Source organism: Triticum aestivum, chromosome 3A (genome assembly GCF_018294505.1).
Source record: "Triticum aestivum cultivar Chinese Spring chromosome 3A, IWGSC CS RefSeq v2.1, whole genome shotgun sequence".
NCBI classification, from domain to species: Eukaryota; Viridiplantae; Streptophyta; class Magnoliopsida; order Poales; family Poaceae; genus Triticum; species Triticum aestivum.
Window position 1 is genome coordinate 335,826,283 of NC_057800.1, and position 72,089 is coordinate 335,898,371.

Sequence of the window (72,089 nt, forward strand, 5' to 3'; positions counted from 1 at the left end):
TTGTTACTCCACAGGGAATTGAAGTTGATAAAGCCAAGATTGAAGCTATTGAGAGTTGGCCGCAACCCAAAACGGTCACACAAGTGAGGAGTTTTCTTGGCCTCGCTGGATTCTATAGGCGTTTTGTGAGAGATTTCAGCACCATTGTTGCACCTCTCAATGAGCTTACAAAGAAAGATGTGCCTTTTCTTTGGGGTACCGCACAGGAAGAAGCCTTCTCGGTATTGAAAGATATTTTGACACATGCTCCTTTACTCCAACTTCCTGATTTTAATAAGACTTTTGAGCTTGAATGTGATGCTACTGGAATTGGATTAGGCGGTGTGTTATTACAAGATGGCAAACCTGTTGCATACTTTTCTGAAAAATTGAGTGGGCCTAGTCTGAATTATTCTACTTATGACAAAGAATTATATGCTCTTGTTCGGACTTTAGAAACATGGCAACATTATTTATGGCCCAAAGAATTTGTTATACATTCTGATCATGAATCTTTGAAACATATTAAAAGTCAAGCTAAACTGAATCATAGACATGCTAAATGGGTTGAATTCATTGAGACTTTTCCTTATGTCATTAAACACAAGAAGGGAAAAGAAAATGTTATTGCCGATGCATTGTCTCGCCGCTATACTATGCTTTCACAACTTAACTTCAAAATATTTGGTTTGGAGACCATCAAAGATCAATATGTGCATGATGCTGATTTTAAAGATGTAATGCAGAATTGTAAAGAAGGAAGAATGTGGAACAAGTTCGTCGTTAACGATGGATTTGTGTTTCGTGCTAACAAGCTATGCATTCCAGCTAGCTCTGTTCGTCTTTTGTTGTTGCAGGAGGCGCATGGAGGAGGATTAATGGGACACTTTGGCGTGAAGAAGACGGAGGACGTACTTGCTACACATTTCTTTTGGCAAAAGATGAGACGGGATGTTGAGCGTTTTGTTGCTCGATGCACTACATGTCAAAAAGCTAAGTCACGACTCAATCCTCATGGTTTATATATGCCTTTGCCTGTACCTAGTGTTCCTTGGGAGGATATATCTATGGACTTTGTTTTAGGTTTACCTCGAACAAAGAAGGGGAGGGATAGCATATTTGTTGTCGTGGATAGATTCTCGAAAATGGCACACTTTATACCATGTCATAAAAGCGATGATGCTGTTAATGTTGCTGATTTGTTCTTTCGTGAAATTATTCGCTTGCATGGTGTGCCAAATACTATTGTTTCAGATCGTGATACTAAATTTCTTAGCCACTTTTGGAGATGTTTATGGGATAAGTTGGGGACTAAACTGCTTTTTAGTACTACTTGTCACCCCCAAACTGATGGACAAACTGAAGTAGTCAATAGAACGTTGTCTATTATGCTTAGGGCTGTTTTGAAGAATAATAAGAAAATGTGGGAGGAATGCTTGCCTCATATTGAATTTGCTTATAATCGTTCATTGCATTCTACTACTAAGATGTGCCCTTTTGAAGTTGTGTATGGTTTCCTACCTCCTGCACCTATTGATTTGTTGCCTCTTCCATCTTCGAAGAAGGTTAATTTTGATGCTAAACAACGTGCTGAATTGATTTTAAAAATGCATGAGTTAACTAAGGAAAACATTGAGCGTATGAATGCTAAATATAAACTTGCTGGAGATAAGGGTAGAAAACATGTTGTGTTTGCACCTGGAGATCTTGTTTGGTTACATTTGCGTAAGGATAGATTTCCTGATTTGCGCAAATCAAAGCTAATGCCACGTGCTGATGGTCCCTTTAAGGTGTTAGAGAAAATAAATGATAATGCATATAAACTTGAGCTGCCTGCAGATTTTGGGGTTAGTCCCACTTTTAACATTGCAGATTTGAAGCCTTATTTGGGTGAGGAAGATGAACTTCCATCGAGGACGACTTCATTTCAAGAAGGGGAGGATGATGAGGACATCAATACAATTGTTACACCCATAGCCCCTGCTGCTATACATACTGGACCAATTACTAGAGCTCGTGCACGCCAACTAAATTACCAGGTACTTTCGTTTCTTCGTAATGATTCTAATGTTCATGAGAATATGATGCTGCCTAAATTGGATACATTTGTTTTGCTTACAAATGAAGGGCCTAGCTTGGAGAAGGATGAACATTGGAGCAAGAACAAGCATGGAGATGATGGCATGCGCAAGGGGAACAAGAACGGAGTTACAAGTGATGATTTCAGGACTTTGAAGCCACCATAATGGGTGCATGAAGCCTTGGACGAAATATACAAGATGCCACTTCATAAATTTCGTCCCGAGGCTATTTTAGGTGCTGCGTCACCTTATTATTGGGCCAGGCCCATGTAATTTCGAAAGACATAAGTATAGGCTATTTTTAGAGTCCGTATGTGTGGGGAAACAAGAGATAGGGTTGATTTCGGACCCCTCCACCAAGGGCCACGAAATTCCCCCCTCTTCCTCCATATATACAGCCCTTAGGGCATCGTTTAGACTTTGGGTTTTGTTTAGATTAAAAGTTCGCCATAGCTGCAACTTCGCGTACTTCGTTTGTGTTCAACGACCAGACAAAGGCGTCACAGAACCCCACCTTGATCAATAAAGCTTTCATCTTATATTCGCAATATCCAGATTGCAATCTTAGTTTCTTGCTTGTTCTTCGTTTGCTCGCAGGAAACAGACCCTCGTGGTCAGGTTGATCGTGCTCCGGCGTGGTCAATAACCTCTCGGAGTTGGTTTAGCGATTGCTAAGGCGCGACGTCCTCGCACGTTCGTAGTCGGATCGTCAAAGTCGACTTCCACCAAAGCGAAATCCACCATCTCATCGAAAGACGGGACACCTCCGCCTCTATCATGTGCCCTGTTGATGCTATGGAAGAAGAAGAACGCTGTGTAGGCCCCGCAGGTGCGCTCTTGGCAGATAATGGTGGTTGTGCCTGTTTTCTTGTATCACGGCTGGAGGTGGCACCTGATGGAAGTGCTGGTGCAGTTGAAGTAGAAGATGCACGTGGTGTCCATGATGAAGGTCGGCCTGCAGAAAAGTTAGTTCGCCCCAATGCTTGTCGATCCTGCACTTCACGTTCAGCTTTACAAGCAAGATGGAATAAACGAGTGATATTAGTATACTCCTTATAGTCTAGAATGGTCTGAATCTCTCTATTTAATCCACCCAGAAAACGTGCAAGCATAGCTTCATTCTCCTCAACAATACCACATCTAATCATGCCAGTTTGTAATTCCTGATAATATTCTTCTACAGAATTTTTTCCTTGTCTTAAACGCTGCAATTTTTGAAGCAATTCATGTTGATAATATGGTGGAACCCAACGCGTACGCATAGCAGTTTTCAAAGCAGCCCAAGTAGTTGGAATAGGATATAATCTACAATGTTCAGACCACCATACACATGCAAAACTAGTGAAAGCACAAACAGCAGCAGCAACTCGTCTCTCCTCAGGATATTGTAAACATGTAAATCGTTGTTCAGTTTCTAACTCCCAAGTAAGATATATATCTGGAACATATCTACCCTCAAATGGTGGAATATTCAATTTCAGTTTAGGAATATGGACATCATCGCGTACCTGAGGTGGTGGTGCAGGCCTACCATGACGAATATATACCTGAGGTCGACCTGCTGGTGGTGGTGCTGGTGGCTGCTCGTAGATCTGATTTTGATCAACCTCATCCTCATAATCACCCGCATACTCATCATCCTCCTGGGTACCAGCAGGAGCAGTAGCAGGAGCCAAAGAAGCACCAACAGCAGTAGCAGCGGCACCAGAAGTTTGTCCTATCTCAATAGGAACACGCTGTGCTCGTCCATACTGATTCGGAAGGGGGCGTAGTTGTTGTTGTTGCAGAGGTGCGACAGGTGCAGCCGGTGGTGGAAGACGCGCAAGCAGTTCATTAAATCTGTTATCGAGCTTTGTTTCGAACGTCTTCTCAAGGCCAGTGATCTTCTCCATGGCCTCTTCAAAATTGTTCAGCACATCTTGTACCTGTTCAGTCATCATTTGCTGAAACTTATCATGAAGCTCCTTGTTCGATAAGTTCTCCCAGTCAATCTCGTCGGCTTGTGATCCTGGCATGGTTAGCAGCAATAGAAACACACAAGAATATGATCCTACAGACTACTAAGAAGTGGTGGTGGTGTATCACAAATCCGTCAAGCAAATCTCAAATTCTTACCAGTTCTTACCCAGCAGCAGGTGGTGATCGGCAACCGTTGTAGTCAAAAACTCTCAAAGCTTGGATAGAGCGATTACCAGGGAGAGTCGAACACACGACGTAGATGTATGTGGAGCTGGGAAGGCTTATAGTATGGTAGCAAAAAGGGTCAGCAATAATCAATTCAGAGATGCAAAGTTGAATAAACGCTCAACGACGGTACTGTGCTGGTCCTAGGCTAGACTGTGCTAGAGACGCGAGCCTAGAACACCAACAAAATCACGGCGCGGCACTTAAACAAGGGAAAAGCACACTCTGAATTTTTTTTTCGCTCTTTTTTTTTCGCTCTTTTTTTTTTGCGCTGTTTTTTTTTTTGCGAAAAAGCACTATAATGGCGAGTGTCTCAAAACTCTTCCTAGCTCAAACTGACAGGATGGGCACGAAATTTTTCGACCAATTTTTTTTTTCGACTGCCCGGACCCAAAAACTGGAAACGGGTCAAAAAAAACTTCCTATAATGGCACCTGTCTCAAAACACTCAGAAACACCTAAAAATAGGATAGCCAGAAAATTTTTCGAAAAATGCGTTTTCGAAAAATTTTGGGCCTAAACGGAGCGTGGCTACCCGACTCTTTTTTTTTCTATCTTTTTTTTCTCCCTCTTTCCAAGACAAACTAGATAAGATGCAGATTGGATCAGGCGAAGATGTGAATGACCTCGACTATGATTATGACAATGAACAGTGCATAGCACGTGGTGTAAATTAATAGATGGGATGGTGGACAGCGGAACGGATAATGATGCAGCGGCGGCGTGACTAATGTGAACAGAACTCGAAACTCTAAAGGAACTAGACACTAAGACCAGCAACTGACACGACGATGCAACCGATAATTCAACTATGCAAGCAATGAATAGAAAATTGCAAAGGCTCAGACTGGCTTGGATAAAGGATGAACATATCTAACTTTTTTTTGTGGATTTTTCTTGGACAATAGGTAAGAAAATAAATCTAATCTAAGAAAAACTGGAAATTCTCACCGAGCAACCTGAAAACTGATACCACTTGATAGAGGCGGGGTGTCCCGATCTTTCGATGAGATGATAACTAGCGATTTGGTGGAGACGACTTTGACGATCCGACTAAAAACGTGCAACGACGTTGTGCCTTAGCAATCGCTAAACCAACTCCGAGAGGTTATTGACCACGCCGGAGCACGATCAACCTGACCACGAAGGTCTATTCCTGCAAGCAATCGAAGAACAAGCAAGAATATGATAAAAGCAATCTGAATATCGCAAATATGTATGAAGTATTGATAATGGTGGGGATCCGAAAAGTGGTCTTGGTCTGGTCGTTGGACACAAACGAAGCACACGAAGTTGCAATGGCTAACTTTTAACTAAACAAATCCCAAAGTCTAAACGATGCCCTAAGGGCTGTATATATGGAGGAAGAGGGGGGAATTTCGTGGCCCTTGGTGGAGGGGTCCGAAATCAACCCTATCTCTTGTTTCCCCACACATACGGACTCTAAAAATAGCCTATACTTATGTAGTTCGAAATTACATGGGCCTGGCCCAATAATAAGGTGACGCAGCACCTAAAATAGCCTCGGGACGAAATTTATGAAGTGGCATCTTGTATATTTCGTCCAAGGCTTCATGCACCCATTATGGTGGCTTCAAAGTCCTGAAATCATCACTTGTAACTCCGTTCTTGTTCCCCTTGCGCATGCCATCATCTCCATGCTTGTTCTTGCTCCAATGTTCATCCTTCTCCAAGCTAGGCCCTTCATTTGTAAGCAAAACAAATGTATCCAATTTAGGCAGCATCATATTCTCATGAACATTAGAATCATTACCAAGAAACGAAAGTACCTGGTAATTTAGTTGGCGTGCACGAGCTCTAGTAATTGGTCCAGTATGTATAGCAGCAGGGGCTGTGGGTGTAACAATTGTATTGAAGTCCTCATCACATGCCATCTTTACAGTGGTGCAATCCATTTCTTTTTATGTGCCTTTTGGTGAGTAGCACAATCTTGTGAAGTGTGCTACTTGATGTTGCTGATTTCTGAGACTTAGTGATTTTTGTTGTCTGTAGCTGTTACATTGTGTTGCCATGTTAATTCGTAGCTACCATCAATTCCATGCATAATATGGAGATGCCTAGTTGGCATATTTGGATGTCCGTGTTATGCTCTACCATGCCATGCCTTTTGATGCCTAATATATGTCCTGTAGCATATGTTTTCATTGCCATGAACATGCCTAAATGATGTTCCAGTTTTCTGTTAACTTCATGATGCCATATTGTGAGCTTGTTATTAATTAAACAATGCCTCTTTTGGAGATGCTCCAATTACATGAATTGAAGTATGCTATGCTTACTTTGTCCACATGCCAATTTTGATAATTTTGGACTTCATATGACCTCTGTTCCAAGATAGCAAACATGTTATGTTGTTGTTACTGTTTTACACTTGCTGAAACTGTTACAACATTCAAACTTGTCTTATTGGTTGCCACTAGTACACGAGTCATATGTATATGATGCCTTGAGGTTATTTGATCTTTGTTATATGTAATTTGATGCCATGCCCTTGGGTGCCTTATAACTTATTGTAGTGTGTTTCTTTCTTGCTCTCAAGTTGCCATGATGCTAAATCTGTCATCCTGTTAACAACATGTTCCTTTTTGCAAGTATCATAGTGTTACTCCATGCATCATATGAACTTGTGTGCATGGTCAAAGTTGAAGTATATCATGTCTACCACATGTCCATTTCTTTTGCATAATTATTAAAGTTGCTATGCTTGCTATTATGTGCCTCCAAAGTCAGCATCACAATGCCATGCTTTCCCAGATTTCCTCCAAGTCTGAGAATCAGCTTATATCATGTTGCATCTTGTCTTGATGATTGCCATTGATCTAGGGCTCATTTGGAGATGCTTAGTAATCATGCTTTGCCATGTTTAACCTGTACCTTAATGCCATGCTTTTGCTCGTTATGTTCTTGCACTATATCATCATTGTTTCATGCCTCCAACATGCTATTTCTGCTCACATGTGTGCCCTGTTTTTCACTAAGTTATAATCTGTGTTATTAAGTTGCTTTTTGATTTGATCATGTTGGATTAATCCTGATGCCTATGAACTTGAACCTTAATGATAATTGAAGCATGTTATCTACATACATGTGCCCATATGTTTCCTGTAGCATGTTGTTCCCTTGATTGCAAAGTGCCTAGTTGCTGGTTTGGGCAGAATGTGTGTGAAACTTGTATTGAGTGTATGTGTTGAACCGTTACTTTGTTTTGAGCATACTCTATATGAAACTTGCTTAGTTTTGCATGTAGTTTCATGTTATCTTGTTGCATCCATTTTTGGAGTGTTTGTGATGTTGATTTACTTGTTTTTCTGTTAATGCCATGTTTAACTTGTTTTGCTCATATCTTCTAGGCCGTAGCTCCGAATTAAATGAATTTTATATGTAACTTGACTAGAAAGATGTGTAGATCATCTTGGTGCATTTTAAATTGATGTTTATCAACTTTAACATAATTTTTTGTTCAGATCTGGATCAATTTCGAAATTTGCATATGGGGAGTTTCCGGAAGTGTTATGTGTTGTTTTCGGCCTCATTTAAACTTGCTTTGATGTGTTGTTCTTGTATGCATCATCACTTGCGATGAGTAGCATCATGTAGCCTTGTCATGCATCATACTTGGTTGAGCACCATGCCATGTTATGTGTTGTGTGTTTACCATGTTGTTTGCTTCTTTCTGGTTGTGCTCCTTCTCTGTAGTTCCTGTTTCGTTGCGATTGTGAGGATTCGTTCGACTACGTGGGATTCTCTCCTTCATGGTCTCGTTCTTCTTCCTAGCGGAATTTTAGGCAAGATGACTGTCACCTTGGATCTCACAACTATCTTTGCTATGCTAGTTGTCTCGATGTTATCGCTATGTCGCGCTACCTACCACTTATTGATCAAGCCTCCCAAATTGGCATGATAGCCTATAACCTTTTTACCCTTCCTAGCAAACCGTTGTTTGGCTATGTTACCGCTTTGCTCAGCCCCTCTTTTAGCATTGCTAGTTGCAGGTGCAGTTGAAGTTTGTTCCATGATGTAAGGTGGGAACCCTGATCGGCCGATCTTGCACGAAAGGAGCGGATCCCGCGATGAACAGGAAGAACACGAGGAGGGAAACGAGGGGAAAATCACGAGGGAAACACAAGAGAACACTCAAACCAACAAGAATGATCACACATGCACTAGATCCATGAACACAAAGGGAGATATAAGATCCAAAGTCAACAACGGACGATACAAGAGGTAACCGGTCTTCTCCGTGAGGAGGTCTTGATGTTCTTCTCCGCAAGGAGGTCTTGAATCCAAAGGGATCTTCTCGTTAGAGGCCGCGGTCTCTCTTGTGGAGTAGATCCGATGTGGATGAGCAATGCTCTATCTCTAAAATGAGCTAAACCAATGCTAACCCTAACTAGGAGGATGTGGGGGAGTATATATAGTCTAAGTCCATGAAGGGGTAAGTGAGAGGGGGGATACATGGGCCGTTGGCACATTCTTTGCGCACAGGCAGGGAGGTAGTACCGCTTTTAGCTGTAGTGCTAGACTTGTCCCACTCGATCACAAGAGTTTGTCGGGTTGAGCGGTAGTGGAGCGGATGTTGGGCGGTAGTACGGCTTGTGGGCCTTCAGCGGTAGTACCGCTTGGTGTGGGCGATAGTACTGCTCGGGCTGTAGCAGCTGGCTCTCCTTCCCTCACTCCCACGCACACTTGGCCTTGGTCCTTAGGCTCTCCATGATCTCCTCGGATGGACCTGAGTATGCACAAGGTCCGCGCTTGAGGTAGCAGCCGTGTCTTACATGCAGAAAGGGAAGATTCGGAAAGGAGCGAGTTCACCTTGTGTACAATGGCGTATGCTTGAGGTCTGAACGTGTGGGCACTAGGGGCTTGGGGAGAAGTCGTAGTGTACATGGGTATGATCATAGGATGCTTCGCATCATCTCCCCTCCCTTGGGAAAGATCTGACCTCGGATCAAAAACCTCATCACCATGGTAACGGTTGTCGTGGACGGACTTGTAGTTGGACGAAGTGGAAGGCAAGGCATAATCCAAGTACTCCAAGGTGTCTCCGGAGTGGTACACATGCAAAAAGATCAAACACAAACGACAGTCGGAAATAAAATGGTTAGCGCACACAACGTGTCCATCATGTAAGAATGAGTCTGTGCCGTAAGATTGTTCATGGCAAAGCGCATGAAGCTTATCAAGATGATATAGAATGATATGCAAAGCGTTCATGGGAGCAAAATCATTCATTGCGCACACAAATGTATTGTGAATGTGATCAATGCAACCATTGTGCAAAATGATGTCATAATGGGACGGTGTATCAAAATGATGAACATGGTAATTGGTGCTTAATGTGACTATGTGATCATGCAATTGATGGTGGGCAATATGATCATGATGTATGAATATGCCATCAAGAAAGATCACAACAAATTTGCTAAGGAAATGCACAAGCTCATATATCATGGATGACATCAAAATACAAGATGCAACAAGGCAATCATAATGTGAGTCAATCCATGCATAAGATGCAAATTTGTTATGGGTGGTGTCGTACCATAGCTCAATGTCGTGGTAGAAGTGTTGGCTCGAAGGTGCATCCAATAAGTTCGAGCGCTCCTCAACTTGAATGTCCAAGGAGCCAATCTCCAATGTCGCTCCTCCATTCGCGAGATGTATCATGTAGACAACAAGAAGGAAACAACAATGAAAGAATGACCCATCTAAGATGCGTATTTGAGGATGGCTCAAAGGGAATGAGTTCACCTTTATGAGGATGTCGAAAATGTTGGTGTTGTGCATCATGTACGCCTTCACATGACCAAGCTGTTTCAGGACGGTGCCACCTTGTGAATCCTTCAAAATGAAAGAACATGACAAACATTCGGAAAAACTAATGAAGTTAGTGTAAGTGCAAAACCTATCGTTTGTGTGGTAAGATACCCAAAGAATGTATGCATCATGCTCATCATAAGAAAGGACAAGGGAGCATTTCATAGTATGGAGGCATATGATGCGAGAACAACCATATACAATAGGCTCAATCAAACAAGCATGCATCAAAAGTAATATCTCCAAGTCTCCATGATCAATAAGCATAGCAAGTTGGCACTCAATACAAGGGTATATGAGATATGGAACTAATGGAGACAAGAGACAATGATCAAGACAAATCAAGTGAGAGGCATGAACATATACGTCATCAACCCAAGAAAGCGAGTAAGAATGGAACATGGGTGATGCGACAAAGCAAGCAATCATAGCAATCATGTCAAGCAAGCTAGTAGTGCGAAGATGCAACATACTAGGAGGAATCATGGCAGGTATGTCATGGGTGCAAATAGTGTGCATGAATAATTCACATGACATAGCACATGCATGAAAGGAGGATATGAGCAAAGTATCATCAATGTATTGGCAAGAGGCCATATGTAAATAGAAATGGGACATCATGACTCTGCCAACACAACAAGCAACAATAGCATGAGGCACATGATAAACATGGCAATAGCAACAAGGATCTCCACCAAGCATGCAAATACACATAGGAGTAGTAAAATGGTGAATCATGGGTAGATGCAAGCAAGGGTCACAATTGCATGGCAAAGTTATAGAAAGAGGCATAGCATGCAAAGGGAACAAGATACAATGGGCATAAAGTAACAAGTGATATATAGCCCGTAGCCATGTGAGAGCGAAGTAGAAGAGATGTGCGTAGTCGTTGCGTGAAGAGAACGATGGTAAGGATAGTTCACGAGATCCCAAGTCATCTTTGCTCTCAAGAGCTCGTTTCGTCAACTCATGGGATTGTGAGGTTCACGATTGTTCATGAGTACCTACACAAAACAAAGACAAAGGGAAAATTGTGTGTGCGTGATATATGTACACATCATCCATCATGATGCATACGTGCTTGTGTTGGTTAGCACAAAATATCCAATGCTCAAATAAATGAGATGCGTGATATAGAAACATGTCATCCATCATGAGAAGTTTGTTGTCATGTATAGCATAATGGAGACTCAAATTGTGTAATGCGTCATGGGAAATATCTAGAGCATTGTTATGCGTGGAATGCATATGGTGCAAGCAATTATTGGAATCATGCCAAGTATGGAATGCATCAAAATCTCCTAATATGTATGAGGAAACTATGGGGGTCTCCTCACGGGCATTAATGGAAATACCACTTGGAGAATATTGACAACATCCAAGACAAAGCATATTTGGAACAATGTGATCATGGCATGGTATAGGAGATGAATTTGCACAAATCATGTAAAGGAAGCATGGCAATATCATCACATGAAAAACAAAAGCCAATGACCATCACCTCGTCATCTATGCCATAAGTGCAAATGGGATTTATTTTAATGGGGCATGCATAGTTACTATGTTGAGATTGAAATGATGCAATATGGGAGATCTCACTCATAGCATATGACCAAGTTCAATTGATTGTCAAACACGATGTGACCAATAGAATTTTCACATGATATCCTATGGAGCATAACATCACAACTAGGCAAATCAACATGCTCATCATCATATTCATCATAAATTGGTAAGTCATGACATGAAGAAGTCGCACTAGCATGAAGCATGGGAATAGGTGGATCAACATCATGCAAGCAATCATTGGTGAGATAGTCCACTAGTGGGACAAGAGAAGCACTATCACCTATGTTACCTTTAGAGCATCGCTCATGTGTTGTAGGTGAGGTGTCGAAGACCAAGTCGTGGTCATGTTCATCATGATGGAACCATGTGGGTGGTGCATCCTCTTCCACCATGGCCATCGTTGTCTCCATTGGAGGTATGGACTCGTCGAGGATAGGTGTGTCATCATGTAGGAGACCTAGCACCAAAGAAGAAAACACACTCGGAGTAGAGGTTAGATCGTTAGAAATCATAGTGGCATCACATGCCGTGTCAACTACCTCACTCACTACCTTTTGGATGCTCTCACTCATATGGTTGGTGGAGTTACTCAAATGGCTCTCAACCTCACAGAGGATGTGTGGCATGGTCTCATGTGTGGGGCTAGTGGTGGTCACACTCATCCTCTCATGGAAAATGCACTCAATGTCACATATGGTGGAGTCACTCATATCACTCATGGTGGGGTGTCTCTCCTCACATGGGAATTGGGGCATCTCGTCATATGTGGGTGTCGGAGAGATATAGGTCCAAATGTCTCCATGCTCAATCATGTTGTAGTCATAGCCATGGATGAAGGCCGAAGATGGCACATCATCACTCTCCTCTAAGACCAAAGATAAGGTCTCATGTGCGGTCTCGTAGCTTGACTCAGAGGATGAGTCCAATATGGGCGCCGTCTTCATGTTGTTTAAGAGGTTCATGCTCGTCGCCGTTGTCGAAGGGGATGGCCCTAGCTCGACCGCCTTGTTACCGTCTTGTTATTGGAGGCCCATATGATGTGGCACCTCGTAGCTCGTCTCCATGGTCGAGGGGAAATTCCCATGCTCGGCCATCTTCCTTGAAGGGCTTCCGAAGATGGAAGTGTCGCCCTCACTCATAGGTGGTCACCTTGTACTTGATGATGTCGATGTTGGCGAACTCACGGGAAGTAGGCGAAGATGTCGTACGTCCAAAGGCGAAGATGCCTAGGACTTGGCGAAGATGCTGAAGTGGTTCTTGTATCCGTAGCTCCGTCTTGGTGGTGCTCGTCTTGCGGTCTTCTCTTATGCTCATGAAGGTTGGACTTGGCGTGAAGTAGGGCTTGTTGGGACTTGTGCATTTGCGCTTGGCGAGCATCTTCATGATGATGGTGTCGTTGTTGTGCTTGAGCTCGATGGCGTTCGTCATCGTCGTGCACATGATGCTTGTAGGTGACTTGCCCTTCATGATGATGTGAATCACGAACGTGATTGAGGGAGTCCTGGGTTAGGGGGTGTTCGGATAGCCGAACTATACCTTCAAGCCGGACTCCTGGACTATGAAGATACAAGATGGAAGACTCCGTCCCGTGTCCGGAAGGGACTTTCCTTGGCGTGGAAGGCAAGCTTGGCGATACGGATATGAAGATCTCCTACCATTGTAACCAACTCTATGTAACCCTAACCCTATCCGGTGTCTATATAAACCGGAGGGTTTTAGTTCGTAGGACAACATACGCATCAACAGTCATACCATAGGCTAGCTTCTAGGGTTTAGCCTCTCTGATCTTGCGGTAGATCTACTCTTGTACTACCCATATCATCAATATTAATCAAGCAGGACATAGGGTTTTACCTCCATTGAGAGGGCCCGAACCTGGGTAAAACTTCGTGTCCCTTGCCTCCTGTTACCATCCGGCCTAGACGCACAGTTCGGGACCCCCTACCCGAGATCCGCCGGTTTTGACACCGACATTGGTGCTTTCATTGAGAGTTCCTCTATGTCGTCGCCATCAGGAAGGATGCCTCGCCCCGTCTTTAAAGACGGCACCGTTGCTAAGGGAGCTTTGGTTGTCGGCCAAACCCTCCGACTAGGTGGTTTTCTTATGACCACCTTTTCGGCTTCTGAGCCGACGATGACCTCTCGAGCCATCAAAAACAATCTTCATGTCAACTCGGAACTTGCCGAGCAGTTAGATCCAATAGAGCTTTCCTCCATAAACAAGCTCTTGGATCGCTTCGCCGCCCTGGGAGTCGCTACGGATTACGACCAGATTAGGCCTAAAACCGATCTGAGAGAGATTAACTCTCCCCGAGCCACCCATCATGTTGCCGTGGTAGAGGGACAGTGCAGCGACCCTTCATCTATCTTCAGGACTCGCTACGTCCGGATTCCCGATCCCTCCAAGCCGGATGTCCGTGGAGGGAAGGATATCACTCAAGACCTGAACTTAGAATCAGGCGACGGACTGGATTCATTGGATGACATCTAGGAATCCAAATTTTCAAGTTCGGAAATTCATCGGCCTCTGAGCCTCATAAGGCGTAAGGCTCCAGATTTAATTCCACCCACCCACCCGAACATTAGCGATCTATCCCAAATCAGGCAAGAGCCCAAAGAAACAGTACATCATTACCGGGCCAGATTCCTCCTGGTTATGAACAGGATAAAGGGCTGCCGCGAGGAAGACGCAATTTCATTCTTCTGCAATAATTGCACGGACAAGGGAATACTCAACGCCATAAGTCGACGTGATATTACACGCTTCGCTGACTTAGCGTCCATAGTACGAAAGTACTGTGCGATGGAAAGCGCCCGGAAAACTGAAACAAAATTTTGGGACAATCCGGCCCTTAAGGCAAGCCCAGTCCTAAATAAAAGGGTGCATCATCGCCAGACTCCCGGGTCAAACACCAAAAGGCAAAAACCCTCTACAGGGCATGGAACCGTACTGGAAGGATGCCTTAATGGACCCTGTAAAATTCATAGTACAGAGGACGCCACACCAACTCACAGCCTTAGAGCATGTTGGATACTCCGGCAGGTGGCCAAAATTGGCGAAAACCTCCTAATTCCGAAGGCCACAGAAAGCCACCCCAGAGACACCAATACGGTATTAACAGTCTTCGAGACCTTCGCATCAAATAATATGCGAAAAATGACACTCTACAGCCTTGCCGAAGTCTACCAAGTGGCAACAATAAGCCCATGGAGTGACACGGCCATCACCTTTAACACCAGTGATGAACCTAAATTCTGAACAGCCCGGGCACCAGCTACATTGGTCCTCAGTCCAATAGTGGACGGCTTTCGTCTTACCAAGGTACTCGTGGACGGCGGCAGCGGATTGAACCTCATTTATGAGGAAACTCTTCAAAAAATGGATATAGAGTAGAACCACATCATGCGAAGCAGCACAACCTTTAGAGGAATAATCCCCAGTCGGGAAGCGCCCTGTACAGGAAAAATCACACTAGATGTGGTGTTCGGCACGCGGTCAATTACAGGTCTGAAGAGGTCACGTTCCATGTGGCCCCGTTCAGCAGCGGTTATCACGCTTTGCTAGGGCGGGAAGCATTCACAATCTTCCAAGCAATACCCCATTATGGGTACATGAAGCTCAAGAAGCCCAGGCCTAACGGGATCATCACTCTCGCTAGTGATCCGGACATAGCACTCCGCACCGAAAACAAGACAGCCGCACTGGCCCTCGAGGCACTATCCGAAGCCCTAGCGGCTGAGGAGCTGACTGCGCTGCGCTCTATGGTGAATAGGGACGACGTGGTACTCGACAAAAGATCCAAATCCACCTCCTTTAAACCAGCGGACAAAATAGTCAAATTCCAAGTCCATCCAACGGACCCCAATAAAACAGCTTCCATCAGGGCACAGCTAAACCCTGATGTCGACGCCGCATTGTGAGAGTTCCTACGAGACAACTGGGACATTTTCGCCTGGCACCCTTCAGACATGCCAGGAATCCCACGCAGGCTGGCCGAACATAGCTTAAATATCCAAACAGGATTCAAACCTGTCAAACAGGCTCTCCGGCATTTTTCCGAACCTAAGAGACATGCTATGGGAGAGGAGCTAGCAAAGCTATTAGAGTCCGGATTCATCAGAGATATAAAACATCCGGACTGGCTAGCAAACCTGGTGATGGTACCAAAGAAGGACAAATCCTGGCGCCTATGTGTTGATTTTAAAGATCTTAACAAGGCTTGCCCAAAGGATCCCTTCCCCCTCCCCCGCATCGATCAAATTATCGATGCGACCGCAGGACACGATTCATTGTGTTTCCTTGACGCATATTCTGGCTACCATCAAATCAAGATGGCAGAACCAGACCAAGCCGCAACGGCATTTATCACACCATATGGGCCATTCTACTTTAACACGATGCCCTTTGGGCTCAAAAACGCCGGTGCAACATATCAGCGCATGATTCAGACATGTTTGGCAAGCCAGATCGGTAAAACAGTGGAGGCATACGTAGATGATGTGGTCGTCAAAACAAGACATGTCGAATCTCTAGTAGACGACTTGAGGCTCACATTTGATAATCTCCGAACATACGACATCAAGCTCAACCCGGAAAAATGCGTTTTCGGTGTTCCAACCGGAAAGCTCTTGGGCTTCATTGTATCCAGCAGAGGAATTGAAGCAAATCCAGCCAAGATCCGAGCTCTGTCGCAACTAGATATCCCAAAGGACCTCAAACAAATACAAAAGTTAACCGGATGTGTGGCGGCTCTAAGCCGCTTTATCTCCCGCTTGGGAGAAAAGGCCCTCCCCCTTTACCGCCTCCTTCGCCGCACTGAACACTTCAAATGGACGAACGCAGCCACGGCCAGACTTGATGAAATAAAAGCCATACTGGCAACAAAGCCAGTCTTGGCCGCGCCAAACACCGGCGAACCAATGCTATTGTACATTGCAGCAACACATCAGGTTGTAAGCGCAGTGCTCGTCGTCGAACAAGAAGCGGACGGACACAAATTCTCCCTTCAAAGGCCGGTCTATTATGTGTCCACTGTCCTCACTCCCTGCAAATCACGGTACTCGCATTATCAAAAGATTGCGTACGAAGTATTCATGGCATCCCGAAAGCTACGACACTACTTTCAAGAGTGTTCAATAATAGTAGCCTCGGAACTACCACTTAACGACATTATAAACTACCGTGATGCAATAGGTCGGATCGCGAAATGGGCCATCGAGCTCCTCCCGTTCGACATAACTTATAAGCCACGACGAGCCATCAAGTCACAAGTTTTGGCCGACTTTGTCGCAGAATGGACGGAGGCCGAACACCCTAGAGAGTACGGCACATATTCAAATTGGAACATGCATTTCAACGGCTCCAAAATGTTGGCTGGACTGGGGGCTGGCGTCGTTTTGACGTCCCCCACAGGAGACACAGTTCAATACGTACTACAGATTCTGTACACGGCTCCAACAATGCAGCCGAATATGAGGCCCTTCTACATGGTCTCTGGATGGCAGTATCCATGGGCATCCAACGCCTAGAGGTGCGTGGGGACTCGAACCTCGCAATCTCCCAAATAAATGGAGACTTCGATGCCAAGGATCCGAAAATGGCAGCTTACCGCAACGCCGTCCTAAAAATGTCATCTCGGTTCAAGGGACTTGAATTTCACCATACAGCCCGGGAAAATAATCAGGCGGCAGATGTCCTGGCACGCATCGGCGCAAAACACAATGTAGTCCCCCCCAACATCTTCTTGGAAAGGCTTTTCAAGCCATCATGGTATGGGAAGGGGAGCCGAACAATAACAGCCCGGACCCAACCGCACTACCCGACACCGAACATTCCGACACAATCGGAGGCTCTGCCATTGAAATAACACCTTCAGCCCACGTAACAATGGCCGCCATCGCCCCGTGGACAGAACCATTCCTCGCCTACCTTACTAGGCAAGAACTCCCCGAGGACCAAAATGAGGCACGCTGCATAGTGCGGCGATCCAAAGCCTACAGAGTCCACGAGGGAGAGCTTTATAAGAAAAGCACTACCGGAGTCCTTCAAAGGTGCATCTCCAAAGAGGAGGGGCGGAATCTCCTGGCTGAAATCCATGCCGGACTCGGCGGTCATCACGCCGCAGCCCGGTCCCTGGTAAGCAAAGCCTTCCGTATAGGCTTTTATTGGCTGACGACCCGGGCAGACGCTCAGGACTTAGTCCAACGATGCACCGGCTGCCAGCTCTTTGCAAACCAAAGCCATATGCCACCCACCGCCTTCCAAACTATCCCCATCACTTGGCCCTTTGCGGTCTGGGGGTTTGATATGGTTGGACCCCTTAAAGGCGGAACCCACAAGCACAAATACTTACTGGTCATGGTGGATAAGTTCACCAAATGGATAGAAGCCAAGCCTGTTAAGACGGCCGAATCCGGACCTGTGATAGACTTCATATCCGGGGTTGTAGATCGTTACGGCATCCCCCACAGCATCATCACTGATAATGGCACGAACTTCACGGCCGACGAGGTAAAACTCTGGTGCAAAAACATGGGCATAAAACTCGATTATGCTTCCGTCTATCACCCACAAACTAACGGCCAGGTCGAACATGCAAATGGTCTTATCATGAGCGGCATCAAACCCAGACTAGTGCGGTCCCTCAAGGAATCTAACACGCACTGGGTAGAGGAGCTCGACTCCATACTCTGGGGGCTGCGGACCATGCCGAATTGCACCACCGGATACACACCATTCTTCATGGTGTATGGCGCAGAGGCAGTTCTGCCTTGCGACATAATTCATGACTCACCTCGAGTGTGCATGTACGAGGAAAGAGAAGCCGAGCTCGATTGGCAGGACAGTTTGGACGCATTAGAGGAGGAGCATGACGTGGCGAAAGCCCATTCCGCATTCTATCAACAGCAAGCTCGAAGATACCAAAGCAGAGAAGTACGGGCCAAAAATTACAACGTTGGTGAATTAGTTCTACGCTTGCCGGACAAGAAAAAGGACAAATTCAAGCCCAGGTGGGAAGGTCCCTTCATAATTGACCAAGTCCTAACTGGTGGAGCGTACCGCCTGCGAAACGGATCGGATAACCGACTCGAGCCGAACCCATGGAACGCAGCCCGTCTCCGAAGATTCTATGCCTAGCGTCGGATCCTGTGTTCGTCTCCTTACTCCGTCCATTTTTTATATACTGTCTGTCTTACATTTCTCTCCTTCTCCCTTTTTCTCTCTCTTATAACCTTTACAGGCTCACAAATTGACGCGCTATCCGCGCTCAGTAAACCTGGGGGCTTCTTTAAACAGAAGCTTATTTATACGGGCTTCATGCCTAGCACATGTGTCAAACTTCCGCATGTACCTTTTATTCACCATTGTATGCATCGATATGACTTAAGTTTTGGCCAAGTTGGGTTGCCTGGCTCCTGTGTTTACCCCTACGTTCCTGATTATTCGGCTAGGTGGTAAAGGGAGCACCTCTGCGATTGTTACTGCCAGATCAGCCAGACGTGTACCTGAGACTGGGTGAAGCTGAAAGCTAGCGTTCTTAAGAGAATATTCGGTCGGTGAACTAAAGATGATCTTTTCCTTTATCTATGTGCCCCGAGGCGTTTTTCCTGCGTTTCTTTTCGCAGCATGGACATGCACTTTAGGGCATGCCCCCCAGGGAAAGGAACCCCTAACGGAACTATTCTCCCTGGAAGATGTTTCTTACTAACCATGTAATATAACATAACTAGTCGGGCACTTGTCTGTTCACGCACTAATGACCCCTATGCCTGGTCTCCACGCATTCCCCGGTTCGTATATAACCGCATGGGAATTCGGACACACTCCGGACCGTCAGGCCCCGAGGTTGAAGCGAAAAGGTCGGCCATGACAAATGATCTATAATCCGGCTAGAAGGCATTATAAATGTCAATTCGATTACATAGTCATTTTGACTAATTGTATCCTCTTCAGTACCATCTAACAGGCTGCCTAATTTATAGTCCTCCTGGGAGTACTTTGCGGCCAACTCTACTTGGCCGTTCACTAATCTTACAGGGATCTCCTTCCCATCGGGCCCTATAGGATCGACCTTGGCCATGTGGTTGGGGTCAGCCTTTGAGTACCGCGTCTTCACCATGGCCCAGGCCTCCCTAGCGCCTTGACGGCAGGCTGATATCTTCCACAATTGGAAGCGCCGTCGTGCTCCCTTTAGCTTCTCCGCAAGCTCTACAATACCTTCGGGCATGGAGACGGATGGCCACAGGGCCTGGGCGACGCCTCGCATCGCCTGCCGAACTCGATCGAGCAGTTGCAAGAGCTCGGGAAGAAGGTCACCCGTAGAACCGGGCATCTCCTCCGCCGGACGACCTGTTAACACACCTACAGACATTGCTCTGTCAGTCGACTTCCCCGCCGAACTTTCTTTCAAATGGCTCGTTCAAGCACTTACTAAATATGTCGCGCCAAAGCCGCTGATTCTCCTTCACGGAGTCTGATAGCTGGGCACGAACATCTTTCAGCTTGACGCCCAGCCGGGTGTTGGCATCTTGGAGAATGTTCTTCTCCCCCATCACCTTTAATAGCACCCTCTCACCAGCCTTTAGCTGGCGTAGGAGATGTTGCTTTTCCGGATTCAATCCGGCGCCATCTGCAATTTTATTTGTCAGATTCGCACGAAAGCCGTGCTTCACAAAATACTTATCTTTCGAAATGTATATTACCAGAAGGGGCCTCCTTAGGCTCCCCTGCCGCGGCTAGTGCGGCCTCCAGTTGGGCTTTGCACTCTTCTAGCTCCTGGGACAGTAGGGAATTCTTTTCTATAAGAACCTGCATATCAAATGATCCTTAAACCAGTTATTCTAACTGTTTCAAGTCTCGGGGGCTACTGCTACATATATATTTACCAAAATTTTCTTACCTGTATGTCTTTTACATATTGCTCCGTGGCTCTGGCTAGACCATTTTGACCGGCATGGAGGTGCGCATCTCCCGAATTGAAGGCATCTAACGCCTCTTGGGAGAAGCAATCGTCGCGAAGAATTGTCCGGCGACGCCTGTGGTTCATGGCAGTTTCCACTTCAGAGTTGGTGGCAGACAACCCGTCCGCATCCTCCGTCGGAGGAACGTCCGGCACACGCCTTGTGTTCACCTTCGCCCCCGGACCAGGCTTTGGAGCCTGGCTGGTGGAGGCGCGATTGGCAGCCTCTCCGAATATAGTCCGGTGAGGTCTCTTTGTCCTGAAGGGGGCGCGGGTGTCAAATGTTCCTTGAAGCTATAACAACTGGGATAGAGGGGCGCGCCATACCTTTGCACTGATGCCTCGGTCTGGTCTGCACCTCTTTTCTGCCCACGGGGTCCTGCGGCCACTCGTTGGCTTGTCGCCGCAGGTTCGGCCTTCCGCCTCAACAACCTCCCCTGCAAAGTTCGGTTGCAATCAGGAAATTGAACACGCATGGACGGACCCCTATCCGTGTTACTGGGACTTCGATCTCAGGTACCTGGGGCGTCAGGATTAGCCCTGGGTAATCGGCCATAATGGCCACCAAGGTGTTGTCCTCGCTCAATTGATGGAACACTCCATCAATCAGCTCCACAGATATGTCCGGATCCTCTTGAGAGGCCGGGTCAAGAGACCGTCCTAGGTCCTCGGGTTGTGGAGGCGGGTTGCTTATTTCCTTAACAGCCCGGTGCAGTTCCTGCATTGAGGTCATCAGACTAAGTATTCAACAATGGGAACACTAAACGGATGAGCAAGTAGGTGCGACCACTTACCCAGCTTGGGGGATTGTGCATAGATAATCCACCCTGTGGGTTGACGCAGAGAAATTCCTCCTCTTCTCCCTTGTACAAAGTGGACAAGATCTTTAATAGAGCGGTAACTGAATCTGGCCCTTTGCGGCCGTAGCAGGTGGCGTCGTCCTCCCCGTTAAAATCCCACATGGGGTGGCTTCTATACTGAAGCGGCTGCACCCCCCGCATGATGCATTCGGCCATAACTCCGATCATGGTTAGTCCGGAATGGGCCAACAATCTTATTCGGCCCATCATGTAAACGATGTTCCTGTCACTTTCCCTTTGAGGGCTCCGTGGACGCCAGCTTAAGGGAGCACTATCGAATTCTGGGAGGCCGATCCGGACCGGATCCGACAGCGGGACGTCTTCTATATAGAACCATTCCGAGGGCCAATCTTCGGACGCCTTCTTTGGAGTTCCGGACAGATATCCGGTCCCGGCGATGCGCCATACTTCGGCTCCGCCCACTTGATATATTGACCCTTTCTTGGAACGGGGCACGAGGAAAAACAGCTCCTTCCACAGTCCAAAATGAGCTTCAATACCCAAGAACAGCTCGCAAAGGGCTACAAAGCCCGCGATGTGCAATACTGAGGCACGCGTGAGATGATGTAGCTGGAGGCCGTAGAACTCCAGCAGCCCCCGGAGAAATGGGTGGATGGGAAATCCGAGCCCCCTTATTAAGTAAGGGACAAGGCACATCCGCTCTCCTTTGGATGGATTAGGGGCATTCTCTGCTTGCTCTCCGCCGTTGTAGACGGCAAGACCGGGTCGAGCCGGGACCATATAGGCCGGGGGTAGAAATCCCTTGGTCTGGAGCGTCACTAGTTGGCTATGCGGAGTGGAACATCTCTCCCAATATCCAGGCTTAAGGCTGGAAGGTGAGTGGAGGAGTTGCGGCGGCTAGCCATGGTGGAATGGACCTTTGTCGGATGCGCTCTGATGAACACTCGTGGAGGGAAGAAGGTGTGGATTGGATCTAAATCCTCGTCCCCTTAAATAGGGCAGCTCATTTACGCGGCTAGGGGTGTGAATGAAAAAACACTTAGACTTTTCATATTCGTTTGACACGTGGGAAACGACCATTATTGGGTGTAGAAGCTAAGGAGCGCAACATCTACAAGAAACCGGACTTTATTCAAACAGGTACTCGGAATTTGGAGGAGAACCCGCCTTGCAATGCCGAAGACGATCTGCGCGCCGGACTTATCGTCATTGAAGCCTGGTTCGGGGGCTACTGAGGGAGTCCTGGGTTAGGGGGTGTTCGGATAGCCGAATTATACCTTCAAGCCGGACTCCTGGACTATGAAGATACAAGATTGAAGACTCCGTCCCGTGTCCGGAAGGGACTTTCCTTGGCGTGGAAGGCAAGCTTGGCGATACGGATATGAAGATCTCCTACGATTGTAACCGACTCTATGTAACCCTAACCCTATCCGGTGTCTATATAAACCGGAGGGTTTTAGTCCGTAGGACAACATACACATCAACAGTCATACCATAGGCTAGCTTCTATGGTTTAGCCTCTCTGATCTCGCGGTAGATCTACTCTTGTACTACCCATATCATCAATATTAATCAAGCAGGATGTAGGGTTTTACCTTCATCGAGAGGGCCCGAACCTGGGTAAAACTTCGTGTCCCTTGCCTCATGTTACCATCCGGCCTATACGCATAGTTCGGGACCCCCTACCCGAGTTCCGCCGGTTTTGACACCGACAGTGATGGTGGTCGCCATGGATATGTGGACATGGACGACTTGCACTTGCATCATTTTTGCGCTCCGAAGACCTATGACTTGAACGTCGCGGCCTTGAGGATAATGAAGGGGAAGAACGATTGATCAACAAGGTCTGAATCTCCTCCATCCTTGCAACTTGCTCCTCCTTTTGTGCGGAAATCTTGTTGTCGATGTAGTCCCTTTTCCTTGCTTCGGAGTGACGAATGTCGATGGAGAGGTTCTCGATGCGCTCTCGCAATCTTGATTGTGCGCCTTGCATTTGTCTTTGGAGATCGAAGATTGATGCTTTGGTGATGTAGTTGTTCACGCCGTTGTTGTTGTCAAAGACCAGAGATGAAATGCCTTGCCTATCCATCACTCCAAGAGAAAAATGTGAGTGGTAGAAAGAGAAGAACGAATACCAAATGTACCTTGACCGAAGTTGAAAGTGGATCAATGATCACTCCAATGTGGACAAGGAAATAGCACAATTGGTACCAATTCTTGCCGGTTTCTCACACCTACACAAATAAGGTTTATGGTAGAGCTCGGTGAGGATAGTGGCACAAAAATTTAATGCAAAATGTTAGCAAGAGTCAATAATGTTGAAAGAGATTCACAAATTCGCAAGTAAAACAAGTAGACTAATAGCAATATGTGGCACACGGAAACACACATAGAGATAGATAAATGGGGTCGTGCAACCGAGGATGAGCACAAAATGTGGAATCCACGGAAAACGCTCGTGTTGCACAACTCAAGAGAGACGCTAGCATGATTGCTCAATAGGCGGATACGACACTTGTGCACAACCTATAAGATGCAAAATGGATAACTTTCTATCCCAAGTATGGTATGTATGTGTGGTTCCCGATGTTTCTCACAAGGTGATCCAAGATGATCTTATATGCAATGTGGTATGATGCTATGGCTATTGCTTACGAGCTCTTTGTTCACTCTTTTGCTTAAAAGCTTATTCTTTTTTTTGTATATGGCCACAATGCGGAATGCACAAACAAAGATAGCGATTGGGTATATGCGGGAACAAACTTGAGGCACAAGAGATGATATGATGATACCAATATGATACCGATATGGTATGGTATGTATGTAATGGAAGGTGTACACCACTAATGTGCACAAGTAACGTTCCCGGCAATACTCAAAGGCTAGTCTCGATAGGCAAGTTACGCAAAATGAGCTAGGGGTTATCAATGCAATGGCAAGGGAATATACAATGGAGGGATACGACGATACCACGATGATATGGAGGTTACCGTCTATGGCGATGATGAGTGGCGGTGATCTTGATGGAGATACCAAGATGATGGAGACTCGTCCCTAAGTAGCCGAAACACCTTAGGAAACCAAAAAACCGCGAACTCAAAATCTCAAAAGTCAAATGTCAAATGGTGGTAGCGGGAATGCGGTGGTGGTTGCAGAAGCTCAATGGGATTGCAGAAATGCAATGATGGGTTTTGAGTCACAATGAGGAAGTGGAGGATAAGGTGGTGGACTATACACGGTGTCGGAGTTGGAAGCATGGTCCCTAAGTAGCCAAAACACCTTAGGAGGCACAACTCAACACAAACAAAATTGAGTTAAGTTGGGGTGGCGTAAGTGTATGGTGGGCAAGCCTATGCGGAAGTGGTGGTGGTCGTTGATGAAGAAGCAACTGTCCCTAAGTAGCCGAAACACCTTAGGAGATTCAAGTCACAACTCAAACAACCACTAATATAATGGGGATCAATATGGGTTAAGTTGCGGAAGGCTATGGTGGTTTTGCGGAAGTTATGGTGGAAGCCCTAGGAAAAGATGCCAAAGTTCCAAAAATTGGATGGAGTCAAATGGTGTTGAAACCTATGTAGATGGATGGGGGATGTCAATAGCTACTCAACGGGCTTAAGAACGCGAGAATCAGACTTTGGATATGAAAGTTATGGTCAAATCGGTGAAACTCGGAATGCTGAATCTGGGAGGGGCAGAAGTACCGCTTGGTGGGGCGGTAGTACCACTCGTGTCGGGAAAATTCACAGAACTGGATCGGGACGAATTTTGGGGTGGAAAAGGATGATTTCGAGGTCAAAATTCGAGTGATTTCGTGGATAGAAAGTGGAGAAAATTGGGGAGATGCTAGATACATTTGAAACCAAGCAAATCTATGGATCAAATCCAACAAAACTTCGTCAAACCAACAAATCACAAAAAATGGGGCTATTTTTGGTGGGATTTTCGAATTTGTTGAAGAACACAACAAAATTAGGCTAGAGAACGAAGAGGGGAGGCTCCGAAATCGTGATGAACGTGGCTCATGATAGCAAGATGATGTAGGGTGGGAACGCTAATTGGCCGATCTTTCATGAAAGGAGCGGATTCCGCGAAGAACACGAAGAACACGAGGAGGGAAACAAGGGGAAAGTCACGAGGGAACCACAAGAGAACACACAAACCAACAAGAATGATCACACATGCGCTAGATCCATGAACACAAAGGGAGATACAAGATCCAAAGCCAACAACGGATGATACAAGAGGTAACCGGTCTTCTCTGTGAGGAGGTCTTGATGTTCTTCTCCGCAAGGAGGTCTTGAATCCAAAGGGATCTTCTCCGTAGAGGCCGCGGTCTCTCTCGTGGAGTAGATCCGATGTGGATGAGCAATGCTCTATCTCTAAAATGAGCTAAACCAATGCTAACCCTAAGTAGGAGGATGTGGAGGTGTCGGAGTAATTGGACACGGATACCCCGAAGACGGCGAGACAAGAATTCAAGACATCGGGTCTAGCAAAGCCCCTCAGTCCAACTACCTGGCCGGCGGCTGACTGCTGGCTGCTGACTGCTCCACCAGGCCGACTGCTGGCTGCCGACTGCTCCACTAGGCCGACTGCTGGCTGCCGACTGCTGTCTGCCGACTGCTCCACCAGGCCGACTGCTGGCTGCCGACTGCTCCACCAGGCCGACTGCTGGCTGCTGACTCCTCCACCAGGCCGACTGCTGGCTGCTGACTACTCCACCAGGCCGACTACTGGCTGCCGACTCCTCCACCAGGCCGACTGCTGGCTGCCGACTCCTCCGCCAGGCCGACTGCCCGAAGTCAACTGCAGCCTGACGAGACACCGACGGGACAACCATACCGTGATGTCATCTACAATGTACTGTGTCCCCTGGGTACTGATTTATAAAGTACCCCAGGGGACAAGCATGACATACACCATGCCTAGACCATTCCACTACATAGCTTGGTTTGCAAGCTACCCAAGGTAGCTTACAACCAACGCTACCACCACCCATGCCTACCACTATATAAGCTAGCTCCATCCATCCATCAGGAGGGGCCTCACGCATGCATGCTAGCTAGCAAGACAACTAGCTAGCACACACACACACACACACATGCATGGCCACCAGTTCATACGGCCACTCGGCCATGGGCACGCATGCCCGAGATATAGCTCCAGGAGCAACTCTGTACCAGATATACCGCATATACTCAGATATGCAGGAGTAGGGGTGTTATCTCTCCGGAGAGCCCCGAACCTGGGTAAACTAGCGCGTGTGATGAGGACATGACTACCTTGGATACGACCAAAAATATTGCACACATGCATATTTGTCAGGTGATTTCTAATGCAAACTATTCAATAGTCTATTTATGCTATCCAGAACAAAAATACTTCACACACTTTTGTGTTTTGTCTAATTGCAGGTGTATGGGACATTTGTACAATCCACATATGAAGATAAGGGAAAAGGAGATGTTTAGGTTGTGTTCAAAAAGTCCTCTCACGTCACTTTTGGGCCAAGAGAAGATAGAGTCCAAGTCTCTCACGTTCTGGATTCAGATTCGGACTACACAGACATACCTGACTCAAAACGCCAACAACTTTTTCATACGGACTCCGAATTGGGTGATTCTTTTTTTGTTGAAAACTAGATTTCGTGATCTTTCCATACCAATTGGATTCACCTTCAAATTCCTCCGGAGTGTTGAGTTACGGACGAAACAATCTGACGTTGCAGCAGAATCCGAGTCAAACTACAAGCCCAAAGGTGTTGCATCACCTCTACTTGGGCCCATGAGCCTTGTACGACCTAGGGTTAGTTTTAGGCTGCCTTGGGACGTCCTCCCACCTCCTTGGCCGCCATCCCTTGCTCCTATATAAGTAGATCCATCTAGTAGCCTTTTCCTTAGGATTTGTTTAGTTAAAAGTTAGCCATTGCAACTTCGTGTACTTCGTTTGTGTCCAACGACCAGACCAAGACCGCTTACGGATCCCCACCATTATCAATACTTCATATATATTCGCAATATTTAGATTACTTTATCATATTCTTGCTCGTTCTTCGATTGCTTGCAAGAATAGACCTTCGTGGTCAGGCTGATCATGCTTCCAGCATCGTCAGTAACCTCAGGAGATTGGTTTAGCGATTGCTAAGGCGCAACGTCGTGCACGTTCGTAGTCGGATCGTCAAAGTCGTCTCCACCAAATCGATAGTTATCATCTCATCGAAAGATCGGGACCCTCGCCTCTATCAAGTGGTATCAATTTTCAGGTTGCTCGGTGAGAATTTCCAGTTTTCCTAGATTGGATTTATTTTCTTACCTATTGTCCAAGAAAAATCCACAAAAAAGAGTTAGATCTATTCATCCTTTGTCCAAGCCAGTCTGAGCCTTTGCAATTTTTTTTTCATTGCTTGCATAGTTGAATTATCGGTTGCATCGTCATGTCGAGTTGCTGGTCTTAGTGTCTAGGTCGTTTAGAGTTTCGAGTTCTGTTCACATTAGTAACGTCGCCGCTGCATCGTTATCCCTTCCGCTGTCCACCACCCATCCATCAATTTCCTCCACGTGCTACCCACCGTTCATTGTCATAATCATAGTTGAGATCGTTCCCATCTTCGGTTGATCCAATCTACATCTTATCTAGTTTGTTTTGGAAAGAGGGAGAGAGAAAAAAAGATAGAGAAAAAAACGAGAGAAAAAAAAGTAAAAAAAAAGTCAGAGAAAAAAAAGAAAGGAAAAGAAAAAAAAGTGTGAGAACAAAAACAAAATTCGGATCTATTTAGACTCAATCTCGTAGTTGAATTCGGATTGGAATCTGTTTTGTGCACTGTTCAGTAAAACAGGCATAACTTCCTCATATGAAGTCTGTTTTGGCTCCGTGAGTACTCAAATGAAAGCTAGCGACGAGCCGCATCTAAATAGTTGCAGAAGCTAGTTCAGTATTTGGCACCTCAACATCAGCTTCTAAATAGGTCTACTGCTATTGTGATCTTCACTTATATCTTGTTGTCCAGAGCTACTTCATATCCTTTATTGATGCTAGTTGTGCTACGATGTGACCTCATTAGTGTTCTAGGCTCGCGTCTCTAGTTTGGTCTAGCCTAGGACCAGCACAGTACCGTCATTGAGCGTTTATTCAACATTGCATCTCTGAATTGATTATTGCTAATCTTTTGCTACCATATATAGCCAACCCAGCTCCACATATTTCTACACCGTGTATACGTACGTTACCCTGACAATCGTTTTACACAATCTTCAGAGTTATTTGACACCGCTGGTTGCCTGTCACCACCTGCCGCATGGTAAGAACTTGTAAGATATTGATATTTGCTTTACTATGAGCACTTTACAACCACATCCTAGTAGTTCATAGGAACATTATTCTCGAATTTTGGTTCTTGTTTCTACTAATCATGACAGGTTCCAGAGATAGAAGTTCTTGGATGACGGACACATCTTCACCATCACGAGAGTTGGGACAACACACACAAGCATATGGTCAGGTTATCTCTTTACCATCATTTGAGGGTAGATTTAATCCTGCTATTTATCTAGCTTGGGAGCTTGAAGTAGAACAAGTTTTTAGTCACCATGATATTTCTGAACTTGAGAGAGTACGAGCTACCATTAGAGCATTTACTGGTTTTGCTTCTGTTTGGTGGAGTGTACATTGTAAGAAAAACATTGATAACCAACCCACAACTTGGAAAGTTTTGAAAGCTGTAATGAGACAACAATTTTTTCCTCCTTACTATCGTCGTGAATTGTGTCGCAAATTGGAGCAATTAAAACAAGGCAGTAACACTGTTCATGCTTACTACCAAGAGTTCAAATCTTATATGCATCATTGTGACATAGAAGAATCTGAGGATGATACAATGAATAGATTTTTTGGTGGTTTGAACCATGATATTCAGGCAAGATTTCAGTATATTCCTCGTTGCATTACTGGTATGTATGTCCGTGCTTGTACCTTTGAGAGACAAATACAGGAGGATGCATTGGGTGACTACAACAACTACTATTCCAGTTCATGCTCACCACCGCCGGTTGGTTACTCCACTATTGCACCTACTAGAGCAGCCCCACCTCGGATTGTGAGCGCGATATCATCTCAAGAGTATGGTACATTGTCAACGTCCGTACCTACATTAGCTACATCTCTGCGAGGTAACAGTAAAGGTCTTGATGATATAACTTCACATGAGAATGAAGCATGCCTAGTTAACTTGAATGTATCATGTGTTGAGTTACCTATTGATTTGAGCACACCACCTATTTTAGAGACTCTTGTTACTGTCATGAATGCGTCATGTGATCAAACAACTGAAATATCAACAATTTTGAGTGCACCCATTGAATTAACTGTTGATGCAAAAGAACCAATGTTTAATCATTTTGATATGACCTATAATCTTGATGATGATTCTGTGTCCAATGACTTATTGCATGTTTGCTTATTGAAGCATGTTGTAGCATGTAAATTTGATGCAAGTAAGGTTTATTCATCGAAGTTAGGATGGTTTAATGATGAACATTGCCAATCTTTTGACGTGAATAAGAGCTTCACTTATATGTGCAAACTGAGTTGCAATATTTTCATGCCTTCTACTTCTTGTGATAATTTTTTGGCTTTAGATTTTATGAACAATGAAAGTTACTCATGTATACATGTGACATATGTGCAAAAATCAAGGGAAGTTAAAATGGATGACATATACATATACAACATGTACACCTTGTCTCTTTTGTTAGCCACATTTCAGATTAAGCAATGCCGAGGACGACTTTGTTTTCAAAAAGGGAGGATGATGAGGACATGACTACCTTGGATACGACCAAAAATATTGCATACATGCATATTTGTCAGGTGATTTCTAATGCAAACTATTCAATAGTCTATTTATGTTATCCAGAACAAAAATACTACACACACTTTTGTGTTTTGTCTAATTGCAGGTGTATGGGACATTTGTACAATCCACATATGAAGATAAGGGAAAAGGAGATGTTTAGCTTGTGTTCAAAAAGTCCTCTCACGTCACTTTTGGGCCAAGAGAAGATAGAGTCCAAGTCTCTCACGTTCTGGATTCAGATTCGGACTACACAGACATACCTGACTCAAAACGCCAACAACTTTTTCATACGGACTCCGAATTGGGTGATTCTTTTTTTGTTGGAAACTAGATTTCGTGCTCTTTCCATCCCAATTGGATTCACCTTCAAATTCGTCCGGAGCGTTGAGTTACGGACGAAACAATCTAACGTTGCAGCAGAATCCGAGTCAAACTACAAGCCCAAAGGTGTTGCATCACCTCCACTTGGGCCCATGAGCCTTGTACGACCTAGGGTTAGTTTTAGGCTGCCTTGGGACGTCCTCCCACCTCCTTGGCCGCCACCCCTTGCTCCTATATAAGTAGATACATCTAGTAGCTTTTTCCTTGGGATTTGTTTAGTTAAAAGTTAGCCATTGCAACTTCATGTACTTCGTTTGTGTCCAACGACCAGACCAAGACCGCTTACGGATCTCCACCATTATCAATACCTCATATATATTCGCAATATTTAGATTGCTTTATCATATTCTTGCTCGTTCTTCGATTGCTTGCAGGAATAGACCTTCGTGGTCAGGCTGATCATGCTTCCAGCATCGTCAGTAACCTCAGGAGATTGGTTTAGCGATTGCTAAGGCGCAACGTCGTGCACGTTTGTAGTCGGATCGTCAAAGTCGTCTCCACCAAATCGATAGTTATCATCTCATCGAAAGATCGGGACCCTCGCCTCTATCAGCATGCTACTCGCATACCCGTCCCTGGATATTCCGGCAGCAGTCTTTCCCTCACACGAAGCCACCTTGTGGCATATATCGCCTTGCACCCTCCGTGAGAATACCACGACATTTGGCGCCCACCATGGGGCGGTACTATGCTACCGCGCTACTGCTGGTTTCACAGTCCGGACGGGACCATCTTCATCATCTTCGCCGCAGCGTCGCGCCGTCTCTCCGGTAGCGCTCTGGGGCTCGACTTCGACCCGCCCCCGGAGCGACCGTGCGGGACGGCGCATCCTCGTCGTCGGCCTCGCCGCTTTCGTCATCACCGCCGTTGGGACGCTGGCTGTCCGTCCGCCCGCGGGGCCTCGTTTCGGTCGGCCGTGGCCATCCACGCGCCGCTTGCGTCCGCTTCATCACCGCGGCGCGTCCCCGTCGTTGGCCTCACCATCTTCATCATCGTCACCGCAGCGTCGCCGTCGTCTCTTCGGTTGCGCTTGGGGGCTCGACATCGACACGCTCTCGGCGCGGCCGCGTGGGGCGGCGCATCTTTGCTGTCGGCCTCGCCATCTTCGCCATCACCACCGCAACGCCGGCCGTTAATCCGTGCGCGCGCCGCGCGTGGGGCCTCGTTTCGATCGGTCGTGCCCTTCCACATGCGGCGCGCGTCTGCTCCTCCATATGCTGGCCAGCAAGCCAAACACTGCCTACACACTATCCAATAGCCACTACAACGTGAGTGTGCGAAGCTAGCAAGCAAGCAAACTCCCTGGCAGCTCGATTGATCTTGTAGTTGGCTATCTCTACGTACATATGTATACGTGCTATCTCACTCTTGCGTTGCTGGCCGCGCGGTCTCCACAGTCCACACGCGTGCGTCCCCCGGCCCCTGCTCCACCCAACGCCTGCCTCGCTGTTGCTACTCTCTCTCCCAGCGCCTCACGCGTGACCCTTGCCCCGGCCGTGCACGGCTCCGCCACTGCATCGAGCTGCGCGTGGCTGTTCGGCCCGCCTCTGAGCCGCCCAGCACTCCGTCTGTCCGCGCGCCTCACGCCGCCGCTCCTTCCTGCTGCTGCTCCATGCCGGCTACTGCACGGTCCAAGTCCGGCTGCCTGCCAGCGCCGCCTGGCCCCGCCTCCGACCTCTGGATGCTCCTCTCCGCCTGGTCCCGCTGTCTCGGCCTGCAGCGTCGCGTCCGGCCGTGCACTCGGCCACTGCCGGGTCCTCGCCGGCTCCGGCTCCCACGCAACTCGGCCTCCGCCTCCTACGCGAGCTCGGCCCGGGCCAGCTTCGAGCTTCCTCTGGCCGGCTCTCGCACCGCTGCCCCGGCCGTCACCGGTGCCGCGCCCAAGGGCCGCTCCGCTCCTCTGCGCCTTGCGCGCGCGCCCGGCCTCCCTCACCGTCCGACCACGCGCACCCCGGCGCCAGACCTCGCCCTGGCCTCGCCACTTCGCCCGCGCCGCTCCAGCCGCATCCGGCCTTTGCTCCCGCCGGCTTGCCGCTCCAGCCGGCTGCCGGCTCTACGCCCCGGGTCCGGCCTCCTCCTGCACCGCCCATGGCTCCAGCCTCCCCTAGGGGGCTCCTCCACCCGGCTCCGCCTTCTTGTCAAGCATCCGGGAACGTCCGGCTCAGCTTGCTTCTCCTGCACGCGCGTCTGGTGCGCGGCGTCGGCCATGTGTTACTCTGTCGCGGCCGCGCCAACTCGCCAGCCGGGTGCTCCGCCTCCACGCGTCTGCACCAGCTGTTGCCGCGTTTGCCACGCCGGCTCCGGTTTGCCGTCCCGCGCTGGCTGCTCCTCCGCCCGTGGCCTCCTGCGCCGCTCCGCTGCACCACCTCGTGCCGGCTCTGCCTCGTCCGGCCGGCTATGACTCGCCGAGCCACCTCCACTGCCCGCGGCCGGGTGGTCCGCACTCGCCGGCTCCGACCGCCTGCCGGCTTTCGCTGCTCGGCTCCCGTGGCCGGCTGCTGTGAACAAAAGAAAATAGAAAAGTCAATGGATGCGGCTGGGAAAAAAAGAGAAAAGAGAAAAAAAGGGGGTTCAGCTGCCCACATAGAGTCGGCCAGAAAGAAGAAAAAAAAGTGGCCGGCACCCACCACCCGGATGGTCGGGTCGCGCCCGTTTCCCGGACGGCCAGCTCCTGCCACCCGGACAGACCGGGTCCTTACGCCCGCTTCCCGGCTTTGAAAAAAAGAGAGAGAGGAGGGTCCGGCTCGCCGCGTGGAGCCGGACAGAAAGAAAGAGAAGAGGCCGATTGCCTAGGGGCCGGCTGGAAAAAGTGGGCTGGGCCGCTCGCGTAACCGGCTGCTCAAAAACAAAGAGAGAGAAAAGAAATGTGCGTCCGACCGTTGGCTACTTGGCCGGCTACAAAGAGCCCGACTGCTGTGTCGGGGTCCGCCCGCCCAGCCGTCTGAAGAAGAAAAAGAAGAAGACAAAGTAGTCATCGGGAGATCCGGCCCGACTGCCCAGCAGTCGGCCCAGATCTCGGGGGCTACACCCGACGGGTGCGCTGACGCGCCCCCGCAAGAATAAGACAAAGTAGTCGCTGGGAGATCCGGCCCGACAGCTCAGCAGTCGGCCCAGATCTCGGGGGCTACACACAGCGGGTGCGCTAACGCGCCCCCGCGAAGAAGAAGAAAAAAGTAGTTGCTGGGAGATCCGGCCCGACAGCTCAGCAGTCGGCCCAGATCTCGGGGGCTACACCCAGCGGGTGCGCTGATGCGCCCCCGCGAAGAAGAAGCAAAAAGTAGTTGCCGGGAGATCCGGCCCGACAGCTTAGCAGTCGGCCCAGATCTCGGGGGCTACACCCAGCGGGTGCGCTGACGCACCCCCGCGAAGAAGAAGACAAAGTAGTCGCCGGGAGATCCGGCCCGACAGCTTAGCAGTCGGCCCAGATCTCGGGGGCTACACCCAGCGGGTGCGCTGACGCGCCCCCGCGAAGAAGAAGAAAAAAGTAGTTGCCGGGAGATCCGGCCCGACAGCTCAGCAGACGGCCCAGATCTCGGGGGCTACACCCAGCGGGTGCGCTGACGCGCCCCCGCAAAGAAGAAGAAAAAAGTAGTTGCCGGGAGATCCGGCCCGACAGCTCAGCAGTCGACCCGAATCTCGAGGGCTACACCTAGCGGGTGCGCTGGCGCGCCCCCACGGAAGATTGCAAATAAGAGAAGAGTTTTGTCTGGCTTCGAGCAGCCGGCAGAAGAGAAAAAAAAGAAGATAGGCGCTGCAAGATGCATCGCCGCCTGGCCGGTCGAGCCTGACCCCCTTCGAGCACCCAAAGGCTCAAATGCTACACACAGTGGGAGCGCCGGCGCGCTCCGCGAGCGCCGAGCCGCGCCGGCTGTCTTCGGCAAACTCCGCCTCGGCAACACGAAAACGAATGTGAGCTCCTCACCCGCATATTTTTTGCACCACGCAATCACGGATAACCCCGAGCGATGCTCGGGGGCTGTCTCCGCATTTTTCTTACAGTTGCACCACTGTTTGCCCCGGTGCCAGCCAGAGTTGGCCCGGGGGCTGGCCGCTTGGCCTAAGATGTTTTTTCCCTCAGACGGCTTAGTAGCGTGTGCAGTACCAAAGGCCAACCTCTCATCCACAGACCGTAGAGCGATTGTCCGGCTAGCGAGAGCAAAAGCTGGAGGTCACCTCACGCGAAAAAACGTCCGGGAAGAGAAATGCTTCAGGCAACCCAACCGTTTCCTTTATGAGTATATGCTCGGTTAAATCCACTCCCAGAGTCCGAGTACTGTACACTCCACTTTGCATCCCACTCTCAGCCACAGACTGCAGAGCGGCTGTCCGGCGAGCAAGAGCACAAGCCAAAAAGCGGAGGGAACATGAAAAAGATTAAGGGAGCTCGGACGAAACCGAGTCGGCACCCTCCGCATAAAACTTGCAATGCTAAAAGCAAACATTAGATATATCTGCGTTGACTAACTTTGTCTTTTTCATGATTATTTCCATGAACGCTCACCAAAAAACCTCCGCCCAACTTTGCCAAGTTGCCCGGAGGCTTGGGGGCTACTGTCGGAGTAATTGGACACGGATACCCCGAAGACGGCGATACAAGAATTCAAGACATCGGGGCTAGCAAAGCCCCTCAGTCCAACTACCTGGCCAGCGGCTGACTGCTGGCTGCTGACTGCTCCACCAGGCCGACTGCTCCACCAGGGAGACTGCTGGCTGGCGACTGCTCCACCAGGCCGACTGTTGGCTGCCGACTGCTCCACCAGGCCGAGTGCTGGCTGCCGACTGCTGGCTGCTGACTACTCCACCAGGCCGACTGCTGGCTGCCGACTACTCCACCAGGCCGACTGCTGGCTGCCGACTCCTCCACCAGGCCGACTGCTGGCTGCCCACTCCTCTGCCAGGCCGACTGCCCGAAGTCAACTGCAGCCTGACGAGACACCGACGGGATGACCATACCATGATGTCATCTACAGTGTACTGTGTCCCCTGGGTACTGATTTATAAAGTACCCCAGGGGACAAGCATGACATGCACCATGCCTAGACCATGCCACTACATAGCTTGGTTTGTAAGCTACCGAAGGTAGCTTACAACGAACGCTACCACCACCCATGCCTACCACTATATAAGCTAGCTCCATCCATCCATCAGGAGGGGCCTCACGCATGCATGCTAGCTAGCAAGACAGCTAGCTAGCACACACACACACATGCATGGCCACTAGTTCATACGGCCACTCGGCCATGGGCACGCATGCCCGAGATATAGCTCCAGGAGCAACTCTGTACCAGATATACCACATATACTCAGACATGCAGGAGTAGGGGTGTTATCTCTCCGAAGAGCCCCGAACCTTGGTAAACTAGCGCGTGCTACTCGCATACCCGTCCCTGGATATTCCGGCAGCAGTCTTGCCCTCACACGAAGCCACCTTGTGGCATATGTCGTCTTGCACCCCCCGTGAGAATACCACGATAGGAGGAGTATATATAGTCTAAGTCCACGAAGGGGTAAGTGAGAGGGGGATACGTGGGCCGTTGGCCCGTTCTCTACGCACAGGCAGGGTGGTAGTACCAGACCCTCGGCAGTAGTACCGCTTTAGCTGTAGTGCCGCTTGGTCTGGGCGGTAGTGCCGGACTTGTCCCGCTCGATCACAGGAGTTTGTCGGGTTGAGCGGCAGTAGAGTGGATGTTGGGCGGTAGTACAGCTTGTGGGCCTTCAGCGGTAGTACCGCTTGGTGTGGGCGGTAGTACCGCTCGGGCTGTAGCAGCTGGCTCTCCTTCCCTCGCTCCCACGCACACTTGGCCTTGGTCCTTAGGCTCTCCATGATCTCCTCGGATGGACATGAGTATGCACAAGGTCCGCGCTTGAGGTAGCATCCATGTCTTACATGCGGAAAGGGAAGATTCGAAAAGGAGCGAGTTCACGTTATGTCCAATGGCGTATGCTTGAGGTCTGAAGTGTGGGCACTAGGGGCTTAGGAAGATGTCGTAGTGTACATGGGGATGATCATAGGATGCTCCGCATCATTCCATGTTGGGACATGGATATCATGGGATATCACAATATCTCTTATATTTAGTTAATGCACATATATACTTGGTTAAGTGATGCGGAGCATCCCAAGATCATCCCCATGGCACACCCACACCTCCAACGGCACCACTTGGACCAATGACACGAGCCCGAGCCAAAGCTATCGAAGATAAGGTGAACTCACTCCTCTCCGAACTTCCACTTTATATGCATGAGACATGGCTACTACCTAAGTCCGAGGTGTTGTGCATGATTAGGTACCAAGAGGGTCCTCCCGAAGATGCGCATGAAGATGTACAAGTCCCCAAGTCCACGGATGAGGAGAACCAGCGGAAGGAGCCAAGAGCATCTCCCAGGCCCCGGACATCCGTCCAAGGCCCCGGACATCCGGCCCCTAGAGCGCCTTCCTCGATAGCAACCCAGCCGCAGAAGGCTACAGGCCCCGGCAGCTCGGACATCCGGCCCCTCCCGAGCGCCCGGACATCCGGCCACCGGCCCGGAAATTCGGCCCCTTCGAACCCGAGAGCAACAAATGTCACCGTTCCAACCCGGACATCCGGCCCCCAGCCCGGACATCCGGCATCGCCTGAACGTCGGTGGATTCGTGTATCGTTCTATGTATTCAAGGATCTAGCACACGTGTGACTTGTTCTTGTTAGTTTGAGTGTTCCTCTTGTGTTTCCCCTTGTATTTTCCCTCGTTTTCCCTCGTTCCCCTCTTTGTGTTCCTCGTGTTCTTCGCGGGATCCGCTCCTTTCGTGAAAGATCGGGCGATTAGGGTTCTACCCTACATCATCTTGGTATCTAGAGGAAGGTTGATCACGATTTCGGAGCCTCCCCGTTGTGTTTCTAGCATAATTTTTTTGTTTTTCGTCCTAATTCGAAAATTCCCGACCAAAAATAGCCCCAATTTTTTTTGTGATTTGTTGGTGTGTTGAGATTTGTTGGTTTGGATCCGTGGATTTGCTTTGTTTTGAGTGCATCTAGCTTCCCATCCTTTTTCCCCCTTTTCCCATCCACAAATTCCTCCGAATTTCGCCCGAATTTAACCTCCCCACGCGGTGTTCATCCCGTTCGTCCCCGGATCCAGAGCCCGGACATCCGGCCCGCAGAGCCCGGACATCCAGCCCCACACGGACATCCGGCCTTCCACCCGGACATCCGGCCCCTGGCAGCAACATCTCCATCCACCGACCCGTTTTTCCGCCCAATTTCCACCAAATTTTGTTCCGGTGCCCACCATATACCATATATACTTCCGCATACCTACACCACTTCCACATGACCCAACCATTTTTGGACCATTTCGCTCTTCGACACAATTGCTACTTCGAGGTTTGAGAATTTGAGTTGCGGTACCGTATCCTTTTGTGTTTTGGCTATTTAGGTACGGGTTGACATTGACATCACCGCCACTCATCTTTGCCACGAACGCATCATCAACAACGACCACCTCAACTACGACTTGGTATTCGTGCCACCATTTTGACACCATACCGGAAGCAAGACCGATAACCTCATCTTGGTATTGGACATATCATTCTTGCCATTACATCGATAGCCATCATAGCCTTACTCCTTTGTGTTGCTTACCCATCGAGACTAGCCATTGAGTACTGCCGGCAACGAGACTTGTGCACATTATCGATCATACTTCCCGTAGAATACATACATCATTGTTGCATATCTTGGAATCGTCTCTTGTGTCACAAAGTTGTCATCGCATACCCATTTGCTATCTTGGTTCGTCAAGCATTGCATGCGAAAAGAGCTCAAACATCAAAGAGCCAAACAAGCTTTTGAGCAAAGAGAAAAGATAAGCAAAGAGCTTTTAAGCAAGAACCATAGCATCTTTCAACATTAAGATTGTCATACTCGATCATCTTGGATCTTATCATAGAAACACCTTGCATAGAACATATTTGGGATAGAAGTCGTTGCATTTTTGCTAAGTAGGTTGTGCACAAGTTCTTGTATCCGCCTATTGTGCAATCGTGCTAGCGTCTCTCTAGTGTTGTGCAACAAGAGCATTTTTGTGGATTTCACATTTTGGCTCACCCTTGGTTGCACAACCCCACTTATCTTTTTGCGTGTGTGTTTCCGTGTACCTTATATGCTTGGTCTACTTGTTACATTGCATCTTGCGAATCTTTTCCAACATTATTCAAGCTCACTTACAATTGCATCTAATTTTGTGCCACCATCCTAAAAAAGCTCCACCAAAAGCTTTTACTTGTGTAGGGGTGAGAAACCGACAAGAACTCGTACCAATTGTGCTATTTCCTTGTCCTACATTGGAGTGATCCTCGATCCACTTTCAACTTCGGTCAAGGTACATTTGGTACTCGTTCTTCTCTTTCTACCACTCACATTTGTTTTGGAATGATGGATAGGCCAAGTATTCTACCAACCCACTCTTCATGGAGCAAGACGACGACATGAACTCCTTCATCACCAAGAGTCACCTCTTTGGTGCACAACGTGCTTTGCATCAAGAGCAACAAACTATGAGTGAACACATCGACAACCTTGCCGCCGACTTGCAACTTTCTGAGCAATGTACAAGGGACTACTTCGACCACAAGCTCGACGATCACAAGCAAGAGAATGACGCAAGGATGGACGAAATTCTTGCTTTGTTGCTCAACCGCTCGTCTTCCATTTCAAGAAGGAGCCGTTCAAGCTGACACTCCGACTTCACCCTCTCCGGCTCAAGTACACCGACATCGAAAACTCTTCGTCGAGCCGCGCGCACTGACCGTCAAGAAAGCCTCAATCCCCTACGAGACACCGACTCTCAAGAGCGCCGACAATGTCAAACTCAAGAGGCCTTTACGCTAGCACGAGAACAGCAACGACAATGCCAACATGAAGAGGAAGAGCGAGCGCGTCTACACCAAAATGCCCAAGATGTCGAGGCACAACGTCAAGAACAACAACTCCGTGACGCTCAAGCACTTGCGGCGCAACAAGCTCTACGCGATTCAAGTCGAGCCGTTGCCGACCGAAGCCGACAAGCCCGTGAACAAGAGGAAGCACATCATGAAGAAATTCAAGAACAAAGATTTCACACTCGCGTGCATCGTCAAGTTCCTCTTCGAGCTCGCGAAGATCCTCCGCAAGCTCGCCAACACCATCAAGTTCATCGAGAGCATGAAGACAATGGAAATCCTCCATGACAAGAGCACCATGAGGATAACAACCCTCCACGCCAAGAGCACCACGAGTTGAACAATCATCTACAACAAGGGCGTCATCATCCCCGACCCTAACACAATGAAGAGCAACGCTACGGCAAGCTCAAGTTCACCATGCCCAAGTTCAGCGGAAGCAACGATCCTGAAGAATACCCTTCATGGGCATTGAAGGTTGACAAGATCTTCCGTTTGCACAATTTTGAATAAGAGAAGAAGATCGCGATGGCATCCCTTGAGTTCCAATATTATGCCCTCATTTGGTGGGAACTAATCATCGAGCGCCGAGAGGCAAGAGGTGAACCACCCATCACTACTTGGGCACAAATGAAGGATGTCATGAGAGCACGCTTCGTACCTACCTACTACAACCGCGACCTCTTCAAGAAACTCCAACAACTCAAGCAAGGAACAAAGAGCATTGAAGAATACTACAAGGAGATGGAGATTGCAATGATAAGAGCCAATGTCATGGAAGATGATGAGAAAACAATCATGTTTCTTGAACGGACTCAATCACCCTATCAAGAAGATCGCCGACTTCCAACCATACTCAAATCTCATCGAGCTAGTGCACCAAGCTACCAAAGCGGAACGCCAAGTGCAAGATGATTTCAAGTATGCCAAGTTCTCATCCAAGTCCTACGGCTTCTCCAATAACCAAGCTTCAACGACTCTCACACCGACTACAAGACCTTCTACTTCCAACATCGACAAGTGGACTTCCAAGAAAGCGTCGTCAACTACAAGCCATCCTCCTACGAGCAACTTCAAGCCGAGAGCTTCATCATCATCAACCCCAACCAATGAGACCATCAAGACGAGTTCCTTCAAGTGTTTCACTTGCGGAGGCCAAGGCCACAAGTCCTATGAGTGCACCAACAAGCGAACCATGGTCTTCAACAACGATGGCACTTATGACTCCATGAGCGAAGGCGAAATGGAAGCCCTCGAGCAAGTCGCCATGCACCGCCAAGTGAACAATGAAGAAGAACAAGTCTTTTGTGATGAAGACTCAAGTCCCGCACTTGTTGTCTCCAAAGTCTTGACTCTCCAACATCACCAAGAAGAAGACCAACGATGCCACATATTCCACACCAAGGCCGGCATCAATGGACGATCCGTCAAGGTCATCATCGATGGAGGGAGTTGTCATAATCTCGCAAGTGAAGAACTTTGCTCCAAGCTCCAATTGCCCAAGACGAAGCATCCACATCCATACCGAGTACAAGTCTCCTTCAAGATCGGCGCCTACGAAGACACCTTGGAGTGCGACATCGTTCCAGTGACCGTTTGTCATCTTCTCCTTGGACGGCCATGGCAATTCGATAGAGGATTTGTACACAACGGCCGAACGAACCACTACATCTTCAAGATGAAGGGCAAGGAGTACGTCCTCCGTCCAATGTCGCCAAGTCAAGTGATCACCGACAAGCAAGCCACCCATCGTGGAGATCATAGTGAGAGAGCGAGCCACCAAAACAAGAGCGAGCAGCACAAGCCAAAATTGAGTGCCTCCACGATGAGCGAGAACAAGAACCTAGTTCTATTTGCCACCAAACATGAGATGAGAGAAGTGTGTGAGAACCCATTTAGTGTCCTACACTACGTCCTCGTGTGCAAGGACAATGCATCACAAACTAACACTTCTCACACTCCTCCTCTAGTGTTGTCTTCTCTTTTGCAGGAATTTCAAGATGTTTTTCCAGATGAGCTACCTCCGGGTCTACCTCCTCTATGAGGCATTGAGCACCGAATCGACCTCATCCCCGGAGCACCCCTTCCGAACAAAGCTCCTTACCATGTCAACCCTGACGAAACAAAAGAAATACAAAGGCAAGTAAACCATCTCATATACCATGGATATGTGCTTGAAATTTTGAGCCCTTGTGCCGTTCCGGTCATTCTTGTGCCAAAACGTGATGGTAGTTTTCGCATGTGCTCCGATTGTAGACCTATCAATGCTATCACCGTTCACTATAGGTATCCCATTCCACGCCTAGATGATACGCTTGATGAGCTTAGTGGTGCCACTATATTTTCCAAAATTGATCTTAAGAGTGGTTACTATCAAATCCGCATACAAGAGGGTGATGAATGGAAAACCGCCTTCAAAACCAAGTTTGGTTTGTATGAGTGGTTAGTCATGCCTATGGGTCTTCGGAAGCACCGGGCACTTTTATGCGCCTCATGAATCATTTCTTTCGCCCTTACATTGGTATATTTGTTGTGGTCTACTTTGATGATATTCTTGTGTTTAGCAAATCTATTAAAGAGCATGTCACCTCTATGCTAATATGGAGAAATGCCTTTTTGTTGTTGATAAGCTCGTTTTCTTGGGTTTTGTTGTTTCTTCTAAGGGTGTTCATGTTGATGAGTCCAAGATTAATGCTATTAAGACTTGGCCGCAACCAACCAACTTGCATCAAGTGCGTAGTTTTCTTGGCCTTGAGGGTTTCTATCGTTGCTTTGTGAAGGATTTTAGCACCATTGCTTCGCCTTTACATGCTTTGAGTAAGAAGAATGCGCCTTTTGTTTGGGGTCCATCCCAAGATACTGCATTCAATGAGCTTAAGAATTTGCTTACTCATGCTCCCGTGCTTGCTTTACCAAACTTCGACAAGCCTTTTAAAATTCATTGCGATGCAAGTGGTAATGGCATAGGAGGTGTGTTAACGCAAGAGAAGCGCCCCATAGCTTACTTTAGTGAGAAACTTTCTGGAGCACAACTCAATTATCCCATCTATGACAAAGAGCTATATGCTTTAGTCTGCGTTGTGCGTGAATGGGAACATTACCTTCGTCCCCATGAGTTTATCATTCAAACCGATCATTAGACTCTCAAGTATCTTAAGGGACAAACTAAGTTGAACAAGCGTCATGCTAAATGGAGTGAATTTATTGAGTCTTTTCCCTATGTCATCAAGTACATCAAGGGTAAAGAAAACATCGTAGCAGATGCTCTTTCCCGCATATGCATGCTTATCACACCACTTGAGTTAGATGTCATTGGCTTCAAGCATGTCAAAGACTTGTATGAGCATGATGCAACTTTTGCTACTCCTTATGCCAAGTGTTTGTCGAATACATCTTGGGAACGCTATTACATCAAAGACGGCTATCTTATGAGAGCTAACAAACTTTGCATCCCCGAGTCGTCTCTTCGTTTGTTTCTTTTGCAGGAATCCCATGGAGGAGGCTTAATGGGACACTTCGGACGCGACAAGACATTTGCCACGCTCTCGAAGAGCTACTTTTGGCCAAAGATGTTTCGGGAAGTCAATAGCTTCACCAACCGGTGTTCTACATGTCGCAAAGCTAAGTCCAAAGCTCAATATCATGGTCTCTATATGCCTTTACCAATTCCATACCAACCATGGGAAGACATTAGCATGGACTTTGTACTTGGTTTGCCTAGAACTCGAAATGGGAAAGATTCCATATTTGTCGTTGTGGACCGTTTCTCAAAAATGGCACATTTGATTCCTTGCCACAAGATAGACGATGCTTCACATGTTGCTAATATATTTTGTAGGGAAATTTTGTGTCTCCATGGTGTGCCAAAAACCATCGTCTCGGACCGTGACGTCAAGTTCCTTAGCTACTTTTGGAAGACCCTATGCACCAAGCTCGGAATCAAGCTACTCTTCTCGACGGCGTACCATCCTCAATACGACGGCCAAACAGAGGTGACAAACCGCACACTCTTCGCTCTACTTCGAGTACTCATCAAGAAGAACATCAAGGAGTGGGAGGAGTGTCTACTCATCGCCGAGTTCGCCTACAACCGAGCAAGACACTCAACAACCGGCAAGTCCCCTTTCGAGGTCGTCTACAGATTCAACCCTTTGTCACCATTGGATATTCTACCTCTACCACTCCAAGAGCGAATCAATTTGGACGCAAGTGCAAGAGCAACCTATATCAAGAAGGTGCATGAAGATACAAGAAACACCATCGAGCGCCAAGTACAAAGACTTGCGACCAAGCTCAACGTCAACAAGCACCCTATGATATTCAACATTGGAGACCTCGTGTGGCTACACCTTCGCAAGGACCGTTTTCCCCAAGAACGCAAGTCCAAACTTCGACCACGCGCGGATGGACCATTCAAGGTGCTTGCACGCTACAACAACAATGCTTACAAGATCGACATTCTTCGTGACAAGTACTCCGTGAGCGACATCTTCAACATCAAAGATCTGTCGCCCTACCATGGTGATGAGAATTTCGATCCGAGGACGGATCTTCCCAAGGGAGGGGAGATGATGCGGAGCATCCCAAGATCATCCCCATGGACGCACCCACACCTCCAACAACACCACTTGGACCAATGACACGAGCCCAAGCCAAAGCTATCGAAGATACGATGAACTCACTCCTCTCCGAACTTCCACTTTATATGCATGAGACATGGCTACTACCTAAGTCCGAGGTGTTGTGCATGATTAGGTACCAAGAGGGTCCTCCCGAAGATGCGCATGAAGATGTACAAGTCTCCAAGTCCACGGATGAGGAGAACCAATGGAAGGAGCCAAGAGCATCTCCCAGGCCCCGGACATCCGGCCCCTGGAGCGCCTTCCTCGACAGCAACCCAGCCGCAGAAGGCTACAGGCCCCGGACATCCGGCCCCGGTAGCTCGAATATCTGGCCCCTCCCGAGCGCCCGGACATCCGGCCACCGGCCCGGAAATCCGGCCCTTCCGAACCCGAGAGCAACAAATGTCACCGCTCCAGCCCGGACATCCGGCCCCCCAGCGCAGACATCCGGCGTCGCTTGAACGCCCGGACGTCTGGCCTCCCTGTCTACGGACAGTAAAGGGCCGAGGCCCGTGTATCCCCTTCTCCCCCTAGACTATATATACTCTATCCCGTACAACTTCCTAGGGTTAGCATTGGTTTAGCTCATACCCAGAGATAGAGCTTCGCTCATCCACATCGGATCTACTCCTCGTGAGAGACCGCGACCTCTTCTGAGAAGATCCCTTTGGATTCAAGACCTCCTTTCGGAGAAGAACTTCAAGACCTTCTCACGGAGAAGACCGGCTACCCTTGTATCATCCTTAGTTGTCTGTGGATTCATGTATTGTTCTATGTATCCAAGGATCTAGCACATGTGTGACTTATTCTTGTTAGTTTGAGTGTTCCTCTTGTGTTTCCCCTTGTGTTTTCCCTCGTTTTCCCTCATTCCCCTCTTTGTGTTCCTCGTGTTTTCGCGGGATCCGCTCCTTTCGTGAAAGATCGGGCGATTAGGGTTCTACCCTACATCATTAAGGGTGGAAGGCTCGGCCTTATGCCTGGTGTTTTGTTCCACTTTTGCCGCCCTAGTTTCCGTCATACCGGTGTTATGTTCCTTGATTTTGCGTCCTTAACACAGTGAGGGTTTATGGGCCCATCTTGATAGTTCACTTTGAATAAAACTCTTCCAGCAAGGCCCAACATTGGTTTTAACATTTGCCATAATAATACTTGAACCTAATAATTAACTGGCATAGGGCGTCATGAACCCGAGGTTTTTCTACATAGCAGGGGGGCAGTGCTGATGGTGTTGCTCCCAAACGGGCAGACTGTGGGGCCGCCTCAAGGAAACCCGAGGTATTTGGTATATACCTGTAGGCTGACCCATCCGGACATGGCCTGAGACAAGATACGCGCGGCTACTATCTAGGTGTCGGCACGCCAGGAGGGCTTGCTGGATTAGTTTTACCATTGTCGAAATGTCTTGTGCACCAGGATTTTGAGTCTGATCGGAGGGTACCGCGATGGATGATTGTCTCCGCGGCTCGTAAGCTTGTCATGGGCTAAATTGGGACACCCCTGCTGGGTTTATACTTTCGAGAGCCCTGCCCGCGGTTATGTGGCAGATGGGACTTTGTTAATATCCATTTGTAGAGGACTTAAGTAAACTCAATTAAAATGCACCAACCGCGTGCGTAACCGTGAATGTTTCTTTTCGGGAGTTCGAGAGGAGAACACAGTTGGGTTATGTTCGAACGTAAGTAGTTCAAGATCACTTATTGATCATCACTAGTTTGCGAATGTTTGCGTAGTTTCTCATCTTACTCTTGTACTCATAAGTTAGCCACCATACAATGCTTAGTCGCTTGCTGCAACCTCACCACTTATCCTTTCCATACCCATTAAGCTTTGCTAGTCTTGATACCCATGGTAATTGGATTGCTGAGTCCTCGTGGCTCACAGATTACTACACCAACAGTTGCAGGTATAGGTAATGTGATGATCATGACATGAGAGCGATGTTTGCTTGTCTTGGAGTTCTTCTTCTTCGTCGATCTTGGGCTAGGTTCCTGGTCAGCAGCCTGGGCTAGCAGGGTGGATGTCGTTAGAGGTTTTGTTTGTGTTTCATCCATAGTCGGATGTTGTACTCTTGTATGATATATTGATGTATTCTTGCGGCATTTGTATGCCTTGTATGTATCCCCATCTATTACGTAATGGTGATGTAATGATATCCAGCTTGCAAAAGCGTGTCAATATGCGGTTCTATCCTTAGTGGGACCTTTGAGTCTCTTTAGGATTGAGTCACATATTGGGCGTGACAAGGTACTTCACACCAGACACGTTTTGGCCGACCACCGTGCACTGTGTGCACCAGTGCCCGTGGTGACCACCGACTTCGCATGAAGTGAGCGGGTCCAGGACGTCGTTTTGCTTGGGCCCTGCTTGTGATCGTCGTTCCAGCGCGCCCGTGCATGTCTAGCGGGTTCTCCATGCCGCCTCCGCCCCCTTGACCGCTCTCCCCCTCCCATAGCTCGCTCGTTGGAGCTCGTCATCGCGCGCCCACGGGCAAACTATTGTCGGTCGTCGTCTTCCTCCTCTTCCCTCTTCCTCCTGGTGACCCTGGGCGCTGCTCGTCTCCGTGAACCTCTGCAGCCCGTCCGCTCCCCCCTTGTCGTGTTCTTGCTCCTCCCCGTGACCTCCCATCCCCTTGTCGTGTTCTTGCTCCTCCCCATCTCCTTCTAGCCCGGCCTAGCCTCTCGCCCGAGCTGGAGAGCCTCTCCTTGCCTCGGTTGGTCGCCATGGCCACCGCTCCCCGTCGGTCAAATTCGCGGCAACCGACCCCTCATTCTCCCCCCTGACCTCTCCAGCCACTTCCCCACACACCAGTGACCCTTCCTAGCCCCCCATCTCATTGCCGGAGTGCCTGACGCTGCCACCCCCAAGATCCAGCGTCGCCGCGGTTGCTCTCTATTCAGGTGGCCATCTCATCTCCTGTCCTCCTCGACGTCTGTGCACCACCAGGACGGATGCGCGGCCTCCTCCCGAGCCCGCTGGTGGCCTGAGCTCCACAAGTGGTGGCCGGAGTCGCTGGAAATCCTCGTCGAGGCGGTCGGCCTTGTCTCTGCTTCGTCCGACGCGGGAGGAAGAAGGACGAGCCGGAGGAGAGAGAGAGAGGGAGGAGTGGGACCCGCCCGTCAGCGTCACACAGCCTGGCCCCGCCTCTGCTGACTGGGATAAGTGGAAGCGCATTCTGGGAAAGCGTATTTCGCTGGAGTGCGCGACCCGCCAAGCTGCCAGGGGTCTGTCTGTGAATATTTTATTTACAAAATAGTCCTTGGTCTTCAACCCTTCATAACTTTTTGCTCGTAACTCCAATTGAGGTGAATCCAAAGCCCATTTCTTTGTCTCGACAAGCCCGCCATGTTGGTATCATTTTCATAATGCTTTCCCATAGTGAAATTGACCACTTTGCCCTTGCCCCTAATCAGCCCCCTCCGGGAGAGAAACTTTTCCGACGATTCCTTCCACGATCTTTCTGCACTTCTTCCCGGTGGTTTCTCCATCCCCAGGCAAGCCACGACAACCACTTGCATGATAGCCATGTAGTAGCCATGGTTTTCTAATTGACATAAGTGTTTGTTTGTTTGCAACTGCTATCGTTGTTTCGGTAATGCTTATAGATCGGTGTTCACCTTCATGCGATGGTTCGATGCATCTCGTTACCTTGTGCTACTTGCTAGTATTATGTTCATATGCCATTCTTGTTAATAGTACATGGTGGTGTCGGTGATGTTCTTCGGTGCATGCTTATAGTCTGTTATCCAGTACTGTTGCTATGCATGTTCCATTGCATCGAGTTGGTTACATGCTTACTTGGTAGTATTATTGATATGTTCTTGCTTGGTATTCCTTTATGATGTTAGTGGTCATGCTATGCTCATGTGTAGTCTTAAGCTTATGCTCATCAGTATGCCATGCTCATTTGGATACATGCTTCATTGTTGTTATGCTCATTGCTTATGTTGCACCTCCATGCTTATATCATGCCCATGCATTGTAATTGTATCATGTTATTTTAAGATGGCTCACCTTATTGCATTCAAGTTTAACTGGACTTAAATGAACTTGAACAACTGTTGGCTGAGTCATGGTGCCACCAAATCGAGCTAACCAGTGCATCCACACTTTCCTTACGGGGGGTTCCTTACTGGGTCTATTGGCATGCCTCCCTCCGGTGCCTCCAACAAGGGAAGGTTATGGGCATGCGCTACCTTGGCCGGGTAGGCGGACATAAGCCTTGTGAGCCCAAGTTTGGTTATGTGCACATGTCCCCGTTTGGGACCGTTTTTTGCCATGATGGTGGCCAACCACATGGGTGGCGGATGTCATGAGTTGACATCGGGAGGCACCCATGACTTAGCCCAAAGGGGAGTTTGTCGGAGTGGACGGGAGAGTGTCATGGTAGTAGATCGGTTTTTTTGGAACGTCATTTGTCTACCCGAATAGGTCTGCAAGGCCATGGGTTCCGTGGTGTGGGTACAATGTGCTAACCTCTACAGAGTGTGTGTTAAATCTATTGATAGCCCAGTTCATAGTAGGTCACACTATGGGTCAACAGTAATAATAATAATGTGCTTAATAACAACCCTGGTTCGATGATGAGAGAAGTTGGTTGATCTTTATGTGATCGTGAGAGGATCATAGTGGTATCGTGGATACCGGAGTTGGTTGATCTTTATGTGATCGTGAGAGGAACACCGTGGTATCGTGGATACCAAGTTGTTGGATATCTGTGGTGTGATGCGAGAGTCAAGGGTAAAGGTCAAGCTCCTTGTGGTCATGAATGATTACTACGTTATTGTAATACCAACCTTGATTCGATCCTGAGATAATCGTGTGAGGTCCGTGATGGTAAGCTTGTGCATGTGATGGTCATGAGGTAACCTGAGCAGAGTAAGTTGGTGCATGATAGCGTCATCATGTTGCATGCTAGTATCATAATATTCATATGTTCCTGCCATGCTCATATTATTCTAGCAGTATCATGTTCACCTTGTGCATGCCATGTTGTTCTGATAGTATCATGTTCATCATTGCTAAGTAACCTGTAATTCCCATGTTGTTGTTTGTCTTGATTGCTCTTGGTTGTTGTGAGCTTGCAAGTACATTCAATGTACTAACCTGACGTGTCATGCCAGTTTGCAGGTCATGCCGGATTTGATTGCTTATTTGCCGTGGATCCCTTGTTTGCCAGCTAGGATAAGCGTTCTAGCCAGAGTCCCTGCGGAGTGGAGTTCATCACCGTCGTCGCTGTTCCGCTACTAGAATTATTCCGCTACTTCTTGTTGCTCTGCTGCTTGCATGGAGCAACCGTGGCAGGTGTAGTGTCGTTGTGCCGATGTAATACCCTTGAATCCATATAGATTGTAATAAAGAGCTGATTTGTTCTATGCTAAGCAGTGCCGTATTCCAGAAGACTTCTCCTCGATCTCTGGGCTAGAATACAGGGAATTCCGATTCTCTGAGCCGGGTTGCCACAGGGCTTGGTATCAGATCTGGTCTGGCTATAGGACACCCTAGCCTGCATGAGCGTTAGAAAGCGGTAGTATAGAGCCAAGTTGGTTTGTTACACTTGATTGCTACATTTGTTTGACTGCATAGCTTGCATATAGATTTTTATCTGGTCGCTGGTAGTGATCTTGTGAGTGTAGGTGGCATCAGTTTTGATCCACTGCCTGCACCATCCCTCTTTCCATGCCCGCTCTTCTGTGTTTGGCGTCATCTCTGTCCCAATAGAGTGATGTCATGGTACCCAGTGTTCTAGACACTATTTGCAGGAGTTATGCTCGGATATCACATAGATATCTTTCCATCATCCACCCATATCTTTTCGGTGATAGACTTGTCTCTATCCCGAATTGTGCCTTCAATCTTATCCCTTTGGCAACCCTTACTGATCCTTGTGATCAGAAAAGGATAATGCCAGCAAGTCCAGCTTTCCACCGCTATCATTCCCTGTCATCCAATTCTTTGGATGTGTACGGTTCCCTTCCGTACGCTTGATGATGATGTGGTCATGACCTTTGTGTTCCACCCCATGATCACCAAGTCCGTCCTCACCTGTGTATCCGTCCCGATGCAACTGTTGTTCTGCCAGTTCTTGGTGTAGCCTTGGCTACATCAACCCCTCCCACACGAGAATTCACTTTCGTGCACACTGCCACATCATATTAGACTGCAATATCGGAGTTTCTGCGAGATTTGTGTGCTTAGGTATGCATGCATATTATTGTTGTGAGTAGCAGTAATATGTGATGTTGCTTGATTATTTATATTATTTGCATGCTTTGTGTGCTTTTGTTTTCGTCGTTTCTTTTGCTTCTTTCTTTGGGCCTTCGGTGTTACATTATTTTCCTCTTATTAAAGTCTCCCATCAACCGACACTGGAGCCAAAGAATCAGGAAGGAGTTCAAATATTTGGAAACTCAGCTTAACAGTATGGAATTCTCAGCCAACTGCGGTGAAATAGGGAATATCTGATCTTGATGGTGATAATCAAGTTTGCATTAGCATGCACTCCTCACAACTGTGCAGATAATCAAGTCTACCTCAGTGTACACTCTTCATAGCAGAAATTATCAAATCAACAAGAAGATAAATGTGTGCAATACCAACAGTATGTTCTCAGTCAAAGGTATGGTCCATATGCAAGGTTTGATTCTTCTTTGAGGATGATTCTGAAACATGATATACCTGGAAGAAAGCAAGAATGTGCCATGTATCCAATACTCAGAAAGGAGGATTGTCCAGCAAACCCTGTTTCGTACAAGTAATCAACAACAGAAATATTAAGATGATATATATATATATATATATATATATATATGTGTGTGTGTGTGTGTGTGTGTGTGTGTGTGTGTGTAGCATTCAGTCCACATATCACAAGGAGAAGCTTCTGTTGTAAGCAACCCAGTCTTCCCTCGCAAGCTACCAGAGAAGCTTCCAATGCAAGATTCCTCTATCTTCCTCAGTACAATACATGGATGACTTGCCGTGCAATGTACTCAAGCTTCTTCAGTAAGCAATCGCAAAAGCTTCTGGCATAAGGTATCGAGTCCTTCCCCAGCAAGTCTTTAAGGGGGAAAGCTTCTGCAGAACGATACCCAGTCTTCCGCAACAAGATACTCTCGCTGGTTTCCAGCATAAGCAATCCAATCATCCTCAATAGGACATTGGTGCAAAGTATTACATTGTGAATTGACATCATATGTCAGTGAATACCAAGAATCAGGTCTGCAACAGTTCGGTCAGAAACAAGAATCAGTCAGAACACAAGTCTACCTCGGGAATCAAATTCTCATATATATATATAGGGTGGGTCTATTCTAACAACACCCCTTAAGACCTTATTCTGCACATCACTTTCTTATTCTGCTAACACCTCACCCCGACCCGCCTCCTTCTACCCGCAACAGCAACCCAACCTCACGCTGCCTACTTCTGCCTGCAACAGCACCCCACTCCACCTTGCACGCACCACCTTCTCCTCTGTGTCGGCCCACCCCAAACCACCATCGGCGCGCCACCCCCTTTCACCCCTTTCTTCCCGCTGACGCCAACTCCTCCCAACTCCCTCCGCCACTCTGATCCAACCTACCAGCCCCGCACCCCCTGATGACTAGGAAGGATCTCGCAGACCCGCCGCCCCCTAGCCACCTTCCGCATCCCTGGTGGTCGCTGTCCCCTCAGCCTTCGCTCAGGTCCTCGCCGCCCAACCCACCCCACGCGGCCAGGCAGGACGACCACAACGGCACCAGAGGCGAGTCTTCCTCCCCTCTCTTATTTCCTTCTTCTTCGTCCTAACTTCTTCGGCCACCATACCCCTTCCCGGCCCCGCCGCGCGGCCACCCTCCCCCGCGGCCACCACCGTACCCCTCCAGGCTCCAGATCTGGTGGGATCCGCACCGCCCAGGCTCTCCACCAGGTCCTCCCCTTGTAGTGCAGCCGCCCCGGACTTGCAATGCGCTGGCGCGCAGGATGAGAGCACACTTCGCTCGACAACTACTCGTGGTTTGGCGGGGGCTAGCTGTAGTTCGAAGAGCCACGACGTGAATTTTTTTGGATTCTGAATTTCAACAAGGTCGTCGCCCCTGACCACCTTCATCCTCTGTCGTAAAAATGAGATCCAGGACGAGTAGTAGCTCACCGCGGCTTGGAGTTCACTTTTTTCTTCTGTTTTTCAGATTTTTGCTATTGATCTAGTGAATTCAGTCTAGTGAATTTTCTAATGCTGTTCGATTCCTTCGTGCAGTTCCCTAGATGATGTGTGCCTTACACTGCTCATCCCACATGAGTCCCCACTGTATCACTTTCCTCCGCCATGGAGCACTGCCTACAAAAAGCCCTGGAGCCATGCGTGGGAAGAGCGGTTCTGCAGGCACGCTCGAAGCTTTCCGGAGGCGCGGCGTGCAGTGCACTTGCTTGAGCAAGTGGTTTGGTAGGCACGTTATGTGATGTGGGTTGGAATTGTCTTGCAGTGCGGGCATGTATATTCGTGATGTGCGTCGTGTTTATTGTAGTGGACGAGCAGCCCAACAGCCAAAGCCGTGCATGCTCATCTCGATGGCACTCTCGTGTTGCCCTCGTGCAATGCAGTTCGTGAACATGTCTCATGGTCCGAAGGCTCAGTGTGCAGTGCAGCTCATATTGTGCTTCAGTATGTTTCAGTCCAAAAAGGAAACTGGAAAAGTTTGTTGTTTCGCTCTTGTTTGTGACAAGAATTTGGTGCCTCACTTCTGTTAATAAAACCACAAGTAGTATTCTTTCTTTTTCGATGTGGTTCACTTGTACTTTTTTATATGCAAGAAAAAGGAAGCATCATGTGCATGCAGTTCCTTTTGTATATGCCTACAATGCGGTGTGTGTGTGTATGTCTTGCAGTACACCCCATCGGTCATGTGTCTTTTTAGAAGAAAATTTGTATTGTCGCATGTGGCCGTTTCATTTGTTTTCTGTATGCTTGCAATGCAGTGTATGTACGTTTGCAGTGCACTCCTGTGGTTCCCTTTGTAAAAATATTCCCTTTGTAAAACAATAAAAAAATCAACAGAGAAAAGAAATTCGTTTCTTTTTAAGTGAAGTCCACTAGTTTCTACCCCGCGATTCACTTTCACCAACCAAAACAATGCAGTTCTCTAGTTCGGGCCACGCAGTTCACTAACTTTGACCATGAGGTTCACAAATAAGCATAAAAAAGATTGAAAAAAGAGAAAACTTACGGGGTTCACTTGCCCGTCTGAAGCAGTGCGGTATTCATTCTGAAGCAGTGTGGTCGGCCGTATGATGGTGTTCATCCCGTAAGTGAAAAAACATTGTTAGGGAAGCAAAAAAAGTAATGTGGTTCACTTCTTGATAGTGTTGTGGTTCATTTACACCCGATGTGTAGTGCACTCTACTTTCTCATCCTTGAAAAAAATTTTGTTTGAATAAAATAAACCATGCAGTTCTCTTACCCGTTTGATGCAGTGCGTTTTTTCGTCCGATACAGTGCGGTTTCCAGTCAGATGAACTACCCACGTGGATTTTGGTGTCGCGAAAAACAGAGTGTCCGCATTTCGGTAAATTCGAAATTGCTCTTAAATCGTAAAGAATTAGAGAGAGAGTTCTACATGAAAAAAGTTGTGCCTCATCGATATCTTTCCAATGGCGTATAATTTGAATCATTCTGACCAGTAGTTTGTAAAAATTTCGCAAAACACGACTGCAGCCACTCATCGTCTGCCGCATCATTTTCAAAATTAACTTAAAACTCTAAGGAATCTCAAAACCATTTCTACTTATGAAAGATGTGCCTTGTACATAGCTTTCCAATGACATATTACATGCCTTGTTTTGACAAATATTACAAAAACTAGAGCGAAAACAGTAAAGAAAATTCCAAAAATTTCAAAAAAAATATAATTCCGCGATTTAGTAAATTTGAAACTACTCTTAAACTGTAACAAATTAGAGAAAATAATAGATATGAAAAAGATGTGCCTCGATGATATCTTTCCAACATCGTATCATTTGCTTTCTTCCGATGAGCAGTTTAGAAAAAATCATGAAAATACGCTCGCTGCCACTCGTCATCCGCCGTACCGTTTCTGAAACTGCTCTTAAACCTCGAGGAATTTCAAAAAGTGTTCGACATGGCGAAGTTGCACATAATCCATAGCTTTCCAACGGTATATTATATGCATCATTATAATATACGGTTAAAAAATTAGAGCGAAAGCAGTACCGAAAAAACACCGCGTGCAGTTTTTTCCGACACGAAGTTCACTAGCTAGTCTATTGCAGTGCTCTTGCTATAGATTGACCGTTCGTCACTCTGGGTGAGGAATATTTATTCTTCACCCCCTCTATTTACCATTAATGCACCGTAATTTTATGTTCATTAAGTTTTGTCTTACTTCCGACGTAAAAATATATCGTTAGAAAATATATAATGGTCGTAAAATATATTTTATATTATGTAAAATTGCAAATGCAAAAACATAGTGTAAAGTACACATAAACTGCAAATTTTCTTCTCTGGTGACATACATTTTTATTTTTTATGCCAAATTTTACATAGAGAATAGGAATGTAACTATTTGAATTCCAAACGTAATTTATTCATGAAACGACCGTAAAATTACCTTGGGTGAAGAATAACTTATTGTGCACCATGAGTGATGAATAGTAACACTATATATATAGCTATGCTAAACTAAGCGTGCGCGCAAAACATCTTATTCTACGCGCTGGCCAAATCACGTATCCCATACCAAGTCAGCCAACTACCCTCTAGTCTGGATGTGCGCACGTTCCAGCCACCTATACCCATGATTGAACGTAAAACATGTGTATATTCTAGTAAACCGGTTGCCCCCGTTACTACACACACTCATAGACAAATTTGATCGTAAAATTATTGGGAAAAGTAGTAAACTTCTTGTATCTCTCGTAATAGGGCACCACATATGGACAGGAAATATTAAGAAAGTAAAACTAGGACTAGTGTAATAAATTCATCGCTAGTTATATGCATGTGAACATAGGTGTTTACAACTATAGTAAAATATGATCAATTTATGGTAATTGTTAAGGGAGAAATAATTAACATGTTTAACTTTCTATCTAGCCTGCCATTATAGAATATAATCAATATATGGTAAATTTTGAAGGAGAATTATAATGTCTAACTTGCTCAACCATTTGGGTTAAAATGATAAAACAATTATGACTCAAATCTGCAGGAGATCTGATAGTAAACACTACCATGTGTTTTCTAGCAAACATGTCAGACACTATCATACCTTCCCTTGAGTGGAGATCTACTGGTAATATACTTAGTGTTTGGTAGTAAAAGCATTACGAGCCGCCGGGAAAACTTGATTACTAAGTTCATTAACTCATTACTAAGTGCAAATTGACCTAATCATGGTAGTCGCGGGAGGCGTGTGTAATGATTTTAGTTCCATTACCATATATGTTTATATTTTTACCATGGACAATGGTAAGAGCCATGGGTAGTAGTGTGGTTGGGTCCAATCTGGTAAACCTACTTTTCCCATTACCATATTTGCTATCTGTTTTACCGTCATTAGCAAATACATTCCCACAGGTCGGAGCTAGGGCACTACCAGCAGTAACAGAATTAAACCCGTTACTATATATATATATATATATATATATATATATATATATATCTGAATGTGGATAAGGTTATGACTGCCGAAATATTTCACCTGACAGTACATATGGTCACACAAAGAAGCAATATAACCAAGCTCTTTCAGCAAAGGATCCAAACAAAGAGAACAATAATGAAGAACCAAGACCGACAATGCAGGTATGAAAATTGTTGCCTGACCCACGCGGTGCAGATACCCCGGATAGTCTGAGTCTGTATTGATCACCATGAATATTCACCTAAGGGGTCTGCTCAATTTTTGTAAGGCCCCCATATGAAGGAAAAAACCCACTCAGTTAATCGTATATGCTCAGATTTGTCAGTATTGAATACCTAGGTCTGTCAAATCAGACCGAGGGGCCATTCAACAGTTTGACCCTGGCAACTATGGTAAAGCATCACATAGCCTACTAACCCCATGGACATACCGACAAAATGAATAATCAAAAGGGTGAATAACAGTCTTGAGGCATGCGTCCTCACTTATGAGAATCATCAAAGGATATCCTGTCATGAACAAAATTCTTTTGTGAGATCCACAGTCTATCAAGTCTGCGGATACTATCATGTAAGGCCATACCCCTTCATCATGGCCACAACAAGCGACAGTCAAATATTTGGTACATATCTGAAACTCAAGGCAGTGGAGCCAGTCAAGATGATTCTGAAACTCTAGCGAGAAGTCAGAATCCGTCAGGGGAATGGTTATGAAACACCTCACTGCTTTGAACCTGGAGGACCTACAGTTAGTTGAGAAATCCAATGCAAGGAGTAAAAAGATTGGGTGTTCACCAGGAAATCTATTCACAGCGTCATGGAAGGTGGTCAGTGCTGGACAACACATCCCTCGGTATTCACTCTAGGACTTGTGAGACGGGCATATAGCACAGTCATGATAACTTATCACTCAGCTAAGTCAGTAGATATGAAAAGAATTGGAGCCAGTATAAGCATGGACATGTAAGGTAAGTTCTATCAGGATGTGGATACAGTGAAGCAAACCACCCCAGAACCGGGCAGTCTCATCATATGAAATTTGGTGGGGGAATAATCAATATAGGAAAAAGGATACCAGAGTTGGAAACGGTTTCCTTAAGTCAGTATATTCATACTTGTTCCCTGAGCAACCAAATCCCGAGGAAGAGATTTCTTTAAGGCCATGTTCGGTTAATTTGTTACGAGTAAGTAACGATAGTAGTAACAAAAGTGCAGCAAGGTAGCCTAATCCTTTTGAGGCAAAAGACAGGCCAAAACGGTCTCTTATGATAAGCAAAGCATTCTTGAGGGTACACGGGAATTTCATCTAGTCACTTTCATACATAGTATAAAAATATCGAACACATATCAAATTCACATGATTACTTGCAACAAGATTTCTCCCATGACCTCAAGAACAAAAGTAACTACTCACAAATGATAAACATGTTCATGAACACAGGGGTATTAAATATCATATTGGATCCGAACATATAATCTTCCACCAAATAAACCATATACACTACAAAAAGGACACATCCGTGACATTTTGGGCCGAATGAATTTTTTTCTGTCATACTTATGACACTTCTATGATGATAATTGTGACAAAACCCGGTATCGTGATAGATGTGGTGGGGTCCTACTTCTATGACAAAAAATCATGACAGAAAATGGGCTTTTCGTCCTGGGCGGGCCAGAGACGCCACTGCATGACATTCTTTGGGCCGTCCATGACGGAAAAAACCGTGGTAGAAGCGAGGGCGAGGAAAATATCAGGGTGTTCCCTGTTATGGTGGGTGGTTGGGGCCAAGCAATGCATGTCTCTCTCATACACGCACGCGCGTGGGTGCGAGGCGTTGGGCTCTAACTAAACCCGAGCGAGGCGTTGGGCTCTAACTGAACTTGAGCGATTGCACTGCAGGCTACGCGTTACTGAAGCCGAGCGATCGATCGATGGCTGTTAACTGAACCCGATCGAGCGATTCCTTCGCTACTGCTGCTAACTGAAGCCGATCGATGCTGCCTCTAGATGAACAATGAGCGTTGCGGGGGGGGGGGGGGGGGTTGGATAAACAGTTCCCGGTGGGGTTGGATGAACAGGACCCCGTGGTGTTGCCTCTCGATGAACAGGACCCGATCGATCGAGCCGGTTGGGGCGGGATGAACAGGACCCCGTGGAGGGCAGGATGAACATGACCACCCCGTGGAGGGCAGGATGAACAGTAGATGGTAGAGGGCTGGATGAACAGTAGCCCGTGGAGGAGTGGTTGAACAGGAGCCCGTGGAGAGGGTTGGTTGAATAGTAGCCGGTGGAGTAGTGCGTGGTGGAGGCTGGATGAACAGGAGCCCGTGGATGAACAGTCGCAGGTGGAGGCTAGAGGAGGTCGGCGGTGGATGAACAGTTGCCCGTGGAGGCTGGAGGGGGTCGACGGTGGCGATGAACATTATCCCGTGGAGTCCCGTTTTGCGGTATGCCACACCCTCCCGATGAACAGGACCCCCGTTTCGGCCGTAGCGCTCCAACACAGGTCCGTTTCCTCCATTTTGCGGTACGCCACACCCCTCCCGATCAACAGGACCCCCGTTTCGACTGTAGGAGGTCTGTTTCCTCCATTTTGCGGTACGCCAGACCCCTCCCGATGAACAGGATCCCATTTCGAACGTGGCCGGTCGAACACAAGGTTGTTTCCTCCGTTCTGCGGTACGCCATGCCTTGTTTCCATCGGCTGTTCCGTCCAAGTCCTCCCAATGAACACGATGGCGCATTCCGTTCCGACCCAGCCGGTTGGCTCCCCATGAACACGACGACGATGCTATTTCTCCGTTCCGACCCAGCCATGTACACGAGCCCAGGCTGTACGTACGCGCGAGTAGGCGTTTGAGACCCCGCCCGTATGTACGCACGTGGCTGTATTTACTTTCTTGCACCCTGGCCAATGTACGTACGTGTACATGCTACGTGTGCGCCACTACTACGACACGTGCGTGCCTCTACATTGACCAGTATATACGTACACGTTCGCGACCAGAATGACAATGCTACGTACACTTCAACTAGGTGGGTCCCGACTGTCAGGCAATTCCTTGCGTGCGAAGATGTAGCTGGTGGGTCCCATCAGTCAGGGGGGCGATCGTTTTGTTTTTGTTTTTGCCTGGACGCACTTCCTTGCGTGCGAAGATGTAGCTGGTGGGTCCCAGCAGTCAGGGGAAACGTTTATTTCGCGAAATACGGTGGCCCGTCCGGTGGGTCCCCGCTGTCAGGTGGAGGAATAATTATTTTGCGCGTAATAAGGAGGCACTTCCTTGCTGGGGACGTGGACCCAACTGTCAGCCTCTCCACATACAGTCCACATCCGATGGAAGTCGTTCCTTGACCACATTGACCACGCCGCGCCGAGAGCACCAGGGCAGTGGACGATGGCGAGGCCTAGGAAGGGGACGATGCGGAGCCGAGGAAAACGCGGTAGTGGAAGCCCGCGTGGAGAGGAGTACGAGGGTTCACTGGTTCGGCTGCGGTGTGAGGCTACCGTCGCCGTAGGTCCTGACCAGCGGTGGGAATAGTAGGGGCGGTGAGGCCTAAGTGGCAGCACAGCCGGCCACGGGAGGCAGGAGCATGCGGCACGACTGGCGCTGCTTTGGGCGGCTGGAGCAAGAAGACCAGAGGTTGAAGAAGCACTACGGCCGTTGGATGGACATCGTACGGTCACTGGAGCTAGAATCGTTCATATTGACTAAGTTGACAAAGCACTCTGTCCTCGTCAACTTAGTAGACCCACAAGTCAGCCACCCACCAAGGTGGGTCCCAACTAGCAGGGGGAGTATTCTTTTTTTGTGCGTAATAAGGAGGCACTTCCGGTGGGTCCGAGCTAACAGCAGGGGGAACATTTTTTCGCGAAATACGGTGGCCCATCCGGTGGGTCCCAGCAGTCAGGGGGAAATGTTTTTTCGCCAAATACGATGGCCCGTCCGGTGGGTCCCTGCTGTCAGGTGGAGGAATAATTATTTTCCGCGTAATAAGGAGGCACTTCCTTACGGCTGTCGTGGACACAGCTGTCAGCCTCTCCACGTATAGTACTCTTCCGATGGAAGTCGTTCCATGACCATGTTGACCACGCCGCGACGAGAGCACCAGGGCGGTGGACGACGGCGAGGCCTAGGAACGGGACAACATGGAGCCGGGGAAGACGCGCCAGTGGATGCCCATGCGGAGAGGAGTACGAGGGTTCACTGGTTCGGCTGCGGTGTGAGGCTGCCGTCGCCGCAGAATAACAGGGGGTGTGGGTGAGTGGAGGGATGCCCTGGCCAATGGTGGGAGTAGTAGTGGGCGGTAAGGCCTGCGCGGCAGCACAACCAGCCACGGGAGGCAGGAGCAGGCGGCACGACCGGCGCTGCATTGGGCGGCTGGAGCAAGAAGACCAGAGGTTGAAGAAGCACGACGGCCGTCGGATGGACATCGTACGGTCACTGCAGCTAGAATCGTTTGTATTGACTAAGTTGACAAAGCCCTTGGTACGCGTCAACTTAGTAGGCCCACAGGCCAGCTTCCGAAACGGTGTGCCCCAGACGTCAGGGGGAGGAATCATTTTTTAGGCGGGTGAAGCTAGAATATCCGAGATTGAAGAAGAAGCACGGCATCCGTTGGATGGACACCCAACGGCCACTACTGCTAGAAGCATGTGTTGACTATAAGTTGACAAAGCCTTGCATACGCATCAACTCTTTTTTTAGAGGGGACGCGTCAACTTAGTAAGGCCACAAGTGTGCGGCAGAGAACTTATAATACATTTGAGATTTGAAAAAATGTGCAGCCAATTTTTGAATTCTAATGGAATTTACTATAGCCCATTTACAGTTTGTTAACAGTACAACCCAATTCAACCAACCGTTCAAAACAGAATTCAATAAAATTTCCCACATTTTGATGGGATTCGAAATATTTTTAATCCGAAATTTCTAGTCAGATTTAATACAATTTAAATTTAAATTTATATTGTGTAAAAATCCAACAAAACATTGCGCTCGCAACAATTAATGAAATTAAAATTTTCAATATCCAAAAATAATATTTTATAAAGTAATTACGTGTTTGGTGCATTTTTTATAGTTATTGTCTGGTTTTTATAATTACATCCCATTTATTATTTCTTAAAGCCCATTTTCTTGTCAAGCCTAATGCATCCTTCCTAGGAAAGATTTGGAGCCCAGCGGGATGGAGAATAACAACTTGACCTTGCCTGGGTATTCCTAAAAAAAGTATAGCCGGGCTAGCCATTTTCAGCTGAAAAAAATTAATATCTGGGCTAGATATTTGGCCTGGGCTAGACGGGCCACAGCCCGCCCAGTTAATAGCTGCAGCGATGTTTTCGTTGTTGTTCAGCGCAGAAAAATTAATATCTGGGCTAAACATTGCTCAACAAAAACTCTGCAGTGCTCAGACCTCAAAAACATCGTTCAAGAAAAACTCTGCAGTGCTCTCACTACTCGAGCTGCTTGGTCCCAGCTGTCGGCCGCTTGTTGTGCAATTCTCTCTTGTATTGACTACATAGGTTGACAGTGGTGTGGGACCCTGATGTCAGGACACCAGGAGGAAGCAAAAAATATATTATTTTATATACTAATAAGGACGCACTAGCGTACGCGCGGCTATGGCCCTGGTGGGTTCCCACTGCCATCCTCTCCAAGTAAAGTCATCTCCTCATCCTCATGTCCATTGACCATGTTGACAACGCGAGACGGCGGTGCCATGGCGAGCGCAACAACTCGAAGGACGGCAGAGAGGGCATTGCGGGCCCTACGGATGGCCTGATACAGCGCCCGCTGCTAATTCGGGAAGCCAGGATCATAGGGCCACATGTCCGCGACGGCATTGTCATTCGCTTGTTCACTGGTGCTCGTTGGGGAGACAGAGGTTGTAGCACAGGTCCTCCTGCGCTGGTAGATCATCCACCATTAGGGCGTCGAAGTGCGGCCGCACCTGCTCTATGGTGAACACGGCATGAACCGGCTTAGACAGTGGCGCCGGCTCCTGGTCGGAAGCTACGTCCATCGTCTGATTGTTGTCGCTTAGCTCGGCGAGGTAGGTGGCGAGCCAGCATGTCCGGCTGTTGGACCGACCCGCTTCCAAGCACGAGTCTGACTGCCCTAGCCCACCCAGACCGCCTCCCTCGCTCGCGCGCTTTCCGCCCGAAACGGTCAGCGCCGCCCGCCCTACTTCCCGGTGCATGCGATTGCTCCGCCTTCAAATGACACAAGTGCCGTCCGTCCGTCCTTCTACCTCCAACATTAATGATACGCGGTTTCCGAGGCGGCTACTCCGGCGCCACAGGTCCGTCCCTCCGCCGCCCACCATTGCTATATAAACTTCTGCGCCGTCCATAGCCGCAGTCATCCGCATCCGTTCCTATTCTCCTGTCCACACCACTAATGCCCACCATGGCTTCCTTGTGCTTTAGCGCTCTTCTTGACGGGCGGACGATGGACCACAAGGAAATGGCAGCCATTGCTGCCGACTGGCTGGCCGGCAGGCAGCCGGAGGATGACGACGTCCCAATGGAGGACATGGTAGTCGATGATCCGACGCCAACCCCCTCCTCCTCCCCATCCTCGCCGGTGCATTGCACCATGACCATTGGCGAGGCCCATGCCCAATATATGGAAACGGTGAGGCAGAAGTGTGAGGAGCAGTTCTGGGAGGCGCAGGCCGACGCCGCCTACAACCACCATCTCCTCCAGGAGCACCTACAGGCGAAGGAGCAGATCACCGCGGAGCGGGCGGAGTAGGAGGCGTTGCTCGACTCGTACCACTCCGCCCGCGAGGGCCGCCTCGAACGCTGGCGGTACCGCATGCGGGTGGCGGAGGCTGCGTGATGAGGACATCAATACCGTTGTTACACCCACAGCCCCTACTGTTACATATACTGGACCAATTACTAGAGCTCGCGCACGCCAATTAAATTACCAGGTACTTTCGTTTCTTGGTAATGATTCTAATGTTCATGAGATTATGATGCTGCCTAAATTGGATACATTTGTTTTGCTTACAAATGAAGGCCCTAGCTTGGAGAAGGATGAACATTGGAGCAAGAACACACATGGAGTTGATGGCATGCGCAAGGGGATCAAGAACGGAGTTACAAGTGATGATTTCAGGACTTTAAAGCCGCCATAAGGAGTGCATGAAGCCTTGGACGAAATATACAAGATGCCACTTCATAATATTCGTCCATAGGCTATTCTAGGTGCTGCGTCACCTTATTAATGGGCCAGGCCCATGTAATTTCGAAATACTTAAGTATAGGCTATTTTTAGAGTCCGTATGTGTGGGGAAACAAGAGTTAGGGTTGGTTTCGGACCCCACCCTCAAGGGCCACGAAATTCCCCCCTCTCCCTCCATATATACAGCCCTTAGGGCATCGTTTAGACTTTGGGTTTTGTTTAGATCAAAAGTTCGCCATAGCTGCAACTTCGCGTACTTCGTTTGTGTCCAACGACCAGACCAAGACGTCACAGAACCCCACCTTGATCAATAAAGCTTTCATCTTATATTCGCAATATCCAGATTGCAATCTCAGTTTCTTGCTTGTTCTTCATTTGCTCGCAGGAAACAGACCCTTGTGGTCATGTTGATCGTGCTCCGGCGTGGTCAATAACCCTCGGAAGTTGGTTTAGCGATTGCTAAGGCACGACGTCTCGCACGTTCGTAGTCGGATCGTCAAAGTCGACTCCCATAGAAAATGATAGCCACCATCTCATTGAAACATCGGGACCCTCGCCTCTATCAAGTGGTATCAGATTTCCAGGTTGCTCGGTGAGATTTTACAGTTTTTCGTAGATTAGATCGAGTATGTTCTTCATACCTACAGTCCACGAAAAAGCCACAAAATTTTTTTTAGGTTTAGTTCATCATATCCGAACCAATCTGAGCCTTTGCATAATCTTGGGTTTTTGCTTTGTTGAATTTGCGGTTGCATCGTCGTGTCAAGTTGCTGGTCTTAGAGTCTAGTCTTTTAGAGTTTCGAGTTCTGGTCATAAGTTGTCACGCCGCCGCCACACCATCATCATCGCCCATCTACCACTTTTGCTTATCCGCCACCGCTTTGAATCCATATCCATATACCACCACCAATCTGTATCCATATACCACCACCAATTTGTATCCATATACCACCACCGCTACCATATACCACCACCGCTGCCATATACCACAACCATATATCGACCACAAATCCGAGTTCTTCTCATATTAGGTTTGTTCTTGAGATCAATCTAAATTCCGATTCGTGTTTCCTTGCCTGCGTAGGCCTCGAAAAAAAAGAGTCTGGAGACCCCCGGGCAGTTTTTAGGCCAAAATTTTCCCGGGCAATTTTTTTCCCTATCCTATTTTTAGGCTTTTCTGAGTCTTTTGAGCCACGTGCCATCATAGTGATTTTTTGTCGCACTTTTTCGTCGTCGCTGCCCTGATTTCCGAAAAAAAAGTGAAAAAAAATTTCGTGCCCATCCTATCAGTTTGACGAGGGAAGAGTTTTGAGACACTCGCCATTATAGTGATTTTTCGCAAAAAAAAGAGGAGCGCAAAAAAAAGGAGCGCAAAAAAAAAGAGGAGCGCAAAAAAAAAGAGGAGCGCAAAAAAAGAGGAGCGCAAAAAAAAGGAGCGAAAAAAATAGTTCCAGAGTGTGCTTTTCCCTTATTTACGTGCAGCGCCGTGATTTTGTTAGTGTTCTAGGCTCGCGTCTCTAGCACGGTCTAGCCTAGGACCAGCACAGTAACGTCGTTGAGCGTTTATTCAACTTTGCATCTCTGAATTGATTATTGCTGACCCTTTTTGCTACCATACTATAAGCCTTCCCAGCTCCACATACATCTACGTCGTGCGTTTGACTCTCCCTGGCAATCGCTCTATCCAAGCTTTTGAGAGTTTTGACTATAACGGTTGCCGATCACCGCCTGCTGTTGGGTAAGAACTGGTAAGAATTTGAGATTTGCTTGACGGATTTGTGACACCCGCCACCACCACCACTTGTTAGTAGTCTGTAGGATCATATTCTTGTGTGTTTCTATTGCTGCTAACCATGCCAGGATCACAATCCGACGAGACTGACTGGGAGAACTTGACGAACAAGGAGCTTCATGATACGTTTCAGCAAATGATGAGTGTACAGGTGCAAGATGTGATAAACAGATTTGAAGAGGCCATGGAGAAGATAGATGGCATGGAGAAGACGTTTGAAACAAAGCTCAATAACAAGTTTGCTGAATTGCTTTCACATTTTCCACCACCACCACCGGCTGCTCCTGCCGCACCTCTGCAACAACAGCAACAACACCGACTACCTTCACGTCGGGAAACAGCCCTCCGCCGAGCGAGCCGTGTCCCTCTTCAGTCGGGCCAAACTACTGGTGCTGCTGTTGATACTTCTATGGCTCCTACTGCTGATGTGGAGGAGGATGATTATGTGGGAGATTATGAGGATGAGGTTGATCAAAATCAGAACTACGTGCCACCACCAGCACAGCAACCACTAGGTCGTCCACATGCAAATAATGGCAACGGTAGGGCTCACCCTCAGGTACGAGATCATGACCATCTCCCTAAACTAAAATTGAATATTCCACCATTTGAGGGTAGATATGTTCCTGATATATATCTTACTTGGAAGTTAGAAACTGAACAACGATTTACATGTTTACAATATCCCGAGGAGAGACGTGTTCCTGCTGCTGTTTGTGCATTCACTAGTTTTGCATGTGTTTGGTGGTCTGAGCATTGTAGATTATTTCCTATTCTGGCTACTTGGGCTGCTTTGAAAACTGCTATGTGTACTCGTTGGGTTCCACCATATTATCAACGTGAATTACTTCCAAAATTGCAGCGCTTAAGACAGGGAAAAAATTCTGTAGAAGAATATTATCAGGAATTACAAACTGGCATGATTAGATGTGGTATTGTTGAGGAGAATGAAGCTATGATTGCACGTTTTATGGGTGGATTAAATAGAGATATTCAGACGATTCTAGAGTATAAGGAGTATACTAATATCACTCGTTTATTCCATCTTGCTTGTAAAGCTGAACGTGAAGTGCAGGATCGACAGGCATTGGCGCGGACTAACTTTTCTGCAGGTCAACCTTCATCATGGACACCACGTGCATCATCTACTTCCACACGTTCTGCTACACCGGCGCCTCCGTCGGCTGCCACCTCCAATCGTGATACAATAAAGCAGGCACAATCACCACTATCTGCCAAGAGCACACCTTCTGGGCCTGCAAAGAGCTCTTCTTCATCCATGGCATCAACAGGGCAAACACATGATATTATTTGTCGACGTTGCAAGGGTGGAGGTCATTATGCGAGAGAATGCCCATCTAAGCGTGTGATGATTGTTACTGAGGATGGTGGGTATGAGTTTACTAGTGACTGATGAGGAGACTTTGGCTCTTATTACACGTGACGAACACGGTGGAGACGATTCTGATCATGACACGCAATACATGGCTCCTGAAGATGCTGACAGGTATGAATGTTTAGTTGCTCAACGTGTTTTGAGTGTGCAGCTTACACAAGCTGAGCAAAATCAGAGGCATAATTTGTTCCATACAAAGGGAGTTGTGAAGGAACGTTCTGTTCGTGTGATCATAGATGGAGGGAGCTGCAATAACTTGGCTAGCATGGAGATGGTGGAGAAGCTATCTCTCACCACAAGACCACATCCACATCCTTACTACATCCAATGGTTCAACAACAGCGGCAAGGTTAAGGTAACACGTACTGTTCATGTGCATTTTAGTATCTCTACATATGCTGATTATGTTGATTGTGATGTGGTACCTATGCAAGCATGTTCCTTATTACTTGGTAGACCATGGCAATTTGATAAAAATTATGTACACCATGGTAGAAACAATCAGTATACTCTTGTTCATAACGATAAAAATATTACTTTGCTTCCTATGACTCCTGATTCCATTTTGAAAGATGATATTAATAGAGCTAATAAAGCAAAACAGGAGACAAATAAGAGTGAAAATCAGATTGTGGCAAAAGAATTTGAGCACCAAATGAAGTCTAATAATAAACCATCTACTGTTGTTTCTCAAATTAAATTGAAAAGTGCATGTTTACTTGCCACCAAATCTGATATTGATGAGCTAGATTTCAGCAAATCTGTTTGCTATGCCTTTGTGTGCAAAGAGGCATTATTTTCATTCAAGGACGTGCCTTCCTCTTTGCCCCCTGCTGTCACTAACATTTTGCAGGAGTTCGCTGACGTCTTTCCACAAGACGTGCCACCGGGATTACCACCTATTCGAGGGATTGAGCATCAAATTGACTTAATTCCCGGTGCTTCGCTACCCAACCGTGCACCATACCGTACAAATCCAGAGGAGACGAAGGAGATTATGCGTCAAGTACAAGAACTGCTTGACAAAGGTTATATACGCGAATCCCTTAGTCCTTGTGCTGTTCCTATAATTTTAGTGCCGAAAAAGGATGGTACGTCGCGTATGTGCGTTGATTGTAGAGGCATAAATAATATTACTATTCGTTATCGTCATCCTATTCCTAGGCTCGATGATATGCTTGATGAATTGAGTGGCTCTACAATATTCTCCAAAGTTGATTTGCATAGTGGATACCATCAAATTCGTATGAAATTGGGAGATGAATGGAAAACAGCATTTAAAACTAAGTTTGGATTATATGAGTGGTTAGTCATGCCTTTTGGGTTAACTAATGCACCTAGTACTTTCATGAGGTTAATGAACGAAGTTTTACGTGCTTTCATTGGACGATTTGTGGTAGTTTACTTTGATGACATATTGATTTATAGCAAATCTTTGGAGGAACATTTGGAACATTTACGTGATGTTTTTATTGCTCTACGTGATGCACGTTTGTTGGAAACCTTGGAAAGTGCACCTTTTGCACCGACCGAGTATCTTTTCTTGGCTATGTTGTTACTCCACAGGGAATTGAAGTTGATAAAGCCAAGATTGAAGCTATTGAGAGTTGGCCGCAGCCCAAAATGGTCACACAAGTGAGGAGTTTCCTTGGCCATGCTGGTTTCTATAGGCGTTTTGTGAGAGATTTCAGCACCATTGCTGCACCTCTCAACGAGCTTACAAAGAAGGATGTGCCTTTTGTTTGGGGTATCGCACAGGAAGAAGCCTTCACGGTATTGAAAGATAAGTTGACACATGCTCCTTTACTCCAACTTCCTAATTTCAATAAGACTTTTGAGCTTGAATGTGATGCTAGTGGAATTGGATTAGGAGGTGTGTTATTACAAGATGGAAAACCTGTTGCATACTTTTCTGAAAAATTGAGTGGGCCTAGTCTGAACTATTCTACTTATGATAAAGAATTATATGCTCTTGTTCGGACCTTAGAAACATGGCAACATTATTCATGGCCCAAGGAATTTGTTATACATTCTGATCATGAATCTTTGAAACACATTAAAAGTCAAGCAAAACTGAACCGTAGACATGCTAAATGGGTTGAATTCATTGAGACTTTCCCTTATGTCATTAAACACAAGAAGGGTAAAGAAAATGTTATTGCTGATGCCTTGTCTCGTCGTTATACTATGCTTTCACAACTTGACTTTAAAATATTTGGTTTGGAGATCATCAAAGATCAATATGTTCATGATGCTGAATTTAAAGATGTGTTGCAGAATTGTAAGGAAGGGAGAACTTGGAACAAGTTCGTTCTTAACGATGGATTTGTGTTTCGTGCTAACAAGCTATGCATTCCAGCTAGCTCCGTTCATCTTTTGTTGTTGCAGGAGGCGCATGGAGGAGGATTAATGGGACACTTTGGCATCAAGAAGACGGAGGATATACTTGCTACACATTTCTTTTGGCCAAAGATGAGACGGGATGTTGAGCGTTTTGTTGCTCGCTGCACTACATGTCAAAGAGCTAAGTCACGACTCAATCCTCATGGTTTATATATGCCTTTGCCTGTACCTAGTGTTCCTTGGGAGGATATATCTATGGACTTTGTTTTAGGTTTACCTCGAACAAAGAAGGGGAGGGATAGCATATTTGTTGTCGTGGATAGGTTCTCGAAAATGGCACACTTTATACCATGTCATAAAAGCGATGATGCTGTTAATGTTGCTGATTTGTTCTTTCGTGAAATTATTCGCTTACATGGTGTGCCAAATACTATTGTTTCAGATCATGATAATAAATTTCTTAGCCACTTTTGGAGATGTTTATGGGCTAAGTTGGGGACTAAGCTGCTTTTTAGTACTACTTGTCACCCCCAAACTGATGGACAAACTGAAGTAGTCAATAGAACATTGTCTACTATGCTTAGGGCTGTTTTGAAGAATAACAAGAAAATGTGGGAAGAATGCTTGCCTCATATTGAATTTGCTTATAATCGTTCATTGCATTCTACTACTAAGATGTGCCCTTTTGAAATTGTGTATGGTTTCCTACCTCGTGCACCTATTGATTTGTTGCCTCTTCCATCTTCAGAGAAGGTTAATTTTGATGCTAAAGAACGTTCTGAATTGATTTTAAAAATGCATGAGTTAACTAAGGAAAACATTGAGCGCATGAATGCTAAATATAAACTTGCTGGAGATAAGGGTAGAAAACATGTTGTGTTTGAGCCTGGAGATCTTGTTTGGTTACATTTGCGTAAAGATAGATTTCCTAATCTACGCAAATCAAAGCTAATGCCACGTGCTGATGGTCCTTTTAAGGTGTTAGAGAAAATAAATAATAATGCATATAAACTTGAGCTACCTGTAGATTTTGGGGTTAGTCCCACTTTTAACATTGCAGATTTGAAGCCTTATTTGGGTGAGGAAGATGCGCTTCCGTCGAGGACGACTTCATTTCAAGAAGGGGAGGATGATGAGGACATCAATACCATTGTTACACCCACAGCCCCTACTGTTACATATACTGGACCAATTACTAGAGCTCGCGCACGCCAATTAAATTACCAGGTACTTTCGTTTCTTGGTAATGATTCTAATGTTCATGAGATTATGATGCTGCCTAAATTGGATACATTTGTTTTGCTTACAAATGAAGGCCCTAGCTTGGAGAAGGATGAACATTGGAGCAAGAACACACATGGAGTTGATGGCATGCGCAAGGGGATCAAGAACGGAGTTACAAGTGATGATTTCAGGACTTGAAAGCCGCCATAAGGAGTGCATGAAGCCTTGGACGAAATATACAAGATGCCACTTCATAATATTCGTCCATAGGCTATTCTAGGTGCTGCGTCACCTTATTAATGGGCCAGGCCCATGTAATTTCGAAATACTTAAGTATAGGCTATTTTTAGAGTCCGTATGTGTGGGGAAACAAGAGTTAGGGTTGGTTTCGGACCCCACCCTCAAGGGCCACGAGATTCCCCCCTCTTCCTCCATATATACAGCCCTTAGGGCGTCGTTTAGACTTTGGGTTTTGTTTAGATCAAAAGTTCGCCATAGCTGCAACTTCGCGTACTTCGTTTGTGTCCAACGACCAGACCAAGACGTCACAGAACCCCACCTTGATCAATAAAGCTTTCATCTTATATTCGCAATATCCAGATTGCAATACCAGTTTCTTGCTTGTTCTTCATTTGCTCGCAGGAAACAGACCCTCGTGGTCAGGTTGATCGTGCTCTGGCATGGTCAATAACCCTCGGAAGTTGGTTTAGCGATTGCTAAGGCGCGACGTCTCGCACGTTCGTAGTCGGATCGTCAAAGTCGACTCCCACAGAAAACGATAGCCACCATCTCATCGAAACATCAGGACCCTCGCCTCTATCACTGCGGCCACCTACAAACAGTTCAATGAAGCGGGCGAGGCGCTGTTTGGCGAGACCGAGGACGAGGCAGAGGACAATGCCGGCTCCGACGAGTCCCTGCTCCGCTAGCGTCGACGAGGCCCTGCTCCAACGTGGCCCCGCGGTGCCAACGACGAGGCAGAGGACACCGCCGGCTCCGCCTAGGCACCACCCTGCCGGCAACTAGGGGGAGGATTTCCCCCGCTCCGTCGAGGAGCCGCCCACCGGCAACAAGACAGAGGACATCGCCAGCTCCGTTGAGGCCCCGCCCCGCTGCCAGCGAGGCTACGCCACACTGAAAGTGTGTTATATCGACTAGGGGGGTGAATAGGCGGTTCTTATGAATTCTTCACAGAGGAATTTCAGGGTGAGGAAATTCTAGAGTGAAGAACTACTTGCAGCGGAATAAGTACTCAGAAGTAAACATAACAGTGCATGAGCATGGTCTTCATGATGAAATGAAAACAAGCACAGAGTACAGAAAGCGTAAACACATGATAACACAGGATAAGACAAACAGGCTGAAGAAATTGAACTGAGGAAATAGAGAAAGTCTTTAGTCAAAGTCTTCAAAAAGATATGAACAAGGACACAACACAGAAATGAGGAAATGGAAGGGTTGAGGAAATGGAACCAGGTAGCTTGGTGAAGACAATGATTTGGTAGACCAGTCCCAACTGCTATGACAGTTGTACGTCTGGTTAGGGAGGCTAGGTATTTAAAACTGAGGACACATAGTCCTGGACACCTAGTCCTAAACACGCAGCTCAGGACACTTAGTCCTCACCGTATTCCCCTTGAGCTAAGGTCACACAGACCTCGCCCAATCACTCGTGGTAAGTCTTTAGGTGACTTCCAAACCTTCACAGACTCGGTCACTCCGTGATCCACAATTTCCTCTTGGATGCTCTAGACCATGACGCCTAACCGTCTGGAAGATGCACTGTCTTCAAAGATAACAAGCGTCGGATCCACACAGGATCAATCTCTTCAGTGATGCTCAATCACTTTGGGTTTGTAGGTGTTTGGGTTTGGGTTTTCCTCACTTGATGATTTTCACTCAAAGTCCTCGGAGGATGCGATGCTCTCAAATGACAAGTGTCAGTCTCTCTCGGAGCAGCCAACCAGCTAGTGGTTGTAGGGGGGAGGCTATTTATAGCCTAGGGAGCAGCCCGACATGATAAGACATAAATGCCCTTCAATGATATGACCGTTAGGTGGGTAGATATTTTCGGACAGCTGGCGCATAGCATAGCAACGTTGGGAATTTTGAGTATCAAATTCCTTAGGGCTATCATGTTCCTCAAGGTGTAGGCAATCTGCTCTAACGAATTCCTAACTCCTCAATCAGAAAAAATTCCTCAGAGACCAGAAGAACTTCGTCTGTCACTGAAGAATATGACTGAACTGTATGAGATTTCTAATGGCTTCACTCGAAGGGATTGGTA